Below are 72,089 nucleotides of genomic sequence, written 5' to 3' on the forward strand. Positions count from 1 at the left end.
GTGTGTCTGTGAGTTTGTGTGTGACTGTGTGTATGTGAGTTTGTGTGTGAGTATGTTTGTCTGAGTTTGTGTGTGAGTATGTGTGTCTGTCAGTGTGTGTGTGCATGTGAGTATGTGAGTTTGTGTGTGAGTATGTGTGTCTATGAGTTTGTGTGTCTGTCAGTGTGTGTGTGAGTGTGTGCATGTGAATATGTGTGTCTGTGAGTTTGTGTGTGAGTATGTGTGTCTGTCAGTGTGTGTGTGAGTATGTGTGTCTATCAGTGTGTGTGTGTGCATGTGAGTATGTGTGTCTGTGAGTTTGTGTGTGTGTCTGTGAGTTTGTGTGGCTGTGTGCATGTGAGTATGTGTGTCTGTGTGGGCATTTGAGTGTGTGTGTGTGTTTGTCAATGAGTCTGTCAGTATTTGTGTGTCTGTCAGTGTGCGTGTGAGTGTCTGTCAATGAGTGAGTGTGTCAGATAAGTGAGTCTGGCTGTCAGATACGTCTGTGTTTGTGATTGAGTGTGTTTGACTGTCAGTGTTTATACACCCCTGACTGTAGCGTGGCCAAGCGGAGTGTACCGTGGTACAGGAACTTCTGTTTTCTGTTCCCGGCAGGACTGACAGGAAAAGCTCACTGTACCGGGATTCGCTTGTCTCAGCCACGCTACAAGAAAGGTAGGAGGCACACCAGGAAGGGGAGGGGACCACTATCGGGGTGGGTGGCGCACCAAGGGACAGGGAGAGGAGGGGGGAGATACCCTGAGGTACAGGAAAAGGAGGGAGGGGGAGAGGGACACTAAGCGACAGGGAACAGAGGGGGGAGGGGAGAGGAACACTAAGGGACAGGGAAAGGAGGAGAGAGGGGATAGGAACAGTAAGGGTCAGAGAAGGGAGGGGACCATTAAGGGACGGGGAGAGGGGCTGGATGTGAAAAACACACAGCGGGGCTTAAGAAGGAAAGAGACACACACAAAGGGGCTGGGAGAAAAGGAGTCACACATAGGGTCTTGGAGGAGTAAGACACACAAAATGTGGGAGGATGTAAGAGTCATACAAAGAGGAGAGATAGGAGACACACAGATATTTAAAGATGGGATAAGAAACACAAAAGGAAGGTTAAGAGGCACAGGTGAAGATGTTTTTTTGGGGGGGCGGAAAAATGCATCTTCGCCTATGTACCCCAAATTCTTTGCAACGGCCCTGGGTGGGGGTGTGTTGTGCTGGGGGGTGGTATACAGTAGTGGTTGAAGCTGCTGCCGGCTTATACTCCACTCGGGTAGAGACCTTGGCTGCTGTCTGGTCCAGCTTCTGTGCATCTGTGTACTCATCAGCCAGACGAGCAGCTTCAGGTAAGGTAGCGGGTTTGCGGTCCCTAACCCATTCTCTGACTCCTGCAGGTAACCGATCAAAACAGTGCTCCAACAAAAACACTTGCAGCACCACTTCCCCAGTTACCGCTTGGCACCCTGCCATCCAGTGGGCTGCTGTGCGGTGTACTCTGCATGCCCATTCCACATAAGAATCGCCAGCCTGTTTGTTAGTGTCCCGGAATCGCCTCCGGTACGCCTCAGGGGTAACAGCGTATCTGGCCAAAAGGGCATCCTTTACTGCCCGGTAACTGGTAATTTCCTCCTCTGGGATGGCCCGAAAAGCCTCACTGGCCCGGCCTGATAACTTCCCAGAGAGGATAGTGACCCATTCTTCTGCGGGCACCTGGTGTAAGGCACACTGCCTTTCAAAATCAGCCAGGAACCCGTCTATCTCTCTTTCTGTTTCAACAAAATTTCTAAAAGCAGAAAATGGTACCTTTCTCCTTCCATTATTATTATTATAAGGTACCTCTGCTGCTGCAGTTCCTCTTCCCTGGAGCGCCCGTTGTGCTGCTACTGCGGCTTGCACTTAAACCACAATATCTGCTGCAGGGTTGGGGCCAAAGTGTGCCAGCCTTATCTGGACTGCCCGGTTAAATTGTATCTCCTCAGGTGTTAAATCCAGTATGCCAAGCACATTAGCTCTCTCCATTCCCTGTGCTGCATCCATCTCCAATAGTATAGAAATAATCTCTCTTTTCTTGAGATTACTCGCTGATCGTCCTCTGCGTTCCAATATATCTTTAAGGGTAGCACGCCTTAATTCTTCATACTGCATTTCCAACCTGGGATGTGTAGCTGGCCTTCAGGGCGGTGGGATTCATCCCGTCGCTTGCCACCAATTGTTACGACACTCACCACCAGGGGAACGAAGCCGCCGTTTAGTGAATAATCCTCTTTCTCCAGAAATGCAGTTTTAATCCAGCCGATCGTGAAACTCCCGAACGGAGCATACGAACGCGGCAACTCCCGATCAGCAATTCAGTCAAAATCCTTTCACCGCTAGAAATAACGAAAATCAGTAGCCAATCGCAGTAGCTTCAATATAAGCCCTTCCCAGAATAGCGCTCAGATCCGATGTACCTAGTTCAATCGCCATGGAGTCGAAGTCTTTCACAAGTCCTTCGGTATACGAATGACTCCATGGGACGTCTATCTGGGTAAAGTCCATGCGAATGGTAGAAACTCCCGAACTGACCGGTGTTCGTACGCCTCGATGAAATAGGAGGCTGGCGGCGACTTCCAGCGGTGTTCGGCAGATAAAGTATCAGTTTTTAGTTCCATAGGATTTACACCGAACACCGCTGATTCTCCTCGTGTCCCAAAATGGCCGCCGCCTCATGGTCGGCATACGAACGACGACCACCCGTACGAATGGAATGGAGAGGTGTCTGCAGTTAATTGCAACACTCTAATTGAGGTCAATAAGTTAACTAGCAGCACACTCCTCTCCTGGGTGGCCGTCCGTTCGGTAGTTTCAATCGGTATTTGGGGAAACACACGAACAGGGGCATACGGACAGGAAATCCAGCTAAATCAAGGCAAACAGACGAACCAGCAATATAAGTCTATACAGATGGATCTGTCACATAGACAAACCCCACAAAGCCAACGCATGGTCCTGGAGACTGAACCCCACACTGCTACATAACCCACAAATCAGACAAACCATCCAACAAGAACTCACAAACTACTTCGAAACCAATACAGGATCGGTCCCATCCATGAACACACTATGGGCAGCCCACAAGGCCGCAATCAGAGGAACGATAATTAACACAGCCAGCACCCACAGAAAACGAACACTTCAAGAACTAGAACACCACCTGACCTCCCTACGAACGATTGAAGCCAAAAACATACAACCTCCCAACTATTGCTAGAACAAATTAAAACCCACAAACAAGCAATAAAAACCTACATGACTAAAGACTCCCACAAAGCACTACAATGGACTAAACAACTATACTACGAGAAATCCAACAAGACAGATACCCTCCTCGCACGTAGACTCCGACAAAAATCCCTCCAAAAACGCATAGACAAAATCACCTCGCCCGGGGGCCGCACCCACAACGACCCCGATCAAATAGCCTCCATATTCGTCAAGTACTTTTCCAAACTCTATGACCACAGTCCCAACCACACCCACACACACCCACATTTAGGTCAGGACAACTACCTTTTGAAAATCCCTCTCCCAGCACTAACGAACCAGGAACGTGAATCCCTCGCCTCCCCTGTCACTGAAGAAGAAGTAGCCTTCACGATAAAGAACACAAAACCAAACAAAAGCCCAGGACCCGATGACTTCACGGGCCTCTACTACAAAACATTCAGCACCACACTACAGCCCCACCTGAACACACTCTGCAACTCAATAATGGGAGGTGAACAACTACCAGCGGAAATGCTTAAAGCTAACATATGCTTAATCCCCAAACCACACAAAACACACCTTGACCCCGGACACTACCGCCCAATATCCCTCCTCAACACGGACATTAAAATCCTCCCCAAAACATTAGCCAACAGAATAAAACGACTCCTCCCGAAACTCATTCACCCAGACCAGGTGGTATTTATTCCCAACCGCCAAGCCTGTGACAACACCAGACGCACAATAGACTTAATATTGAGAGCCCAACATAGAAACATCCCCACCTTACTACTCTCAATGGACGCAGAAAAAGCGTTTGATCGCCGGCTCTGGCCCTTCCTATTCGCCACTCTACAAAAATTAAATTTCCCCAACACCGTCATTACAGCCCTCACAACCCTATACTCCAACCCCAAAGCGACTCTACTCCTCCCCAACACTAGCCCACACAAGTTCACAATACGAAACGGAACGAGGCAGGGTTGCCCGCTCTCCCCACTCCTGTTCGCCCTCTCCCTGGAACCCCTTCTCCAACTCATCCGCATCACCCCCAAAATCCAGGGTCTCACAGTTAGAAAGGAAGAATACAAGATTGCAGCATAAGCAGACGACATCCTGCTAACCCTCACAGATCCCACTAAATCCCTTCCCCCACTACTCACACTTCTCCAAGAGTACGCCCATCTCTCAGGATACAAACTAAACCTGGATAAAACAGAATCCCTCCCCCTCAACCAGTCTTAACCCAAATAGAGCACTCACATCCATTCCAATACAACCAACGAAGCATCCACTACCTAGGCACACACATTCTAGCAGACCTATCCAAAACCTATACACTAAACTACAAACCCCTAATCGAACAAGCCCATTCAGACCTACAAAGATGGAAACCCATGCACATATCCTGGTTGGGCAGAATCGCTTCCATAAAAATGAACCTCCTGCCCAAATTCCTATATTTGTTCCAGACCTTGCCCATCCCCATCTCCAGACTGGACTTTAAAGCCCTCCAAACAAAAATAGACAAATTCATCTAGGCTGATAAAAGACCATGGATTAAACGGATAACGATGTACAAAACGGTTAAAACCGGGGGCCTGGGCCTTCCCAACCTCCTCCAATATTATCAAGCGGCCCAGCTAGCCTAGGTACAACACCTCCACTCCCCACCAGGGACAAAATTATGGGTAGACCTGGAGCACGACCTCCTGGGCAGGGACCACCCCTCCCTCCTCTTCTGGCTCACCAAAAATGACAGACCAGAACTCCCACCAACAACACCCACCCTGACCACATCCCTTCATGTCTGGGATAGAACACCCCCTCATAAACTCCCCCTCACCACTCACCCCGATCCTTAGAAACAAGCACATCCCCCCGGCATGACACCACAAGACTTTGCACACTACAAGGAAAATGGACTGATTAGACTTAGGGACTTCTACAGAAATCAACAACTCAAACCATTCCCAGAACTCCCGCGTGCCACACCACTGAACACCTTCAACCACTTTCGCTACTTACAACTACGCAGCTTTATGAAAGAACCCCAGAACATAAAAACAGCGACCACAAAACTTACACGATTCGAGACAACTTGCCTACAAGCCCCCACACACAAGGGACAAATTTCTACGATATACTCCCAACTGAACTCCAACTCCCCAGCAGACACGCTCACCTACACGAAGGCCTGGGAAAGAGACATAGGCCCACCAGGGGACCCATCAGTCTGGGTTAGCATATGGGAGGCCACTGCCTCACTCACCATATGTGTAAATCATAAGGAACAAGCATACAAAACCATGCTCAGATGGTACCTGACACCCCTGAGACTCAAACAAATGGGGATAGCCCCCACAGACACCTGCTGGAAAAAATGCGGACAACAAGGAAAAATGCGGACAACAAGTTGCCAACCTCACATCCAGAATATTGCACGAAGACATACCCATGGACCCATGGACATGGCTCCTCTCAAAGCCCTAACCCCATTTACCAAGAGCACAAAACAAACTAGTGGCGAAAATAGCCCTCACCACCAGACGCACCATAGCAGAACAATGGGGAAACACGCCTACACTAACAAAAATGATTAAAAAAACAAATGAAACCATGGAAATGGACAAACTCTCAGCCATCCTACACGACACGACAAAACACTTCCACAAAATCTGGGACCCATGGATTATGAGGCACCTAGTAGGGGTGTAGGAAACGGGCCGGGGCATGCGGCCGCTCCAGGTCCTCTCTCCTCCCCCCCCTTACCCCCACAGCACCGTCCCCCCCCCTCTCCACCCTTAAGTCACTCAAAGTACACCCACGATACAGCAAGCCAACTGAAAACACTGCAGAACCTAGCACGACAAAGAACACGCAAAACACCCTCGACCTACAACACAAGCACAACCAGGACAATATCACCACCAGACACTACCACTGGGAAACTAACCGATCAACAACAAAACAGACCCTGAGAACAATGGGGACCGCTCACCCTGCACAACACCGACAACCGACAAACACCACAAAACACCCAGAACACCCTCCACGATAACATTCCTGATCCGAGAGGACACCCAAGCCCCCACAGGAAAGCAAACACCAGACTTAGAACTCAAAAGGACAACGAACGCACAGCAACTCAGACCCACTAGGAGAGACTCGAGAAACAACCGCCAACCAACACAAACTACTACCCTCCACAACACAACCATAAAGGTTTACAAAACGGCCGCCGTTGGCCTGAAACTTGCACCCTACTCACCCCATATCTGTACCCCACCGACCCAAATGACATACGAAGACAAACTGAATAAGGGTATGACAAAACAACCAAACAGCGCATTGGAGACGAAATGTACCATCACTCGTGCTACCCATTTCCTTTTCTCTTTTGTACCCCTCAGAAAAATCTTCAAAATAAACAATAAAAAAAAAAAAAAGCACGACACACACGGTACGAACACACACATAGGATATAAGGATTATATATGTTATGAGCAGTACGCAAACTATGCTATGAGACAGGCACACAGACTTAAAGTTATGGTTATTACAATGTGTGAACTAGAATGTCAAACCTGTCTGTTATTTTAAGTTTACTCTTGTTAAGTTGAAGAAAATTGAAAAATTCATTGACGGACGGTGATAAAGATGGCAATAATGTATGAAACGCTATGTCACAGAATGCCTTTTTCATTCCCTTTTTCTTATTGTAATGATGTACATGTGCATGATTCATTATGTGGCTTCTGCGCAAGCCTCTAAGCTAATGTAGTGTCACCTTGTCCGCCAAGACGGAAAAATAAAGAATTAAAATAAAACATTTCCAGGGCTGCTTTTGTATTCCCAGTTCGATCCTGTGCTTTTCTGCCAGATCCTGCTGCCTTGTCCTATGTAGAGGGGGCCCAGAACTCATTTTTCATGTCCAACAGGATCAGCTCCTCTTACAAGAACATTGCTGCAGGTTGCCCTGGCAATGTTCCGTGCTGCACTCAGTGCATGCTGAATCGTTGCCATGGCAACTCACGAAAACACTCTCACAGCTCGCGAGAGGAGAGAAGCTGAATATGTTGGACATAAAAAATTGGCTATAGGTCAATTTGCTGTGCCACTGGACCACCAGGGAATATTGTGTCCCCTCCCCACCCCCTGCCCATAGGTAAGAGGCAGGGAGGGGGCGAATAATTATATATAAAAAAAAACTGCTCCCCTCCTTACAGCCCACATCACAAACACACGTACACATACTGTATCCACTACAGACACTGCATCCAGTACACAAACAAAGACACTCCATCCACTATACAAACACAGACACTGCATTCACTACACAAACGCATATTGCATCCAATGCACAAATGCACACTGCATGCACTACATAAACACAGGCACTGCATCCATTACACAACACAGACACTGCACCCGCTACAGAAACACACACTGCATCCGCTAAACAAACACACACTGCATCTACAACACAAATACACATATTGAATCCACTACACAAACACACATTGAATCCACTACACAAACACACATTGCATCCACTACACACACTGTTTCCACTACATCAACACAGACACTGCATCCACTAAATAAATATACATAATGCATTCACTATACACACTGCACAAATTCATGGATTTGCATGTGTTTTAGTGAGCGTGATTTTAGTGGGGGAGGGGGCAGCATTTCACACAATATCTTGGGCCGCCCCTGTTGTTAGTATGGTTTGTTGCTTAACAACTTCAGGCCTAAGTGTAGTTAAATTCTTTGTTGCAGTAATAGTTATGTTAGTTAATGAAACATTTGTTATATTGCTAGTAAGCTGCAAAGTTAAGCTAGAAAGGTAATTAAGGACAGTTTCCTAGCACCATACATCCCTACAATAATATGTAGTGGCTATGGTACTTGGATAGCAAGTGCGAGCTCAGAAGATGAAACTCTTGTTAAGTCTGAAGAATGTAGTCTGAACGTACATAGAAAACAGAAAAGGCTACGGATAAAATAGACAACATGGTTGTTTTATTAAAAGGCTGTTATTTCTCTCGCAACCTTCTTTTTTAAATTATAGCACACGTTAATATGTGATCAGATGCATAGATGTTCAGGGTGAAAGGGAATTTTAGACGGTATTGTGATTCTTACATAAAAATATTAAAATAATATAGACTCAATTAGTGCATATTCATTGCAAGCAGAATGTTGCCTGTCAAGGTGATATACAGTCCATTGTTTATCTGGAGCAAGAGTATTGTCTTGCTACAACTGCAGTGTCATGTGCTGCATCAAAATCATTAAGATGTGCATGCTGTCAATCATCTGTATGGGCTATTTACCAGAAACTGCTGTAGCTTGAAATATTTGGACGGAACATGTCTCATAATCAATTTACTTCAACAGATATGCAATTTGATCCCAAGTCTAGAAGAAAAAAAATCTATTTATTAACTTGTCTTTAATTTTCTCACATTCTTCTTTGAGATGCACCATCATCATTTTTTATTAACATATTTTTATTGAAATGTTTAGGTATATAGTTTAAACATTAACAATATTTAATACAGAATTTTCATATATATAACATATAAATAAAAAGTAAACAATGTAAAGGTAATCAAAAATATTAAGTTAAATTAATACAAAAAACACAAACATTATTACATTTGCATCCTGTTATTTTTCCTTTTTTTATACAGTGTCAGATAAATTTAATCTTTCGGTTCTATCAGACCGTGATCTGTCCTATTCTATTTTCAGTTTCAGAGTTTGTTTTTCAGATAAAGTAGAAAAAACAAGGGGTGGAATAGCGCTAAGTCAGGGGAAGGGGAGGCAGCACACCTAAATGGGTAAGTCTCTCCTAAAAACCCAATAAGTACAAACAACAATACAAAGCAATAGGGTGCACCGGGGGTTAGGGATAAATTAATACTCAATAGGACAACTGAAGTGAAACAGTTGAAAAAGCCCATTGTGGGTGAAACGCATTGTGGACTTATTTTATCACTACTGTTGTCTTAATAAAGGTTTTGGTATCTTTTACTACCAATATTAGTACCATATGCCTTTTTTCTTCTCTTTTATTACCTGGCATCAAGTTTTTATCTTCCCAGTGAGGACCTCACAAAGTATCCCTGGTGGGGATTATACCACTTACGCTGATTACACTGAGCGGGCTATCTGCTCAGATAAATGTGAGTATTATTCATTTATTTCTTCTCTTGGCTACATATATTTTATACAGAGAGCACTATTCTTTTTACCTTTTATTTGTATTTTTACATATCCTGTTGACAAGACACATGCTGGCCTATATCTTCCATCATATCCCTGAAGTGGGGGAATAATACCACTGCAAGTGCTTCACACTGGAGCTGGTTTTAGCTCTATCACATGTGAGTAGGCCAATTTGGATTTCCGTTTACCTAAGCTTTGAATATATTTTAAACATATTGCACTATTGGAATTATTTTCTACTTTTTTATGTCCCTGGACTTCAACTATCTGGAAGACATGTTCACCTGGAGATACAGGAAAACTTTTATACCTCACTTTGGACTTTTTGGCTTGTCCGTTTTTATGTATATATGATTTATTTTTTTTTTCATTCCAAAGATTTTTATTACGCGTGCATGGACATTTACAAACATGTTTAAATACACTTTATCTTGTAGTGCCACGACAGCAACAACAAGCCTGGTAATACAAACAGTTGATTCTGTACATGGATTATGCGCATTTTAAAGTATTCAGTGAACAGGTTAAACAAACATATCTGGGTCAGATTGCTAATAAGAGATGGGTGTCTATTGTAGATTGACATGTGAAGATTAAATATACAGTTAATGATCTAGTTTTTTTATGTTGTGAGGCAAGCTGGGTTATACAGGCTAGGTTTAGCTTTTGCATGGGAGTGAGTAATGGGTGGCTGTTGTATTCTTTACTCAGTAAACATGTACAGGGTACTTATTGAAATTTAGGAAGAGTGGACAACATTGCGGGAGCATATTGCATACTCGCTACAGCATAGGGAGTCGTACATGTGAAGTGCCCAGTTAAGGTTGCGAGCGTGTACCATTATACGTTGTATAATATTGAGTAAAAGGGGTGACACAAAGGGCTAACTCGGTATGTTGGATTACAGCTGTATACATTGAGCCATTCAGGGGGGGGGGGGTGCCCCCGAGCATAAGGGGGCCTGAGGGATAGGGCCCTACGTGAAGATCCCTAGCTGAGTCCTCTCACGGATTCCAGGGACCTTGGTCCATGCACGTGTGGCTGGGTTGTATGTAAAAAAAAAAAAAAAAAGAGTAAATACAAAAGTGAGTGAATAAGTAAATAATGATAGGGGGGGTAATTAAATGAGGAAAACTGGCTGCTTAAAAGTGTGTCTCGTGCCTCCCCTCATGCCTCTGTTCCCAGATAAGACTTAGAGGTAGTTTAGAGCCTCTATATGGCCATGTTCGGTGCAACAGTAACTAGCACCCGGGTGCGCCAACATATGCAGTGTCGCCCTAAGGTCATAAGAGCAATGTCGATGTAGGCAGTGAACATAGTTCTTTAACATTCGCGAAGCTCAGGTAATAGTTGCAGCACGTCTATGTGAGAGTTAAGTCTGCTAAAGTTTGTAATTATTTCCGTATGTTGAGAGGCAGTTGTTCTGCGCATAGGGGCAGGAATTTAAAGTTAGCCCATGCAGAGACTCTCTACTTCAGCGTAAGACCCCCGTTTAGCTGCAGCTTTGCGTGTGTGCGCTGGTGTATGGAGCTGCATTTGAAGCTGTGGTCGGATGTCTGTCTGTGGAGCAAGCGGACAGTTTTGCACTCTGTCGTTTACTGCTAGCAGTCATCTGAATCTGTGGGCTGTTTGACCGGCCCTTAATTATGCGACTCGTTAATGTAGTAATATGCTAACAAGAAAAGCTTATGGTAGTAAATTAAAAACATGTTGTGAAGTCCTTGCTGCCTGGTCAGATCAAGCTATATTACCTTGCATGTTTACGGCAAAAAAGAGCATATAAACAAACACATTACATTACGTGCGTTATTACCGCCTAGTCTATTATAATTCTGACTTGTGGTATTAGAGAATGCTTATGATTTGAGGGCTACTAACAGTAGTGTATAAGCTTAACTGAACAACCTAGCGTTCCCTAAATTCTTTAAGTACATGGATATAGATGCTAACTAACTATAGAGTATATGCAAACGTAGAGATGAAAAATGTAAAATGTGAACTGTAAACTGCAGGGTGGCCATGTTAGTCTACATGGCCGTCTGAGGGAAGTCTCTCATGGCGCTGCTACCACGCTGGCCCTGGGTCGCCAGGCCTCCTTACGTCTTCCCCATGCCGATCTCCGCTCACCGGTCGGGCCCCCCCATGGCACCGTGGGCACTCAGGAGTACAAACTGTCCGCTGGACCCACACCACAAAGTCCACCGGTCATCCGCTCCCCGCACCTCCCCAGCTCCACGTGAGTCCCTTGAAGTGTGCGTTCCAATGTCTCACCCAGTGCCGGCCACACATTTGGGGCCGGTGCCCATCCCCCACGACCACCGGTCCGTCGGGAGGACAGCACAGTCCCACCCCACAGGGCTCACGGCTTCAGGGACAGATCTCTCCGGGGACCCCACAAACCCAGAGGATAGGGCGCTCACTTCTCCAGCGGTCAGTGACACAGCATGGAGGATCCGTCCAGCGCTCGGCTTTATCAGGGCCCGTGTGGGCTACCCATGTCAGACCCCTTTGGTGTTTGTCTGGAGTGAGTCTTCGGGCGGGCTCCGTTCCGGTAGCCTGCGTCCGTTCAGGTGGTCGACTTGGACCCCGCGCAGTTTCCTCCGCCCCGGAGTGTGCCGCTTCAATGTGGCCGGGGGCAGAGGGGGAGCGGAGCCGGGCCATCATCCGCAGCGGTGTGGCCCCCATGTAGGCATTATAGCTGGTAAACCATTATCTCTGGGCTGCTGGTCAGTTATCTGTGCATCTTCAGGGGCTGCCATCATCCAGGCTTATGATGGTGAGTAGGCCGCTGCGTTATTTTCGGTGTTCCCGGCCCAAGACTGGTCTCAGTTTGGTATCCCCATGAAGCTTGGGTGTTTCTCGTTAATTATATGTCGATAATTTCTGCTTTGGGGTGGTCTGAGTGTGGATTTATTGGTTTTCTCGGGCTCGGTCCAGGAGCCATGGTGTTCTGCTGCCTTCCAGCTTGGCGGCCCGGCCCGGCCCGGCCCCCCGTATATATGATTTTATATCATTTTACTGACCACGTATTATCTGTTTCACTTCAGTTGTCTTATTGAGTATTTGTTTTTCATATGTCTTGTTTTATTTTATTATGTTACATTTGACCCTGTTAATTGATTATGAGTCTGATCTACATACACCATTATCACTCATAAAGGAAGACGTGTTACCTAGTAAAAAAATGGAAACAAAAAACATTTGTGCAACAACATGTCTGTAAGATCATGTGAAATCTCGAAATTATTATTCATTATGTGCACATTTGTTGAATGATAAACAACACTGTCATTCCTATTTGATAAACATAACTTTGTGATTTGCAAGACACCAGGAAAAAAGAAGGTGGATCTGGTAAAAGCACATCTGTCATCAAATCTAAAAAATGTATTCCATTTAATTAAACGTAATGGTATTTTTTTTTATTCTATTCCACCGTGCACCCATCTCAGCCCCCACCTCAGCCACTACAGCCCCTCTCCCTGCACACACTACAGCCCTTGTACAAACTACAGCCCTTGTACTCACAACAGCACCAATCACTCCCTGCACCCTCTACAGCCCCTACTCCTCACTGCACCCACTAGATCCCCTATGTCCCCTGCAGCCATTACAGCATCTGTGCCCACTACCCCCACTACAGAAGGATAGGCTGCCCACACTGCAGCCTATCCTTCTTACACACATGTACTGCAGCCTCTATATCACCCAGACACAGTAGAGCCTCTATTACCCATACAAACTTACACTACAGCCCCAGTTTCCCCCAAATGCTTACTATCCCTCGTACACTGCAACATAACTAGCCCTCTCCACTCACATACTACACTGTAAACAGCCCATTCACACATGCAAATCCAAAAGAAGCATCGCTGTATGCACACAATCTCCATGATTTTAAAATCATATGCCTACACATACACATCATAAACAGCATCCCCACTATTGCAATACTGCAAACAGCCTACTTACACACACACAGTTCTTATAATCACTTATATAGCACCAACATATTCTGCAGTACTTTACAATGGATAAAACAAGACAAACGATTAAAGGGACACTATGGTCACCTTAATTGTATTAAAGCTTATTGTATTTGTTCTTGTGAGTATAATAACTCCCTGCAGGCATTTTCATGTAAATACTGCCTTTTCAGAGAAAATACACCTCCAGTGGCCACTCCTAATAAATTCTGATGATGTCAGCAAGGAAGCAGATCGGGGAGGGGGCCAGTGCGTGGTGCTGGAAATAAGGTACGTTTTCTTACCTTTTAAAACGACTAAGGAGGGGCAAGCCACCTAAATGGTGGTTTTAAGACTATAGAAAACAAGAGCAAGAATAGAGCCAAATTCTAGGTACACTGGAAGAACGGGGGGTAACCCCAAATATAACGTAAGGGAGCAAAGGTAGTGTACCTAGGTAGTATAGATAGTAAACTCTGAATTCAAGAATAAGTGTCTAGGTCTATAAGGAGAATAACTGTCAGACAAAGCACTTGACTGGTAAAACTAAAAGAAAATAAACAAATTGCATTATAAATAAATATGATACAGAAAAAAACAAATGTGCTAATGTACAAAGAGTGAACCTGAAATAGGTGCTAAAACTGTTACCCTAATAAGAGTAACCTAGTGGGATAAAAACAGATTGTCCAATGACACAAACAAAAAGTCAGATGGCACTAAGGTATGGAATCTGCTAATGAGGATTTCAAAAAAGTATAGTTGTATCGAATGCCAGCCGGGATATCATCTGATAATATCTCTACTATTAGTAAATGCCCAAAGTCTGGAGAACCTAATAAAAGTTCTAATTGCTTAGTGTGAAGAGGTCGCTCTTAGTCCTGGAGGCACTTTACAGAAAGTGTCACTATATACAATATTTCAGAGTTTACTATCTATACTACCTAGGTACACTACCTTTGCTCCCTTACGTTTTAAGACTATAGGGCCAGGAATACATGTCTGTGTTCCTAATCCTTTAGTGTTGCTTTAAATGTAACTACACGTTGACATAGAGCAGTGAAGGCGAACATTTTAAGCCCGAGTACCCAAACCGCAATACAAACCAACTTTTTTCCCTCAAAGTGCCAACACGGCAATTAAACCTGAATACTGAATTTAGAAACAACAACTCATACTGTTGCCCTCCATTCCACCCACCCACCAAATGAGTAAGCAGAGTAGGCGCCTGCCGTTTTGGCAATTGAGTAAGCAGAGTAGGCGCCTGCGGCGGTGGAGCTCAGCTCATTCCGATACACTACATTCAGCCCTAAGTCATTGTGTCACAATCTAATACACTGCTGACCCCCTTCCCCTATCAAATTAACTGCTGGTCCCCTCCCCCATCTTATATATTGCTGACTCCCTCCCCCCAACCTAATACACGGCTGATCCCCTCCCCCCATCTAATACTCTGCTGGCCATTTTTCTTGATCAGAATACAGTCTGTGTGGCGGAAACTGTTCGAGAATTGATGTGTGTACTCCCTGTGTCTTCCCCTGTATTGTATTTTATTCCTGTGTTCTACCTACTCCCCGTTCGGGAGAGCTCATACAAACGAGTTCTGTTCGTCTCCCGAACGGGGACCACCCCAAGTCCCCATTTAGAATGTTTAATTACAAAGTTCACACCTCACTAACGAGGGTTGAAAACCACAAACTGCAAGAGAAACCTCAGCGCTTGCCTACCCTGGGTAGCGGCCCTTTCATTAGATGATCCCCTTCCAGGGGGAGCACTCATGTATTGCTTCTCAACTCATTCGGTTCTCGAATGAGGACCTCCCCAGTGCCCCTTGGAAAGTTCACTCCAATCAATTAGAACGTTGGCAACTTGTAACATAAGTGTGGAACTGCAAGGGAAGTAATTAATGAGTGCTTCCCTGGGTGGCCATCGTTCGTATAGACGAATGGCGGCCAGGGGGGCATTCGTGTCCCAAAAGGAGACACTTCCCTTGCCTGGTTTCACCCAGGGACGCTGCGAACTTTGGCTGTTCGTGCCGGTTGCCATTCTGGTGGTCCCTGAGATTGGTGGGGACATTCCTGACAATGGCAGTTTAGTGGGCTTTCTGTGGCTGGGAGTCACAGAGGCGGGAAGCAGGTACAGAGGCTCATGGGATGAAGACCCCTGGTCACCAGAGGTGGGAAACCCTGAGGATGGGTGGCGGAAACTCAGGACAAAGGGACTAGAGTTCCTGTCACATGCACAGGCCCCTGGAAGGGGGGCACTGAGTGTCGGGAACAGGGGACAATGTGACTGGGGTTCCAGTTCCATTGTGCGACCCCTAGAAAGGGGCAGGACCCTGGGAAGCAACATTGTTGTTGCGTATCATCCACCCATTGCATGGGGAAAGTATAAAGCCGATTGTGGCCAATAAAGTTGTTGTTGAACCCCTGGAACTGTGTGTCGTCCAGTTACTGGGGAAAATGGGTCTCTTTATTAATTTATAGCGTGGGTAACAAGCCGGGTTACCCAGGGCCAGCTACAGTCTGCAATTCAATTTTTGTATGCATTTCATGTCTGAGTTATTATTAAATGCAGGACACTCATCTACTCAATTGAATCGGCTCCCCATAAATAGAAGTTGAACTGAGTAGAAGGCTGAGTGGAAGCACTGCATCAGAACAAGTTGTCAGGATCTCTGAAAAATAGCGGATGCTCACTATCCTTGTCAGGTTCAGAAGAAAGTGTAACTGCTACTCTCTACTGCCTGTCTCCAGGAGCAGGGATAAAGGGGTTGCCCATGTAACTTTAGGATATTTTAGTCACTTTAGAAAGGAATGCTGTCTGTCTGTAATTTTCCCTCTGTTCTTATCCGTATCATTCTCTCCATTTTGCCATCTTAATTTTTCATCCTCTGGACAACAATCAATATATCTTTCCACTGAGTCACAGTTGATATATTGCTATAATGCCCCCCAGCATCCCAGGTACTGTTCCCACAATGAATTACCCCAATTGTGTTATTATTCCAATGCATTCCCCAAAGCCTTTTCCTCTAGTTTATCTCATCATAGGTCCCCTAAACCATACATCAACTATTAATATATCCCTAACCATATTCTTCCAATGTATTTCTAATTAATCTCCCCATCAAAGAGGAGATTTGGGAATAGGAAGGATGATGCACTAGCAACTATTCACATTTTGGTACTCAAGGGCTCCAGTGGATATTGGGATATTTTTTGTTCAGTCCTTCCACACCACCACCATTCTTATATTAAGTATATAAACACAATTTTATAGCGTGACAGGAGGCTTCATATTTGCTTAAGTCTCTCTTTACTTGAACTCCACAGCAGCACATTAACATAGCGAGATAAACACCAAAGACAAAAACATAAGGCATATATATAAGGCACCTCCTAGGCCACCATTTCCTCTTTCTTTGCTGCTCCGCAGACAGTACAGGTCAGAGTACCACTGCCTCCTATTATATATGTTTTGCTTTAAGACTCCGGCGGTCCCACGTGTTTCTTGTACTGATTCCCACCCGCCGGCTTCGTCCGCCGAGCGGGAATCCTCTCCTTGCCTTCCTACCCTGCCCGCGTCCCCGGTCGCTTGTTACTGTTTCCCGAGCGGCGTGGGGACGGAGCAGGGTGTTGGGTTATTGCCGCGGGTGCCTCCGCTTCTGGACGCCCTTCCCCCTGCGACTGCGTAGCCGGCCACGGGGGTGCGCGGCTCTTTTCAGTCTCTGCCGCACATACCTTTTATTTCTTAAGGGCGCAGTGCCCAATTTTATTTTTTATTAATGGCGGGCTAACTGTTTAGTTCCCTCTGTTTGGGGGGTCATTTCTACAGGTTTTTTGGGTTCCTCTGGGCATGTTAGGGGTTCACTGCTCCTGCCTGCAGCTTTTTTATTCAGGGCATGTTTTAATAGTTTTGCATGATTTTGCTGTGGACGTCCTTATTGCATGTCCCCTGGGATATAGGTGGCTCTAGTCATTTCACTGCATGCCTCCTGCATGGGACCCACTTAGCATGATTGACCCGGTTGCACCTCTACCCCACATGCACTGTATATCAAGTTATACCCGCATATCTACCATAAGGACCTACGCTCCTGCCTCACATACCACTGGGCCGGTGCTGCCCGTGCCCATATACTGGCCTGCTTTGTCTGTGCCCTTATGTTTGGCCTGCTTTGTCTGTGCCCCTTGATTGGCCTGCTTTGTCTGTGCCCCGTGATTGGCCTGCTTTGTCTGTGCCATACTACTCATGCTATTGACCTGACGGCTCCTTACCCTGGAACAAAATTTGTTGAGCCTGCATGCGTTTAATACTTGCCTCTGCCATACTAGGGGTGCTGCCCCTACTGCCTGCTACTGATACCTGTTCTCTATCTCCTTAGGTATCACCGGGGGACGACACCTTTCTGGATGCTACAGTAGAGGCCCTGTTTGACCCTCGGTCTATCCGACACCCCAGATCCTCAGAATGGTCGTTGCTCGACCACTTGGCACAGTTTGTGCACTACTGGGTCCGCAGACCCCTTGAAGGGGAGGCCCGCAAGAAGCTGAGGGCGGCATGCCCCAGACCCATCCTGCCGGACAAGGTGGCAGCGACTCCGGAGTTTGACCCCCTGGTGGCCACGTATTTGACCCGTACAGGTCGGGACCCCAAGAAAGGGGTGGAGCGTAGCCTCCGGTCAGCGCAAGATAAACAGCTGGACATGCTGGGACCCCTATGCAGGATGCTGGCCTTAGCAGACGAGGCCTACACAGAGGGTACGAGCCTGGATCCGGCCATCATGCGGGACTCAGTGGCGGATCCAGAGCCTGATCTCGGGAGGGGCACTTGTAGATTATTTAAAAAAAATAATCCTAGCACAATAACCACTACAGCTCAGTGTAGTAGTTATGGTGCCAGTAGTGCCAGGATCCCACCCCGGAGTAAGTAGTCATACCGTTTAAGAACAGTTTGACAACTTACCTGGGGTCTGCTGGGATATAGGGCATAGGAGAAGTGGTGTGTGTTAGGGGTGAAGTGTGTGTGAAAGGTGCAGTGTGTGTGTGAGCGGTGAAGTGAGTGTGAGTGCGTAAGGGTGGCAGTGTGTGTGTTAGGGGGCAGTGTGTGTATGGGGGCACTGTATGTCTGTGTGGGGCAGTGTGTGTATGGGGGGCACTGTATGTATGTGTGGGGCAGTGTGTGTATGGGGGGCACTGTGTGTATGGGGGGGTCGTGTGTGTGTGTTTGGGGCAATGTGTGTATGGGGGGGCAGCAGGGTGTGTAGGGCACTGTGTGTGTATAGGTGTGCAGTGTGTGCGGGGCAGTATGTGTGTGGGGCAGTGTGTATGGGGACAGTGTTTGTGGGACAGTGTTGTATGGGGACAGTGTTTGTGGGACAGTGTTGTATGGGGACAGTGTTTGTGGGGCAGTGTGTGTATGGAGGCAGTGTTTGTGGGGCAGTGTGTGTGGGGCAGTGTGTGTATGGGGACAGTGTGTGAATGGGGACAGTGTGTATATGGGGACGGTGTGTATATGGGGACAGTGTGTATATGGGGACAGTGTGTATATGGGGACAGTGTGTATATGGGGACAGTGTGTATATGGGGACAGTGTGTATATGGGGGCAGTGTGTATATGGGGGCAGTGTTTGTGTGTATGGGGGCAGTGTTTGTGTGTATGGGGGCAGTGTTTGTGTGTATGGGGGCAGTGTTTGTGTGTATGGGGGCAGTGTGTGTGTGTGTGGGGTCAGTGTGTGTAGTGTGTGTATGGGGTCAGTGTGTGTATGGGGTCAGTGTGTGTAGTGTGTGTATGGGGTCAGTGTGTGTAGTGTGTGTATGGGGTCAGTGTGTGTAGTGTGTGTATGGGGTCAGTGTGTGTATGGGGTCAGTGTGTGTAGTGTGTGTATGGGGTCAGTGTGTGCATGGGGTCAGTGTGTGTAGTGTGTGTATGGGGTCAGTGTGTGCATGGGGTCAGTGTGTGTAGTGTGTGTATGGGGTCAGTGTGTGCATGGGGTCAGTGTGTGTAGTGTGTGTATGGGGTCAGTGTGTGTATGGGGTCAGTGTGTGCATGGGGTCAGTGTGTGCATGGGGTCAGTGTGTGTATGGGGTCAGTGTGTATGGGGGGAGGGGAGGAGGGAAGGGAGGCTTTTTAATTAAAAAAATAAAATAAAATAAAAAAAATGTATTTAATAAAATATATTTATGTCCCCCCTCCCTTCTTACCTTTATTGAGGAGGAGGGGGGACATTTCTGGATCCCTGGTGGTCCCAGTGGGGAATCCCTGGTGGTCCAGTGGTTCCAGTGAACTCTAGCCCGCGCTCCAGGGCTAGAGTTCACTCTCGCGACATTTGGACCGTTGCCGTGGTAACCGCGGCAACGCTCCAAATCTCGCGAGAGGAGGACCCGGAGGAGCTGCTGGTAACAGCTCCCGGGTCCTCTCTCCCTCCCCTTCCGGTCGGCTGTCAGTAATGTGCCTGCGGACCGGGGAGGGAGATCACTGATCTCCCTCCCGGTCCGCAGGCACATTGCAGGGCTGGCGCTTGGGCAATGCCAGCCCTGCACTAGCCGGCAGGGGAGAATCTCGGGGGGGGCAATTGCCCCGTTGCCCCCCCCCCTGGATCCGCCAATGGCGGGACTGGGCACTATGTGCTAAGCAATGCCAATGTGGCCCTCTGCACTGAGCACAGGAAGATAGCTTTGTTCCGTATGGACAACAAGCTATCGGAACTGGACACCAAGGAATTGGGCCCCATGGCTAAGGGCCTGCTGTTCGGGGAACCCTTCATTAAGGAGCTACAGATGCACGTCAATCTGTTTACTTCCCTGGATAAAGCACAATCCTCCATTAAGAAGGTTTTTTGGCCGCAAACATCCCAGGTTTTTAATCGCTATGATTCCCAGGGTATTGCTACAAATTCAACGTCAGCGTGTGTCCTTGGTGTTGCTGACTCCACTATGGCAGAGTCAAGCCTGGTTTCCGGAGCTCCTGGATCTCTCCTGTCGGGATCCTCTTCTCTTACCATCCTCTTGAATGCTCCTCTCGGACTCCCTGGGCAACCCTCATCCCATAGTGAGGGACGGCAACCTGCTCCTTGTGGCCTGGACTCTTTCAGGGGTGCCTGGAATGTCGAGGAGTTATCACAATCGGCTAGAGACCTTCTCTGGGATTCCTGGGCTCCCGGGACAAGGAGGTGCTATCTCTCAGCATGGGGTTCCTGGTGTTTGGAACGGGATACCGATCCCTTTACAGGTCCTGTATCTAGCGTGCTGAATTTCTTGTCTCACCTCTTTGACCTGGGTCGGTCATACCGCTCGGTTAACATGATTAGGTCAGCTTAGAGGTTTTCCCATCGGCCAGGATCCGCTCGTCTGCAGATTCCTGCGTGGGATGAGGCTGGCGCATCCTCCGGCGCCTAAGTACTCTTCCCTCTGGGACGTACGTTTGGTCTTAGCGTTCCTTCGGGATTGGCCTGATAACCAGGACCTTTCTCTTCGCCAGCTTTCGGCGAAATTTGCCCTCTTGTTGTGTCTGGTCTCGTTCAGACGTGTTTCGGATGTCCGGGCCTTCGATGTCGACGCTTTCTCGTTTTCTCCAGAGGGTGTCTCCTTCAAGGTGGTTAGACGTACCAAGTCGGATTCGACGGCTGTGTCGTATCCTTACTTCAAGGATTCGCCTAAGCTTTGTGTAGCGAAGGCACTGGCTCGTTATTTTGCGATTACCGCTCCTTTGCGCTCTTCTCATTCTGGACAGTTGTTGATTTCGTATGTCAGACCCCACTAGCCGGTCTCGTCCCCTACCCTGGCTCGATGGATAAGATGGCTTTTGGCTCTGGCGGGGGTGAATGCGACCTTCGGAGCGCATTCGGTTAGGGGCGCCGCAGCTTCCGGAGCTTTTATGGCGGGCGCTTCCCTTCAGGACATTTTGCGTTCGGCGGACTGGTCCCGTGAAGAGACTTTTCGCCAATTCTACTTTAGACCATCGGACCATGCTTCTTTTGCTGTCGGAGCGTTAAAACAGCAAATATGAAGCCTCCTGTCATGCTATAAAATTGTAGATTATACATGCTTTAGTGTAACTATAATCTTAATTTTATTAATGACAGGAGGCAAATATTTCCCACCCAGATTTTTGTTCCCCCCCCCCCCCCCTTGTTTGGATGGATTGTGTTGATTGTATTTCTGTTGAATTGTCTGGTCGCTTTGGCTAGGTCTGGTAGTCTGGGGTGATGTTTGGGGAAGTTGAGGGAGGTGTCTGATATATTGTATTGCCGGTAATTGGTGATGGATGTAATGTCTTTTATTCTATCAGTACTGGATCATGGGATTTATGTTTTATCAGTACATTTCGTTCACTAATCAGTGTTTTTCGACTTTATTTCGTTTCAGTTTAATGGTTCGACTGCAGTTCATAGAATCGACTGTTTTGCAGGATGAAGATCAAGATCACATCCATTATCCGAAGTTTTCTTCCAGATGGCATTCATTGTTACGTTATATATTTTTTCCTTTAATTAGTTTATTGGCATTGTTGTGTACGTTACGTTGTCGCAGCGTGAAAGAGGAAATGGTGGCTTAGGAGGAGCCTTATATAGATGCCTTATGTTTTTGTCTTTGGTGTTTATCTCTCTATGTTAATGTGCTGCTGTGGAGTTCAAGTAAAGAGAGACTTAAGCAAATATTCGCCTCCTGTCATTAAAAAATTAAGATTATAGTTACACTAAAGCTAGTATAATCTACAATTTTAGGTAGTAAATTAAGTATACTTAACTGTAAAATATTTTAAAAAAGAAATGCCTCTATTAACAAACATTATGATGGAATTCTATTTAATTTTCCACTAATGTTTCTTGCTTTTCTTTAACTTCGTGAATCATTACCAACAAAACATTAACAATGCCCAAATTATGTTGTTGTGAAAAACAAACAAGAAGTTATTAATCTGGGGAGAGAAACTAAAGATGCAAACAAATTATAACTCAGTGCTAAACAATAAGCTATTAACTTCCCACAATTAACATAAGGCTAATAACTATTTAATAGTATGAGCTGCTGAATCCTAAACTGAAAGACCTCTAAACCTAGTACTTTTTTAGAAGCAAAAGTCCATTTTGTCAATAAAGAGCACAGCATTTTTTTCAATATTAATAGGCTAGGCACTAGATATTTTAATTTGTTCACTTTAATTTCTTTTCTGATTAAGGTGGTATTTTAATGTTTGTTTATTTATTTATTTTTGGAGGTGGAGGGGTCGGTTATTATTATTATTATTATTATTATTATTATTATTATTATGTATAGTGAATGCAGAGTGTCTGTGTGTGTAGTGGATGTTGTGTTTGTGTGTATTAGATGTGGTGTGTATAGTGAATACCGAGTGTGTTTTTGTGTAGTGGATGTAGTGCGTGTGTGTGTTTGTGTAGTGGATGTAGTGTGTGTTTGTGTAGTGAAGGCAGAGTGTTTATAGTGAAGGCAAAGTGTGTGTTTGTGTAGTGGATGCAGTGTGTGTGTGTGTGTTTGTGTAATGTGTGTGTGTGTGTGTATAGTGAATGCAGTGTGTGTATATATGTGTAGTGTGTGTGTATATAATGAATGCAGAGTGTGTGTTTGTGTAGTGCAGGGATATGCAACCTTTGGCACTGCAGATGTGTTGGACTACACCTTCCATGATGCTTTGCCAGGATTATGGCTGTAAGAGCAGTGTGGATAATGCAGTTAACAACATCTGGAGTGCCGAAGGTTGCCTATCCCTGGTGTAGTGTGTGTATAGTAAATGCAGTGTGTGTGTTTGTGCAGTGTGTGTATAGTGTATGCGTAGTGTGTGTGTAACGGATCACCTGGCACCCCGACTTGGTACCTCCATTAATGGATGCTCCTAGTGCTTCCTGAGAACTCCAAGCACTCTGGCAGACACCACAATCAATCCATTCAGGGGAACAACATATTAAAAAATGGCATGAATCCGACCAGGGGTTCAAAAGTTACTAAAAGTATCTTTTGTTCCTTTCTGGCTGGCAGAAAAACATCCCCACAATGCACCCTGGTTTCCTCCCTTCTGCCCTGGAGTTAATTGGAGAAGTAATCCAATTACCCAGGACTAAAGGCAGACTCCATTAACCACATGGTTGCAAAACAACATTAAACACTTTAAAATACATAAAGTCACATTTACACATAACACACAGACATTTCACCTATCCCCAGATAGCTGGGATCTGCACGCACAAAACTACCGAATAGCGCGCAGATCCTACTCACACAGTACAATTGCCATGGAGCTAAAGTCTTTCCCATAGTCTTTCATTATATGAATAGGCTCCATGCTATGGCTATCTGGGGTATCACATTCCCATAAAGTCTGGTCCATAGTCCAAAGGCAAGAGGCGGGCAATCAGCCCCCTCCAAGGACACGTGGCGAGGTCGGTTTCGCCACACTTCTCCCCTTTACCCCCCAGACTAACAGGGTACTTGACCTCCTGCCGGTCAGTGCCCTTGTTAGTCCAGCAGCCCACCCACAAGACAGAAACAGCAGAGCAGCCCACCCACAATAAACAGTTACTACACCTGGGTGAGGGAGAATCTTGTCCAGGTTCAGGTGCCTCACCACGGCTGTGTGGGGGACTGGTAGGCTGCCTTGGTAGGTTGCTGAGGGGGCAGAGACCAGCGGTACTCTGTCCTGTTGCCAGCACTAGGCCGATCTTGCACAGCTATTCTCCACTAGAGATTCCAGTGAGGCTCAGGAACAAGGTGATGTTAAGTCCACAGGCAAGGTTTCCAGCAGGTAAAGTAATACAGCAGTATCCCCATCGCAATCCCAATAACTGGACGACACACAGTTTCAGGAGTAGTCTGGTTGGAGCCTGGTTGCTGGAGACCGACTGTCTCCCCTTTAAATACACCGCTCTGCTGCTGGAGACCGACTGTCTCCCCTTGAGTTACACCGCTCTGCTGCTGGAGACCGACTGTCTCCCCTTGAGTTACACAGCTCTGCTGCTGGAGACCGACTGTCTCCCCTTTAGTTACACAGCTCTGCTGCTGGAGACAGACTGTCTCCCCTTTGGCTAAACAGCCCTGTTGTGGGGGGGCAGGACCGACCGTCCCTACCCCCTGTGCTGGAAGTGCAGAGACCACGGTCCCATCTGCACAGGTGTGGGGCTTACAGTCTCCCCCTGGTACATTAAGCTGCCGCTGGGGAGAGGTGGTAACCAGCTCCTCTCCCATTAGAACACTCTGCCGCTGGGGAATGGAGACTGGGCTCTCTATTCCCTGTACATTAATGATCCGCCGCTGGGGAGAGGTGGTAACAATCTCCTCTCCCATGCATACTTCCCGTCTCTGCGGAGGGAGACCGACTGTCTCTCCTCCCAGCACAGAGTCCTGCTGTGGGGGAAAGGGGGCTGGGCTCTCTATTCCCTGCTGGATACTCTGCCGCTGGGGAATGGAGACCGGGCTCCCAATTCCCAACAAATCACACTGCCGCTGGGGAGGGAGGACGGCTCCTTCAGCTCCCTGTAACTTGGGCGCAGAGACCATGGTCCCATCTGCGCTGGTGTGGGGCTTACGGTCTCCCCTTGGTGGGTTAGGCTGCCGCTGGAGAGAGGGTGTAACAAACTCCTCTCTCTGAACTGTAACCTGCCGCTGGGGATCTGGGCCGACTGCCCAGCATTCCTGTAGGGCCGGTAGAGAGACCTCGATCCCATCTCCACCTGCCATCTGTGGGTCTCTCCAGGACCAGTCTATGAGGTCCCCTACTTCTGCAACTGGTAGTGAAGCAGGGGGTACCTCTGCCGCGTTTTCCCAGCTATAGGCTAGCAGGTCTGGGTCTGCCACCCAGTTTTCCCGGTCTGCGTCCCTGCTCTGCGGCTGGCAGGAATTTAATAGTTCTACATAGTCCATCTCCAGCTCTCGTTCCATGGCAGCGAAACGGCGGAGGTCTTCTCCCAGTCCAATAGATCTCGGGCCCTGTATCATCTCACCTCGGTAATGAAAGATAGCCCAGTACCGTGACTCTGCTGGACTGCCGAAGTCGACATCCTCCACCAAGGCTTTCCACAACAGGCCAGGGCTTGTGTAGTTCTCCCCCTCTGGCTGGATGCCCTCTGCCCTCCACGTCTCTGGCTGGACAGTGCACCACCACAGTGCCCGGTATGAGGCGTCCAGGCTCAGTTCCCTTTCCACAAGGTACTCGAGTTGTCTTACCCGCTGCCCTCCAGGTTGATCTCCCAGAAGTGGCATCCGCCAGGCCATTTGTTCCTCCAACTGGTATGCGACACCAGGAAGGCGCTGCTGCCGTTGATACTGGACTTCCTCCAGGGCATCGTACCATAATTCTTTCCGGGCATTATCTCTCCATTCTAATTCACTCTCTTCCTCAGGTGTGTGTGTTGCCCAGGGGTCTACGAACCCCATTTTCCCAAATCTTTGTGTAGACAGGGACGCTGTAGGCACACTAGCGTCGCCCTCAATTTGTAAATCCAAACGTACTGTGTCTCCGAACTGCTTTACCTCGCACTAGGACGCCATCCCACCGCTTGCCACCAATGTAACGGATCACCTGGCACCCCGACTTGGTACCTCCATTAATGGATGCTCCTAGTGCTTCCTGAGGACTCCAAGCACTCTGGCAGACACCACAATCAATCCATTCAGGGGAACAACATATTAAAAAATGGCATGAATCCGACCAGGGGTTCAAAAGTTACTAAAAGTATCTTTTGTTCCTTTCTGACTGGCAGAAAAACATCCCCACAATGCACCCTGGTTTCCTCCCTTCTGCCCTGGAGTTAATTGGAGAAGTAATCCAATTACCCAGGACTAAAGGCAGACTCCATTAACCACATGGTTGCAAAACAACATTAAACACTTTAAAATACATAAAGTCACATTTACACATAACACACAGACATTTCACCTATCCCCAGATAGCTGGGATCTGCACGCACAAAACTACCGAATAGCGCGCAGATCCTACTCACACAGTACAATTGCCATGGAGCTAAAGTCTTTCCCATAGTCTTTCATTATATGAATAGGCTCCATGGTATGGCTATCTGGGGTATCACATTCCCATAAAGTCTGGTCCATAGTCCAAAGGCAAGAGGCAGGCAATCAGCCCCCTCCAAGGACACGTGGCGAGGTCGGTTTCGCCACAGTGTGTATAGTGAATGCAGTGTGTATGTTTGTGTAGTGTGTATAGTGAATGCAGTGTATGTGTTTGTGTAGTATGTGTATACTGAATGCAGTGTATGTGTAGTGTGTGTATAGTGAATGCAGTGTGTTTGTGTAGTGTATGTGTTTGTGCAGTAGATGTAGTGTGTGTGTAGTGAATGGTGTGTGTGTAGTAAATGTAGTGTGTGTGTGTGTTTATTATATGCGGTGTGTGTATAGTGAATGCAGAATGTGTGTTTGTGTAGGGGATGCAGAGTGTGTATAGTGAAGACAGAGTGTGTTTGTGTGTGGATGTAGTCTGTGTATAGTGAATACAGTGTGTGTGTTTGTGTAGTGTGTATAGTGAATGCAGTGTATGTGTTTGTGTAGTGTGTGTATAATGAATGCAGTGTATGTGTAGTGTGTGTATAGTGAATGCAGTGTGTTTGTGTAGTGTATGTGTTTGTGCAGTGGATATTGTGTGTGTGTGTAGTGAATGTAGTGTGTGTAGTGAATTTAGTGTGTGTAGTAAATGCAGTGTGTGTGTGTGTATTAGATGTGGTGTGTGTATAGTGAATGCAGAGTGTGTGTTTGTGTAGTGAAGGCAGAGTGTTTATAGTGAAGGTAAAGTGTGTGTTTGTGTAGTGGATGCAGTGTGTGTGTGTGTGTTTGTGTAATGTGTGTGTGTGTAGTGAATGCAGTGTGTGTATGTATGTGTAGTGTGTGTATATAATGAATGCAAAGTGTGTGTTTGTGTAGTGCAGGGATATGCAACCTTCGGCACTGCAGATGTTTGGACTGCGCCTCCCATGATGCTTTGCCAGGATTATGGCTGTAAGAGCAGGGTGGACAATGTAGTTAACAACATCTGGAGTGCCGAAGGTTGCCTACCCCTGGTGTAGTGTGTGTATAGTTAATGCAGTGTGTGTGTGTTTGTGTAGTGTGTGTATAGTGAATGCAGTGTATGTGTAGTGTGTGTATAGTGAATGCAGTGTGTGTGTGTTTGTGTAGTGTGTATAGTGAATGCAGTGTATGTGTTTGTGTAGTGTGTATACTGAATGCAGTGTATGTGTAGTGTGTGTATAGAGAATGCAGTGTGTGTGTATTTGTGTAGTGTGTATAGTGAATGCAGAGTGTGTGCGTAGTATGTGTATAGTGAATGCAGAGTGTGTTTGTGTAGTACATGTATAATGAATGCAGTGTGTGTTTGTGTAGTGCGTGTAGTGAATGCAGTGTGTTTGTGTAGTGTGGTTATAGTAAATGCAGTATGTGTTTGTGTAGTGTGTGTGTGTGTGTGTTTGTGTAGTGAATGCAGTGTGTGTTTGTGTAGTGTGGGTATAGTGAATGCAGTGTGTGTTTGTGTAGTGTGTGTATAGTAAATAAAGTGTGTGTTTGTGTAGTGTGTGCATAGTGTATGCAGTGTGTTTGTGTAGTGTATGTGTTTGTGCAGTGGATGTAGTGTGTGTGTAGTGAATGTAGTGTGTGTAGTAAATGTAGTGTGTGTGTGTGTGTGTATTAGATGCGGTGTGTGTATAGTGAATGCAGGGTGTGTGTTTGTGTAGGGAATGCAGAGTGTGTATAGTGAAGGCAGAGTGTGTTTGTGTAGTGGATGTAGTCTTTGTATAGTGAATGCAGTGTGTGTGTGTGTTTGTGTAGTGTGTGTATAGTGAATGCAGTGTGTGTAGTGTGTGTGTAGTGAATGCAGTTGTGTGTTTGTGTAGTGTTTGTATAGTGAATGTAGTGTGTGTTTTTGGAGTGTTTGTATAGTGAATACAGTGTGTTTGTGTAGTGTGTGTATAGTGAATGATGTGTGTTTGTGTAGTGTGTGTATAGTGAATGCAGTGTACTTGTTTGTGTAGTGTGTATAGTGAATGCAGTGTTTGTGTGTGTATGTGTAGTGTGTGCATATAATGAATGCAGTGCAAGTGTGTGTGTGTGTGTATAGTTAATGCCGTGTGTATCTGTTTGTGTAGTGTGTGAATATAATGAATGCAGAGTGTGTAGTGTGTACAGTGAATGCAGAGTGTGTTTGTGCAGTGTGTATATAGTGAATGCAGAGTGTGTTTGTGTAGTATGTGTATAATGAATGCAGTGTGTGTTTGTGTAGTGTGTGTTTGTGTAGTGAATGCAGTGTGTGTTTGTGTAGTGTGTGTATAGTGAACACAGTGTGCGTTTGTGTAGTGTGTGTATAGTAAATAAAGTGTGTGTTTGTGTAGTGTGTGTGTTTGTGTAGTGTGCGTATAATGTATGCAGTGTGTTTGTGTAGTGTATGTGTTTGTGCAGTGGATGTAGTGTGTGTGTAGTGAATGTAGTGTGTGTAGTACATGTAGTGTTTGTGTGTATTAGATGCGGAGTGTATAGTGAATGCATAGTGTGTGTTTGTGTAGTGGATGCAGAGTGTGTATAGTGAAGGCAGAGTGTGTTTGTGTAGTGGATGTAGTCCGTGTATAGTGAATGCAGTGTGTGTTTGTGTAGTCTGTGTATAGTGAATGCAGTGTGTGTGTAGTGTGTGTGTAGTGAATGCAGTTTGTGTGTTTGTGTAGTGTTTGTAGAGTGAATGCAGAGTATGTGTTTTTGTAGTGTTTGTATACTGAATACAGTGTGTTTGTGTAGTGTGTGCAGAGTGAATGTTGTGTGTTTGTGTAGTGTGTGTATAGTGAATGTAGTGTACTTGTTTGTGTAGTGTGTATAGTGAATGCAGTGTTTGTGTGTATATGTGTAGTGTGTGGATATAATGAATGCAGTGCATGTGTGTGTGTGTGTATAGTCAATGCCGTGTGTATCTGTTTGCGTAGTGTGTGTATAGTGAATGCAGAGTGTGTTTGTGCAGTGTGTAAATAGTGAATGCATGTGTTTGTGTAGTGTGTGTATAATGAATGCAGTGTATGTGTGTGTAGTGCGGGTGTAGTGAATGCAGTGTGTGTTTGTGTAGTGTGTGTATAGTGAATGCAGTGTGTGTAGTTTGTGCTTAGTGAATGCTATCTGTGTGTTTGTGTAGTGTGGGTATAGTGAATGCAGTGTGTGTTTGTGTAGGTATGTAATGTGTGTAAAATGGGGGGAGGGGGCATTTTTATTTTTTTAACATTTTAAAAAATATATATATATTTTTTTACCATTTTGTTTTATTCCTCCTTCCTGCTTCTTACCTGGCCAGGGAGGGGGGAGATCACAGCTTGGTGCTCTGAGCCAGCCCCTGGACTCACAGCATACACTGACTTCCCTTCCCAGCAGCTAACTCTCTGGTGGCCAGTGGCAATGCTCTGACGGATGCGGGGCTTGCAAGATTTAGACAGCGGAGCTGCTGGGAAGTGAAGTCAGAGTGTGTATATGTGCCAATGTACACATATTATTATTATGTTATTATTTATATAGCGCCAACAAATTCAGCAGCGCTTTATATGTATATATATGATCCTGATGAAAGTCCACATGTTGGACTGAAACGTCGATCTGTTTTATGGAACCGAATAAAAGTTAAGTTTTAAAGGAACATCCGTGAGTGCAGCCACATCTCTTTGTGTATATATATATATATATATATATATATATATATATACACACACACATTTGAACTCCCAATTTGGAACTCCCAAAGCAGTCAGGGCCTTCCAGGACCGCTGGGCCCATGACACCTGTCATGGTTGTCATGCCCTGATGGCGGCCCTGGCCATCGAATGGAGCATACACTAGCTTAGTACTTAGGAAGACCAATGGTAGTTGTCTAACCAAATGTCCTAAATCGAAGATCTGAAATGTGCTAAATCTGAGAGTACACCACCAGGCTCACACTGGGCCATGCTCTAGCAATCTAAATACAGTTTAACCTTACACACTGTCAGGATTATAGTTGATCCAGCATGCAGAATAGTACCACACCTAGGACCAAGGATAGCGTCTAACCGGACCTTAGAATGGCCGGACTTAACGTACCAGAGAATAGTTAAAATACTTGCCGAGGTCAGGGACACAGAATGAGACACAACGATGAGGAAAGCCAGAAGTCAAGGATACTAGAAATCAGGGAAGTCGAAACAAAGTCAAAGTCAAATACCAGAAAAAACACGATCAGGAACACACTCTTGGATAACCAGCTAGTGGAAACCACGACAGGGCACTGACAAAAAGGCAATTTGAGTTTAAATAACCTCCTTTAGGCTGTAATTGGCTGTCTCTGACCTCTGACCCCAAAACGTGCATGCGCGTCTATTACTACTACTCCTGTCCAGAAACAACCAAAGTAGGGGGAGGGATAGATGGGTGGTATACCTTTTACAGATAAGAAGCTTAAGTAGGGATACATGAAACGTATTCGGAATACTCAGGCGGGGAGAGTTAAAGAATAAGACACAGGATTAATCCTACGAATAATTCGAAAGGGACCAACAAACCTGGGTGCAAACTTCATACTATAGACTTTGAGTTTAATATTCTTTGTGGAGAGCCATACCCTGTCACCCACCTGGTATCAGCTTGCAGTTTGAAACAAGCCGCAGCCGTTTCCAAAGCCGTGTAGACCTTAGTCCAATTCTCACAAATACATGATGGTCTGATGAGGAAAGCCAAAAGTCAAGGATGCTTATTTGGTAAAATTATGTGCGGCAGAAACATTTGGTTTGTCTGAATCGATTTACCTGGGAAATAAAAATCTTTCAGGTAATTCAAGAGTTGATTATGTGGCATTTCGGTTTGGGTGAATTTCGACCATACAATCCTTTAGGGAAAACTATTTTACATTAGCCACAAATTGTCCAATCAGTGTACTCTAAAATATAACCATTATGTATTTTCATTCCAATTGGTTCACAGACCAAGTGAGAAGAAGTAACCAATAGATGGAAAAAGAAGATGAGCAGTATTTTTTTTTTTTATGTATATATTATATATTTGTAAAATATATGGACGAATCACAATGTGTTTGAAATTGGCTAATCTTACCTAAATCCTATATAAAATAATATATATATAAAAATAAAGTAGAAGTGTAAAGAAGTATTGTGAAACAGATGAAAAAAAAAGTCCATCGGGTTTAATCTTTCAAATATTTAATTAATTAAGGGACTCTGGAAATGATTACACTGTCTATTTCAAACCATGTACCATTTTTAGAACATCAAGAGAATCTTTTAAGTAAAAAGGCAACAAAGGTACACATAACTACAAAAAACAAACTATTATAATGTTTCAGTTATATTAGGAAAATAATTATCCCGCTCAGTACACAATAGCACATATGTAAAAAAAACCAAAAAAAACTGTTTACATGAATTTAATGAATAATAAAATGAAACTTTTATGATGCTAAATCTAATTAATCTCAGACTGTAGCCACTTGCAAAATGTCTACTTTAGAAACATAAAAAGTTATTTCAAGAAAAGAGAAGTAGGGTCATTCTTATGAACATTATAAAGATATAGAATCTAACACGGAACATAGAACTTCTTTTTTGAAAACTATTTTATCTTGCGTTTTAACTCTCCATCCTTTATCTGCTTGGTCGATTGTAAAAGATTATTATTCATATGACCTCAAAGGGTTTTTGTTATACCTTAAAGTGTCTCTTTTTATTTCAAAAGTTAAAATGTTATGTAGTTTTTAAATTAATTTCATATATATATATATATATATATATATATATATATATATATATATATATACCGTATATACTCGAGTATAAGTCTAGTTTTTCCGCACATTTTTGTGCTGAAAACCCCCAACTCGACTTATACTTGAGTCAATGTCTGTATTATGGAAACTTACATTGCCATAATACAGACCAGGACCGCCGGGCTCAATACAAGCACGGCGGTCCTGTTGGGGGCTGGCAGGAAGCGTTTACTTACCTTTCCTGCAGCTCCCTTCTCCTGCGTTCTGGTCAGCTCCCCTGTAAATCTCGCAAGAGCCGCAGCGTCAGAGCGTTGCCACGGTAGCTCCGCGCAGCACGCAGGCCACGAGACTTACAGGGGAGCTGACCGGAACGCAGGAGAAAGGAGCTGATAGGAGCTGCAGGAAAGATAAGTAAACGCTTCCTGACAGCCCCCCTCCTGCACAGTACATCACCCTTGGGTGCCTGTCCAGGCTCTCGGTAATCTTCTTATGAAGAACTCGAGGTCCACAAATTAGAATATAAATACAAATTTATTAAATATAATGATAAAAATATTATGTATAGGGACAAAAATAAGGCAGGTATTAAAATAGAATATTGCACAGTATTGCACCGCAAATATGGCCAAAAAGTAAAAGCAGTGAAAATACCACAGCATATAAACAATAAGAAATACCGCCAACAGGAAAGTCACAATAAAAGTCCAGTAGTAGGCAAACGCGTTTCAGCCCTTGATAGGGCCTTCCTCAAGGCTGTATTACTGGAGAAACTTCAGGGTTTAAATAACCCTCTTGATGTATCCAAAATAGGTCCGGCTGTGGTTCCGAAATGCCGCCGATCACATCACTTCCGGTTTCGGCAAAATACACGTGACTTCCGGTTTGGCGTGGTCACATGATACGTTTGCGGTCCACCATGCGTTCCATACCCAAGCAAAGTGGATATGTAGAGGGGAGGAAATGTCCAATAAAATATACATATGCAAAAGATGTGGGGATATTATTAAAATAATTGTTAAAATTCTAATATCTTGATAAAAAAGAATTAAATTATAAAAAATGAACTAGTTCAAAGTCTATGTTCAGACCTTTAGGGCATATGGTATCTAAAGTAAAAATCCATTTTCCCTCGGACATTGTCCTCTCCTCTCCAATTCATCCGCTTTTTCCCCGAACACCATGAAACTTAAAAGGGAAGTGTCACCATTATGATGATCAAGAAAATGTGCTGATACACTATGTTTGGTGTATCCCCTCCATATGTTCCCCATGTGCTCCATGATGCGGGTTTTTAAACTTCTAGTAGTCATACCCACATACTGGAGTCCACAGGGACACCAGAGGAGATACACCACATTGGTAGAGTGGCATGTGACAATATCACGTATCTTGAAACAGCTTCCTGTGACATTAGATTTCAGCTTCCTGTGACATTAGATTTAAACATAGTTTGTGTATCTTTCTTAAAAAGAGTATTTTTACATGGTAAACACATTTTACAAGGATAAAAACCTGTTTTTTGGTTAAAAACATTTTTTTCTCCCTGTTTACAATTTATAAAACTTTTAACTAAACGATCTTTAATATTTTTGACACCTTTAACCCCTTAAGGACCAAACTTCTGGAATAAAATGGAATTATGACGTGTCAGACATGTCATGTGTCCTTAAGGGTTTAAAGATAATATTCGGCCTATCGCTTATAATGTCTTTAAGGTCCTCATCTGTTTTAAGGACATGCCAGTGTTTATTAATTATATGTTTAATCTGTTTAGAATTAACATTATAATCTAAAATCAGGGGTACACATTCTTTTTCCCTTATTGATATATCTCTCTTTGGTTTATACTTAAGCACTTCAGTTCTCTCCATATTTTTTACTTGATGAACCTGTTGTTTTAAAACTATAGGGTAATAACGCTTTTCTTTAAAAAATGAAGTTAGTGGGGGCGTGGCCTGACCGTTCAAGCAGATGGACGTGTGAACGATTAGCTCCCAGAGAGAGTCGGATAAACACAGCGATTATCTCTAACGGACAGCGTGAAAATCGACCTAACCGCATTCAGAGATCCCCCCTCAAAGAGATGGCACAAAGATCTGCCAAAAAGGCTAAGATTAAACCGGCATCCATGCAAGTCGCGGCCTTGCAATCACCGCAGCGGCGGGCACAAGATGGCGCCATTAGACCTGCCTCACCAGCATCAAGCCCCGGCCGGAGCGATGAAACGTCCATATCAACGAAGATAATTCCAGCCACAGCTTCTTCAATCAAAAAAATGCTATTGGAACTGCAAACTTCCCTGCAAGCAGACTTCGCCAAACTGGCTAAAGAAATAAGGTCAGATGTGCAAGCCCTTGGAGAACGCACTGACTATTTAGAAACGAAGACAGAAGAACTCATATCTGCACATAACAACGTGGTTGCGGCCTACGAAACTGTAGATACTAAACTAAACTCTATAATTCTTAAACTGGCTGATCATGAAGACAGGGATAGGCGGAATAATATCCGCATTCGTGGGATCCCAGAAGATATTAAACCGACTGATTTGGAGAAATTCACAACGGCACTGTTTAAAATGTTACTTCCCGATATCCCAGAATCAGCCCTCCTGCTGAACAGGATTCACCGATTGTCGAGACCGAAGAACCTGATTCCCACCCTACCGAGAGACGCAATCACTAGGGTACACTACTATACAACCAAAGAGGCACTTATGCAAGCAGCCAGAAAACTACAAATATTTCCGGAAGAATACAAGAATATACAGCTCTACATGGATCTGTCAGCTACTACACTAGCAACGAGAAAACGTTTATGCCAGTCACATAAGCTCTACGCGTAGCAACAGCTAAGTGACTTTTACACAAACATGATTTAAGGGCCCTAAGTGTCCTCGGGTGATATTTCCACCTCTCACAGACTGTAACTGTGACTGTTGATATGTAATAGTGATTTGTCTTCGGATAGATTTCTGGTTAACCCTACTGAGAGGATGTTCTGTTAGATACTACCTAGGCTCCTAAAGTCAGTACGCTAATACTAAATTACATGTATATATACAACCTTGAGATAGATAGAAATATGCTACATGAAAAAAAAAATTCTATAAATGTTATAAATGTCATGTATATTTCTAGAACAATGGAATATTCACGTATAATAAGGAGAGTCTCTCCCCCCCCCATGTGGACTTTACTGCCTGCTGTTAGCCAAGATGACTAGGTCTCGGGAGAGAGACCTCAATAATGTATATAGTTTGTTTTTTGTTATATGTTATTTCTGTTCCTATTTCTCCTCTCCCTTTTATGATTTTCCCCATAGCCCAATGACAGACATTCAGAGAATGACCATCTTTCACCACACGTATAGCTCTACTATAAGAGAGAGACGAGTCTTGACCCAAAGACAACTTAAAATATCAGTTCACATATGGAAACTGCCTATAAAACTCAAAACCCCAACATGCATCCAGACCATTTATACTATACTGGGCATACATTACCACAGAGATCTCCAGCCCCAAACCTTACATGAACCATGACGCTTAATTTTATGTCACCTAATGTAAAAGGCTTGAATTCCCCGCACAAACGGAGAATGGCACTCCAAGAAGCGAGGAATAGTAAGGCACATGTGGCCTTTTATCAAGAGACGCACTTTCAAACAATAAATCACTAAAAATTCTCTTCCAAACAATTTCCTATAGGGTATCACAGCACGTATAAAACAAAAAAACGAGGAGTGGCGATATTAATTAACAAAGATATCTCTTTTCAACTTATAAAAAAGATAAAGGACAAAGAAGGCAGATTTCTCCTTCTCCAATGCATAATCAACAACAATCAATATACCCTAATCAATATTTATGGTCCTCACACTGACCAATACAATTTTTTGGAGAGAATCCTTACATTGGCCAATGCAAATAAATTTGGAGACATCATAATTGGAGGAGATGCAAATTTCATCTTGGATCCCAACTTGGATTCCACCTTTTCCTCCACACTTACGCAAACCACTAAATCACACAGACTACGCTCTACAAATCTCCTAGAGAAAGTACTACTAGACCAGGGATATATTGACGTATGGCGCACCTTACATCCCCTAGACAAAGATTACACCTTTCATTCTCAGGCACATAACTCCTATTCGAGTATAGATCGATTCCTTATCCCTCTGAACCAAATAACAAAAATAGATAAAACCCAGATTGGTATTATAACGTGGTCCGACCACGCAACTGTGTTGCTACAGATAGCGACCCAATACCCAATGCAAGGGGGTCGTACTTGGCGTCTTAATGATTCATTACTGCAAGACCACACACTGATCCCTCAGATCACTAAAGAGATGGACAATTATTTCTCCATAAACAACACGGGAGATACAAACATAGACACATTATGGCAAGCACATAAGGCAGTCCTCAGAGGGCAATTTATTAAGCACTCCAGCCATAACAATAAGACGAGAAAACAGGAATATACAAACACAATCACCGAACTCATGACACTTACACAAACCAACAAGACCTCACCATCCCATGACACCATGAAACGTATTCTCCAATTACAAACCCGTCTGCAGGAGATAGAACTTGCTAAAACAACTTACCTTCTAATGAAGGTAAAACACAAATTCTTTGAGGAGGGCAATAGGGCGGGAAAAATGTTAGCGTCCCAACTCAAAGCTAGAACCCAAACCACCAAAATTGCATATCTACACAATACAGAGGGCCATAAACTTACCAACCCACAAGATATAGTTGAAGAATTTAACAAATACTATGGCAAGCTTTATAATCTAACCAAAGACAAACTATCACACAACCCTACACAAACAGATATAGATGCCTTCTTAAGAGATGTCCACCTCCCGAACCTAACAACCGAAGAGAGCCAAGAGTTGGTACAACCATTCACGACCCAAGAAATCTTACAAACCATTCAACAATTACCGAAACACAAATCCCCAGGTCCAGATGGGTTCACCAATGTATACTACCACACATTTAAACATATATTAGCACCATTCATGACTACCCTCTTCAATCAGTGCTTTCAAACTGGCCACATGCCCCAAGAGATGCTTACCGCCTATATATCTACTTTGCCGAAACCTGGGAAACCTCCCACACATTGCCCTAACTTCAGGCCTATCTCTTTATTGAATTGTGATACCAAAATATACGCCAAACTAATGGCAAACCTACTATCTAAGATACTCCCACGCATAGTACATAACGATCAATCAGGATTTATCAAAGGAAGACAAGGCTCTGATAATACTAGGAAAATACTCAACATACTCTTAGCCTTAGATGCAGAGAAGGCCTTTGACCGGCTTCACTGGACCTATATGACCTCAGTATTGACCAAGTATAAATTTCCTAAGGAACTGATACAAGGAATAATGGCACTATACAACAACCCCACAGCTAGGGTCTCACACTCAGGCTTCCTTTCCTCGCCCTTTAAACTCACCAATGGGACAAGACAAGGTTGCCCATTGTCCCCCCTTCTCTTCATCCTATCACTGGAACCGTTAGCTTATAAAATTAGGCAAGACCCACAAATTTCAGGCATCCACATCAAAAACAACAACTTAAAGTTAGCCATGTTCGCAGATGACATTCTGCTCTCCCTAAGCGAACCCCAGACCTCCCTTTCCAAACTCCTGCAACTATTAGAAGACTATGGCAGAGTCTCGTACTATAGACTAAACAAATCAAAGACGCAAGCACTCCCGATTCACATACCAACACAACAGGTGCAAGAACTACGCCTCAACCACCAATTCGATTGGAGGCATAAATCCGTCACGCATCTAGGAGTCAAACTTGCTCTGCACAAACAAACCATGGTGTCCTTAAACTATACGGCTTTAGTACATGTCTGCACCTCTCACTTTCAGAAATGGAAAGAGGTTCATCTATCATGGCTAGGAAGACTACATGCTACAAAAATGATGGTACTACCGAAATTACTCTATATCTTTAGAATGTTACCTTTGCAAGTACCACCACAGGTGTTCAAATCCATACAAGCCACGTTTAATAAAATTTTATGGGGAAAAGCAAGACCGCGCCTCCCCCTTTCCCTCATACACATGTCGCCAACAGATGGAGGTTTGGGATCCCGAAACTGTTAACATATTACAAAGCAGCAATATTGGAACAAGCTACCAAACTCCATACACCCAAATATACTTTTCAATGGCTGGACATGGAACACGAAATGATCCAGCCCAGACTGCTAACGAACATACTATGGTCCCCTAAGAACTTCAGGCCGCACCTGTCCACACTATACCCCACTACTGCTCTGACAATACGTGTTTGGGACGCGTGGAGGTTGCCCAACACAGATGGAAAAAAATTCAGTATCCACGCGCCATTAAGAGCCCTAGAAGAGATTTCACCTTGGTTGTCGCTGCAAAACTGAACATCCAGGGGGGTGACCAAAATCCAGGACTTATGCGCTAACTCAGTAATAATGCCCTTCCCAGATCTGCAACAAAGGTACCAATTACCAAACTCGTTTCTTTTTGTATATTTACAATTGAAAAGCATCATCCTTACTAAGGTAGCAACGACTTCAAGAATCACGACTGCAACCAACAATCCGACACAAATGCTGATTAAGAGATGCCACTATACCCCGACAAAACCTAAAACTTTGTCCCTATGCTATAAAAGCCTACTAGACTGTGCTCCACCCCAAGCCTTTAAGTACGTTACACAATGGGAAAAAGAGAAGATACCAAAACTTTCCAACGAACAGTGGCTGAAATCTCTATTAGCTCTAAAAGGTATTACATCCTGCAGATCTCATGTGGAAGCTCATTAAAAAGTAGTATACAGGTGGTAGGTACCTCACCCCACACAGACTTCCCACCATATTCCCCAATGTCAGCCCTCTATGCTGGAGATGCAAACACAGGCAATATGTCCCACATATGGTGGGAATGTGCAGGTATCAAACCCCTATGGGAACATACTCAAACAAGTTGACACCTACCATTCACCTTATCACACCCTTGATAGGATTATTACTACTATTCCCGGATTCCTGGGAAATGGATACCAAAAGAATAGCTACTATACTCGTTTTGGCAACCAGAAACCTTTTAGCAACCCATTGGAAAAGTTCATACTGCCCCACAAACAGAGAATTAATGGAAAAGACACACCAATATTACAGATTCGAAGTACTCTCCTCCAAAACATACCAGAAAAGGAGAAAGCTGGAAGAGACTTGGTCGACATGGCGTGACATATACAACCAGCACAACACTTGAGAGATTTCATGAATCTCGACGCGAATATAGAACGCCGATATAGAAGATCTGCCCTCAAGACAGCGGCTTAGACATTGCATACACGGTAGTAGACCACCTGATTCACAAAGCTCTAGTATAATATTACACTTGACTACACAAACACCTGTCATCCCTGTTAACCATTTAACCTCGACTGGCGAGGTTAGACAACCATTTAGGAGGATAGACTACTTGAAAACCACCTTAGACTTGTAATAGGGGATACTTCGACTTTGATTTTGAGCATTATAAATCCGTAGTATTGTAACTGTTATCAATGCCTTACTGTTTACTCTTACAATTACCCATACATCTGACATATGACAGACGCGTGTTCCTTTATATGACATTTCATAGCAGTGAGACCTCAGTGTACTACCCCATGCAATCAGGCCCCTCTTACACACGCAGTCTTGGCCCGAATATGTGCCTTTAGATACATATGAGCTTTCAAATACACACATCTACGTAAAAACACACGTCTGCGAAGAAACACAGTACAAAATTAGGAGTTAAAGGAATGTCCCAGACAACGACATGGGTAAAAATCCGGGTCATGAAATTTGAATAGACATCTGCACCAATGCAATAAAATGTACCGTTGCATCTATATGTTTCCAAATTAATGTGATAACTTGTCAAATTAATGTGATAACTTGTCAAATGTACGATATTCTTCTGTCATGCATCCCCTCCCCCTTTCTCTTTCTTTTGTATCCCCATGTTACCTTTACATTGGAAAATAAAAACCATTAATATGAGAAAAAAAATGAAGTTAGTATATCTGCTTGAATGTCAAATTGATGAGGATCAGTGCAATTCCTCAACATTCTTATGTACTGTCCTTTTGGCATATTATTACTCCAAGGTGCATAGTGACAACTGGTTGTTTCAATATAGCTATTGAAATCAACCGGTTTAAAAAACGTTTTAGTTTTAATGCAAAAGTCCTCTATATAAATAACTAAATCTAAGAAATTGACATGAGAAGTGCTATGTTCACTAGTTAGGGTGATATTTCTGGAATTATTATTTAAAAACTTTAAAAATAGAGTAAGGTGCTGTTCTCCCCCCTTCCAGATAAAAAAAAAAATATCATCTATATATCTGCGATAGAGGACCAAGTTCGCACTCCAAGGTACATCCCCTGAGAGGAAAGATTCCTCCCAGAAGGACATAAATAAATTAGCGTAGCCTGGTGCGAACTTGGTTCCCATCGCACTCCGAATCAATTGTAAAAAATAAGAGCCCTCAAACCAAAAAAAATTATCCTGTAGAATGAGATGAATACCCTCTATAATGAAATCTCTTTGAGTCTCAGGAACCAAACTATCTGATAAAAAATGTCTAACAGAGTCACACCCCAGATCATGCTGGATAATAGTATACAAACTATTTACATCACAGGTTACCAATATGTAACCCTCCTTCCATGTTATATGTTGTAATTCTCTAATACGATGGGAAGAATCCTTAAGGTAAGTTGGGTGTGAGGTAACAACTGGTTGCAACAATCTGTCCATGTATTCAGACAACCGACTCAGTAAGGAATTCACCCCAGCGACTATTGGTCAGCCCGGTGGGTTTGTGTTATTTTTATGGATTTTGGGGAGAGTATAAAACACAGGGATTTTCGAAACTTTCACATTTAAGTAGTCATATTCATCCTTATTTAAAATCTTAAGTGTCCGCCCTTTTTCTATCAATTTCAAATATTTATTCTTAATAGACTCTATGGGGTTACCTGACAGTTTCAAATAAGTCTTCGAGTCCCCCAACTGTCTGTAAATCTCCTTTATGTAATCTTCCCTATTTTGGATCACTACAGCCCCTCCTTTATCAGCGGGTTTTATAATGATCTGTTCATCTCTACTTAGTTCCATAAGAGCTCTTTTTTCTGTTGGTTTAAGGTTATTCTCACACTTTTTATTCTTGGGAATTTTCTTAAAATCTTCCACAACTAATCTTTCAAAAACTTGCATTGCACCACTGGAATGGTACTTGGGAAAGAATTTTGACCAGTTTTTTAGTTTAGCATGTACCATATCATCATCCACATTAGGATTTTCTTAAAAAAAAATTTGAGGATGTTTTAAAAAAAACTTTTTTAAACACAGCTTACGGTTAAATTTCTGTAAATCTACAAATGAATTAGAAGCATCATTAAAACATGTAGGGGTGAATCATTTTTTATAATTTAATTATTTTTTATCAAGATATTAGAATTTTAACAATTCTTTTAATAATATCCCCACATCTTTTGTATTTGCATATGTATATTTTATTGGACATTTCCTCCCCTCTACATATCCACTTTGCTTCATCCATCATGTTTTATCTTTTCTGCATATTATATTAACATATATTTTTTTATTTTTTATTGATTCACAGCTTACTACTTGTTTTATTGTTTTTTTTTTTTCTATTTGTGTTTTGTTTAACATGTATGGGCAAATGCCCTCTCTCAATATGGACTCTGTTGGGACAATTTCCACCATGCTTGGGTATGGAACGCATGGTGGACCGCAAAAGTATCATGTGACCATGCCAAACTGGAAGTCACGTGTATTTTGCTGAAACCGGAAGTGATGTGATCGGCGGCATTTCGGAACCACAGCCGGACCTATTTTGGATACATCAAGAGGGTTATTTAAACCCTGAAGTTTCTCCAGTAATACAGCATTGAGGAAGGCCCCATCAAGGGCTGAAACGCGTTTGCCTACTACTGGACTTTTATTGTGACTTTCCTGTTGGCGGTATTTCTTATTGTTTATATGTGGTATTTTCACTGCTTTTACTTTTTGGCCATATTTGCGGGGCAATACTGTGCAATATTCTATTTTAATACCTGCCTTATTTTTGTCCCTATACATAATATTTTTATCATTATATTTAATAAAGTAATATTATATTCTAATTCGTGGACCTCGAGTTCTTCATAAGAAGCTTACCGAGAGCCTGGACAGGCACCCAAGGGTGATGTACATAGAGCCTATGAGGCTCCATCTTTGTGAGTTTATTCCTCATATATTATAGATTATTTATATTTTACTATATGGAAAGCACTATGTATGTTCCATTTGTTTTTCAGATGTAACTACAGTATCTATATCTACAATAGGTGGTATATCTATTTATATACTGTACCTTCTAGTGTGTGTGAATTTATTTATACTCTTTTACTCTGATTGGCAAATGGCAGGCGCCCCATCGGGCTTCAAGACATGCAGGGACATCCAAAAATGACTGTACAGCAACAACACTCTCCACAAATATCTTGAGTGTAATGGAAACTAATTTCATTATTGCACCATGGTCTTTATTCCTTAAAGTTATTTAGTTTACACCAGTTCTTGTTCATAACACAAGATTTTAAAGGTATTTTTTTTTACTCAAAAGCTAAACACAAAACTTTCTATTGTGCCAAACAAGTGGCATTATCGTACTACTACGCGCGGACTTGGTGGAGGTAGAGGTATTGTTACCTATAGCATCATATGCCACATAGTCCTCCATCCAAGTCCCTGTGCAAAACATATTAGTGTATAACTTACGTTGTAAGGGAGCTTCCACCTATAAGTTAACCTGTCGCGCCTGCTTAGCTTAGGAAAATATGACACATTGAAACTGCCTCTTCACCCTATGTAATGTGGGCATGACAGGGGCGACCAGCATTATAACCTAATACATCGTATAGTTGAGAATCCTGATTACTTCTATCATACAGGCCTCTGCCTCCCATGTTACCATTATTGACAATATAAAACAAATGGTTTTGCCAAGAAAAATATTATATATATATATATATATATATATATATATATATATATAAGTAATTGAGAAAAAAAAAACATTACAAAAAATACAATTAAAATAAAAAAGGGGGAGGAGGCCTGGACGGACCTTCTAGCATATACGGCTTAGACCGTCAATATAACAATTCACGCTGAAGCTGAATCAGGTTCACATATTCAACTAGAGTGAGATGATATTGGGCTATCCAGTTTGCCCAACACTTACTGTCACACACTAGTGGTATATACTTAAACTAAACTACTGTTTTCATGTTTTATGTATTGGCAATGACCCTACAAGATTTCTCACTGTTTTTTTTTTAACATTCTACTGTTCATGGTATGCCTCACTATTTATAATGCTGTTGATTCTTTAACGTATTGATACAGGCATAAGTTTGGAAGCAGTTTAACATTAGGTTACTGGTGGTGGAACCTGGGAGCTGTGTTTCGTTAACTTGCTACTTCGTGAGTTAAGTATTACCGGCTATCAGAGCTAAGTAGGTTTGAATACTAATAGCTATCCCACCATTTAGACCGGCTTTTACTTACCTATATACAGGCATTCTGTCTCTATTATTTATCTTGGGAATGTTTGTATGGCTGTTAGTTCTCCTCTCTACCTACCTCATAGCAATCAATACTATTTGCCAATCCTCATTGGCACCACAGATCTACAGGATTAGAATGAGAAACTATACCTCTATTATGATTATATAGGCTTTTTCCTTATTTTTGTTATTTCTCTTGCAGCTCTTCCACCCCCCCCATTACCTTCTAGTGAGGTTTTATCACTTTACCACCATCCCTGACAGAGCTCCGAATCTGGGCACAGACGTGTGCTAATTAATTCAGTTATCAGGCTAGCTCTATTATATACTACTATCCCGCAACTGATTAGGCTAGTTTCCAAACCTCCACTGCTCTAAAACTCAGTATCTATCGATAGTTACCCTGCATAGATCTATCTTAGGACTATTGGTGACATTTATACTAAGGTTCTTGGTCTTATCCCATGCAGGCTATATAGGTATTATACCTGGATAAGTCTATTACGATAATTCATTGACACATCTTTTACCTATACTAACTCGAGTCTCCTTTCAGAGCTGTATAGACCTTGGGTAGTCCTAAGAATTTTCAGTGTCAATAGGGACTTCTCTAAGTATTGCAACTGGTCTAATACCTATCATTTTGTTCACCTTTCACCTTTTTGTACACGAGCACCCATTGTTATATATTTGTATTTTCGATCTAATAAAATGTATTTATTTAATTATTATTAGCTCCTAGTCTGGCAGTTACCTCATGGTCATCCAGTACTCATATTAGAGTATCCTAGTTATCCCAGTCCCTTACCGGTACACTTTTCTTGTTTTTCAGTCTACCAAATCTCTTTCACTGTGCTACAATTACAATGAATTCTACATCCTCCTTAGGAGATGGCCTCTAAGTTGCATGGAAAACTCAAGGCCTACACAAAGGCCTCGGAAAGTTGGATAGGCCAAACCAACTAGAAATTGTGTTTACATTAATACTAGATATCTGATCAGTCAGGTAAAACATTGCATGGGGAGGAGTCGTAACCCCCGCAACCGTACCTCTGAGAGATATTACCTATAGCCCTTTGAGACGTCCCTCACTTCAGGGCCAGAGCCATTGTGTGCTCATAAACATGGTAAAAAAGAACACGGCTAGGCAACAGATTAGTGGGTGCCATAAAGATTGGCCGCGTGAAGAGAACGGGTGTCCCCTACGCATCTCACACCATCATGAGGCCTAATTCAAACCACAATTCCAGACCCACTCACACGTACATATTATTATGTTGATGACATGTTATGCAATGTGTGATTTTTATATGGGATGCATACTAACTATGATATGTCTTTTGTTTGCCTTCTCTAACTGATGTACACTACTTGACAATTCACCCACGCATTAAAGTTTTGTTCACCTTTTTCATCACTGGTCACCTCCTGTTATGTCATGGAAGGAGGCATTGCTCCTCTAGTAATGTCAAATCCAATGCTCCTTACAAAGAAGCATTGATGACCCAATGTGCAAGCAGAGCAAGAGTGTCACACATTCAAACTTCCACATGAAAATGTACTTTTCAATTAGCATGTGTATAAATCACTGTTTTTTAACTCGCTATCAAAAATCGACTATTTCTCAGTTCTCTTCAGTATGGTAAACTGCCTTATTGGACTTATATAGTATATAGTATAAAGAAACAACAGAACGTATCCCTGGTTACCTTAGTGAATTTTGGAAAGTTGTAGTCTTTAGATTTATACATGGTTTAAAAATTCAGGTCAGCTGAATCACTACATCCAAAACATGAAGTTTAGTTTGCATAGTCCAAAAGTCACCAATGTTTGACTCCTCCAAATAGGTTTTATGAAATATATTCAGAAAAATGATTAAGACAATCAAAAAAAGTGCAAAAGTGGGCCAGTCAGTATATTGCTGTTAGGTTTTCCCATACCCCACCAGGCAGAATCAGAAAAAGAAGGAAACAGCTTAGCGTTCCTCTGATCCTTAGATTTAGCCGGGTTTAAAGCAATATAGAAATGTATAGCAGAAATGTGAGGCAAACCTAGGTCAGGAGAACAGAGATACACTGTATCGATATAGCTAGTCTATGTACACTCTGTACACACACCCCCAGTTGTACCTTCTGGCAGGTTTCTACTTTCAGTAGAGACACTGAACCTGCTCCCAAATTTTACATAAGTCATGCAGAAGCATATACAGGACTGGTATTTCCTGACTAGAGAACGCAGCTGGATGGACAGTAGGGTGATGGCCATGAAGAAAAGCACTGAACCCAGATGAGTCATGGGTAGGATTTATGTGGCAAATTTAACCAATAGGAGCAGGTCAGCCAAATTGTCTTGAAGCTGAGAGATGAAACAGCATAGGTACTGCTCAAAGGATTTATTTGCATTTGAACAGTTCCATTGAACTAGACATATTAATGTAATATCCAACTGCAAGCAAAAGGCTTTCCAGAAACAATAAATACACTGGCTATATCTATCAGATAGGATTTATCAGGAACACCTCCTTAGAAAAAGATCTTCAGAGCCAATTCAGAGGAGGAAAGGAGTTTATGAAGGGGAACATACTGTGTCGAAATATTCCATGCCCACTTGCATGCCCGCATTGTTTCAGATCCTTATGTCGGGGATATCCCTATCTAAGAGGCAATGTATTTGGATCAGCACTTTCAGAATATCCAAAACGAACGTACAGGAAATGACACAATGACGGGATGTGCGTCATTGCGATATAAGCAGAAGTAGAACACGGAGGAACACCCGGCAGGAAATTCAATTTCCGGAAGATTGGTTTAAAAACAAGCCGAGAGAAGTCCAGTTTATGCACTTGAAAAAGACTGAAGGTCGAAACGCGTTGTGCTTTATTGATGTTATGTATTTTTACTGCGGTTCTTTTACTGTTGTCTATTTTATTTGAGTAAATACTTTTTATACTTCATTTATCCTGGTTTGCTACTCATCTTTTACGCATCTGGGGAAGGACATCAGCTAATACAGGAAGATCGTGGGGATAGCTTGAAAAAGTTTATTTTTCAAAAGTAATGACAGCTAGAGCCTGCTATCTTGGGCTCTATATATATATCGTGAGTGACCCATTACCTCTGTCATATACTAAATCTGTACACATACATTATTATGCTATGAATATATTGTTATATCTTTCAGATTAACTTCAAGATTTACAACTATTAAGTATATATATATATATATATATATATATATATATATATATATATATATATATATATATATATATTGTTTTCCTTTGGTTTGCACCCCCCACATTGTTTTATTGCTATTTCACTATTTGTTAGTGTATTTTAGTGATTTTAAGACACTGGGGGTAGTTGCTGTTTTGTACTATCTAGCGCCAATCCACCTATACTTTTTCTCCTTTGAGGTGAAAATTCACCCTGGAAACATATTTCTCCTTAAATGATACAGGGGAGGTAGGAATAAATACCTTATGGCAAGCTCATAAAGCAGTCCTTCGAGGACAATTTATTAAACATGCCAGCTACAACAAAAAGCAACGAATGAAAGCCTACATAGAAATAAACAAAGAGCTAGCTACACTTACCCGTGCAAACAAACAAACACCATCATATGACATCACAAAACAGATCCTTCGATTACAGTCCAAATTGAAAGACATAGAAATGGCAAAAACGACTTACCTACTAACAAAAATGAAGCACACATTTTTTAAGGAAGGAAATAGAGCAGGGAAAACTTTGGCAGCCAACTTAAAGCTAGAACCCTGTCATCTAAAATTGCATTTCTCAACACGGGAAAGGGAGATAAACTTACCAACCCACAAGTGATAGTGGAGGAATTTAGCAGGTACTACAGCGACTTGTATAACTTGCAAAGATACCTGACTGCCATACACCTAAACAGGACGAAATAAATACATTCCTAAGCGATATTCACCTACACACTCTCACCCCAGAAGAAAGCCACAATCTAATACAACCTTTTACAACTCAAGAAATAACAGATACCCTCAAACAATTACCGAAACACAAATCACCTGGACCTGATGGGTTTACAAACCTATACTACCATACTTTTAAAGATATCCTAGCGCCTCACATGACGAAAATGTTTAACCAATGTTTTCAGAAGGGGTCCATGCCCACATCAATGCTTCAAGCCCATATCACAACCTTACCGAAGCCCGGGAAGCCCCCAACCCAATGTTCCAATTTTCGACCAATATCCCTATTGAAATGTATGCCAAACTGTTAGCGAATAGAATAAGCCCTATACTAACCCGTATAGTACAGAATGACTAATCAGGCTTCATCAAGGGTAGACAAGGCTCTGACAATACTAGGAAAATTCTTAACATACTATCCCACATTACAACAGAAAAAATTGAAAGCCTCTTTTTAGCACTAGACGCTGAAAAAGCCTTTGATAGGCTTAATTGGACATATATGACGTCAGTCTTAAATAAATATGGATTTCCACATGAGATGACTCGAGGTATAATGACGCTATACGACACTCCAACTGCTCAAGTATACCACTCAGGGTTCACCTCATCACCATTCAGCCTCTCTAATGGCACTAGACAAGGATGCCCATTATCTCCACTTCTTTTCATCCTTGCACTGGAACATTTAGCACTCAAAATTAGAAACAACCCACTTATCACAGGGATACCCATAAGAAACTCAAATTTCAAATTATCAATGTTTGCGGATGATATCTTATTAACTATCAGCAACCCAGAAACGTCCATACCCCGTCTTATGTATCTACTGCAAGAATACGGGAGAGTATCATATTACAAACTCAATAAAAATAAAACACAAGCACTACCACTTCACCTACCCACACCGCAAGTTGACATATTGCACCAGACCTACCAGTTTGACTGGAGACAGAAATACATTACATACCTAGGAGTGAAACTTGCTCTACATACTCAAAAAATCATATCACTGAACTATGGACCACTGCCACAAACATGCACCTCCCTTTTCCAAGCTTGGAAACATGTCCACTTATCATGGCTAGGCCGAATCAACAATCTGTTAAAATGGTAATACTACCCAAAATTCTTTACGTATTTCGAATGTTGCATCTCCAGGTACCACCACAAATCCTTAAGACCCTACAGTCCACATTGTCCAGATTCATCTGGAATAAAGCAAAACCACGTCTACCTGTTTCCTTACTCCAACAGACCCAACCAGAAGGAGGCTTAGGGGTACCCAGAATAGCCGCATATTATGAGGCTGCTGTTCTTGAATCCGCCATACGACTTCATGCCCACAGGTATTCATTCCAATGGGTAGACATGGAACTAGATAAAACTCACCCACACTCCATGCAACACATAATGTGGTCACCAAAAATACATCGCCCACCAAAAATATCACTGTATCCCACCTCTATATTGACGCTGAAGTATTGGGACAGACTGATGTCTAACATATCCGAAAAAGGGAAATACTGCATAGATGCCCCTATAGAGGCATTGATTAGGTTAACGCCATGGTTATCATTAAAATCCTGGGCCACATATGGTGTTAGATACATCAAATACTTATGCATGCAAAAGGAAATCAAAACATTTCCAGACCTACAAACACAATTTAACCTACTTAACTCCTGTATCTTCCAGTACCTACAATTAAAGAGTATTATAAATACCCAAGTGTCACTTCAACACCCAGCCATACCACAACGTGTAAACGACACGTTAGCGGTTATCTCCAGATGCCAATCCGCACCAATAAAACCCAAATCTCTATCGCTGTGCTACAAAACCATATTAGACTACAATCCATCCCATTCTTTTGGCTATGTACAACAATGGGAAAAAGAGGGGATGCCCATATTCACAAACAAACAATGGCTCTCAGCACTAAACGCCCTTAAAGGTCTCACTTCCTGCTTCTCTCACGTAGAAGCCCACAAAAAGGTGCTTTATAGATGGTACCTCACCCCACAGAGGCTGCATCAAATATACCCTACTACAAGCCCCAAATGCTGGACATGTATGACAGAAGTGATGCGTATCTGATGGGAATGTACAGAGATTAAACCACTTTGGACACAAGTCCAACAGATTTTACAACAAACACTAAACCATACAACGCCTATAACATCAGCACTAACACTTTTACTAATCTTCCTAATTCAATGGGGAAAAACAGATAAAAAAGATAGCCTCCCTTGTAATTTTGGCAGCACGTCATCTACTGGCCCAAAACTGGAAAAGCACAAGATGCCCCTCCCAAAAAGAATTGCTAGACAAGATAAATCAATATTATAAATATGAGATACTTTCCTCTGACTCCCACATAAAGAAGAGACAGACAGAACAAACATGGGTACCCTGGATCAACATGTTAGACAGAAACATTACACCCTAGGATCAAAACCCAAACTACTACGCCTGAAGATTACAAAGTACATCACATAACATGTCGAAATACCATAACCTTGTCCCTGCATACACCCAGGGTGAGGGTATGAGCAATTGCAATAGATCACAAGTTACAGGCAAACAACTGTATAACTTATTTCTAAATGTTTTGTACTCAACTATAATCTCAATCTTGTTTGATGTACCTAAGGATTTGCACATCATGTTATGCAAAGAGAATACTACAATATTATGTCACCTTGAATGTATATCCCCTCCCCCCCTTTTTTTTCTATTCTGTACCTCCCCCACCCCTATCCTTTTTGACTTTTTGAAAAAGAAAAAACTTTTTCAAATTTCAAAAAATGTGTGTGGGGGGGGTTTAGAACTATTGTAGATTTTTCTGGACCTGAGAGGAAACTTGATTATCTCTCAGGCACAGAGGATCATGGGATGGATTACCCTCTGGACCTGAGAGGGAACTTGATTATCTCCCAGACACAGCAACGCCGGGGCGGGCTTATGTTTTGGGTTACTTTGAATGAAAATTTGTCATAGTTTGTACCTCCAGAACTGTGTCTTGTCTAGTTACTGGAGGGAAGGAAAATTTAACCCCTGTGTCTGCTTTTCCAGCTTGCAGGGAATGCAGCAGGGAATGTCCTTGTAAGGACTAAGAGCTTCCAGGACTGAGTGCCGTCCCTTCATGGGAGCGCATAGAGCTAAGTCCCCTAACCATGTAAGAGTTCCTGATCGGCTGAAGGAAGGGAACTAGCGGAGGAAACTGGTCTGGTTACAGCCATGTTAGAGATACAGGTTCAATTTAGAGATTGAGATACAATTATTTAAGGTAAATTACATCTGTTTAAAAGTGAAACCAGTTTTTTTTTTTTTTCATGCAGGCTCTGTCAATCATAGCCAGGGGAGGTGTGGCTATGGCTGCATAAACAGAAACGAAGTGATTTAACTCCTAAATGACAGTGAATTGAGCAGTGAAATTGCAGGGCAATGAACTATACACTACAACTGCTTTATTTAGCTAAAGTAATTTAGATGACTATAGTGTTCCTTTAAGAATAAAGTTAGTTGGAACTCAGATTTAGAAATAGTTTTATACTGTCACTTTAAGAATATTTAAGGTAATTGTTTTATTGCTTTGGTCTTGAAATAACAGAACAACCATCAGTAGGAATTCAATAATTGAGTGATCTTGCAGACAGAGTTTGCAGATCCTTATTTGAATACCCTACTTAGAATTGTGTTGATGTCCCAATATGTATGGACCTGACTGTATGTCTGTCTGTATGCATGCATGTATGTCTGTCTGTATGCATGTCTGTATGTCTATGTCGGTATGTATCTATGTCTGTCTGTATGCATGTCTGTATGTCTATGTCTGTATGTATCTATGTATGTCTGTCTGCATGCATGTATGAATGTCTATGTCTGTATGTATCTATGTATGTCTGTCTGTCTGTATGTATGTATGTCTGTATGCATGTATGTCTATCTGTATGCCTGTCTGTATGCCTGTATGTATGTATGTATGTATATCATTATGTGTGTATGAATGTCAGTGTATGTATGTCTGCATGTCATTATGAATGTGTGTATGTATGCCTGTCTGTATGAATGTATGTATGCCAGTATGAATGTATGCCAGTATGAATGTATGTCTGTATGTCATTATGAATGTATGTCTGTGTATGTATGTGTGTATAGATGTCAGTGTATGTATGCCAGTATGTATGTATGCCTGTCTGTATGTCATTATGAATGTGTTTGTGTCTGTATGTCCTTGTACATGTGTGTCTGTATGTATGTTAGTATGTGTCTGTCACTATGTACGCCTGTTTGTCTGTATATGTGTGTATATCTCAGTATGTGTGTGTCAGTATGTATGCCTATATGCGTATCAGTATGTGTGTCTGTTAGTATGTATCAGTGTGTGTGTGTGTGTGTGCGTGTATCTGTTTCCTTTTGTATCAGTGAATGTGTTTGTGTCTGTATGTGTATTCCTGTGGGCGGGATTTGGAGGCGGGCCCTGTGGGCGGTCTTGGAGGTGGGCCCCCGGGGGCCCAGACCCTTAGCTCAGTTAGGGGCCCCAAAATGTCTGGTGGTGGCCCTGGGTATTTCCATTCATTTCTAGCAGATATTTTCATTACTTTCATGCAAGTACTATGGCTAACAACTTTCTGCTACCAGTGTCATAGTTTTGCTCTGCCTTAGATTTATAAGAGAAAAACCTGCATGGGGTAATAGTCTTTTTGGACACTCTATCTGAAATAGTACAGCTTCTACTTGTAGCTCAGAAACATCTACCTCAAAAGAAAAGGATATTTGAGAAGAGGAGTGGAGGCAAAGGCCTGGTTTAATGCATGAAAGATATTTTTTTTTGGTTAGATTTGTAATAAGAACTGTCACAGGGAAGAAACCTTTAATGAACTGTAGTTGAGAAAGCCTAGGAGCCATAGGATAGAATGCAAACCTTGAGTTTTTCAGGAAACTAGTGGCAGATACAAGGTACCCAGAAATAGTGATGTACGGAACTGTCCGCCGGCGAACAGTTCCCGGCGAACTTAGCGTGTTCGCGTTCGCCACAGCGAGCGGACACATGCGCAGTTCGATCCGCCCCCCTATTTCGTCATCATTGGGCAAACTTTGACCCTGTGCCTCTCGGTCAGCAGACACATTCCAGCCAATCAGCAGCACTCCCTCCCTTCCACACCCTCCAACCTCCCAGCATCCATTTTCGATTCATTCTGAAGCTGCATGCTTAGTGAGAGGAGGGAAAGTTTAGCTGCTGCTGATTAGATAGGGAAATTGATAGCTAGGCTAGGGTATTCAGTGTCCACTATAATCCTGAAGGACTCATCTGATCTCTGCTGTAAGGACAGCACCCCAAAAAGCCCTTTTTAGGGCTAGAACATCAGGCTGCTTTTTTTTTTTTTTTTTTTTTTTTTCCTGTGTAATGTAATTGCAGGTGCCTGCCTGCCAGCTTCTGTGTGAGGTTCACATTGGATACTGTGCCCACTTGCCCAGTGCCACCACTCATATCTGTTTTTAAAATAGGTTAAGCTTTAGATTTAAAATAAATATTTTTTTTTCACTGTAATAGAAGAGCAGTTGCCTGCCTGCCAGCTTCTGTGTCAGGCTGGATGCCTTGCCCATTTGCACAGTCAGTGCCACCACTCATATATGTTTTTACAATAGCTTAAGCTTTAGATTTAAAATAAATAAAAAAAAATCACTGTAATAGAAGAGCAGTTGCCTGCCTGCCAGCTTCTGTGTCAGGCTGGATGCCTTGCCCATTTGCACAGTCAGTGCCACCACTCATATCTGTTTTTACAATAGCTTAAGCTTTAGATTTAAAATAAATAATTTTTTTTCACTGTAATAGAAGAGCAGTTGGTTGCGTGTGCTCTGCAGACCTGTGCCAGCGTGCTTTGACAGTTGCCAATCATATCTGGTGTCTCAAAGAAAAAAGGTTTCCAGTGTAAGCTAATAGCAGCCAGTCAGTGTCCTTCAAGCGGCTCTGTCAAGCCTTCCTTCAGCGTGTGCCCTGCACAACACTGCCAGCGTGCTTTGACAGTTGCCAATCATATCTGGTGTCTCTTTAGCGTGCTTTTACAAAGAAAAAAGGTTTCCAGTGTAAGCTAATAGCAGCCAGTCAGTGTCCTTCAAGCGGCTCTGTCAGGCCTTCCTTCAGCGTGTGCCCTGCACAACCCTGCCAGCGTACTTTGACAGTTGCCACTCATATCTGGTGTCTCTATAGCATGCTTTTACAAAGAAAAAAGATTTCCAGTGTAAGCTAATAGCAGCCAGTCAGTGTCCTTCAAGCGGCTCTGTCAGGCCTTCCTTCAGCGTGTGCCCTGCACAACACTGCCAGCGTGCTTTGACAGTTGCCAATCATATCTGGTGTCTCTTTAGCGTGCTTTTACAAAGAAAAAAGGTTTCCAGTGTAAGCTAATAGCTGCCAGTCAGTGTCCTTCAAGCGGCTTTGTCAGGCCTTCCTTCAGCGTGTGCCCTGCACAACCCTGCCAGCGTACTTTGACAGTTGCCACTCATATCTGGTGTCTCTATAGCGTGCTTTTAAAACCAAAATTTTGTTTCCACTGTAATAGAAGAGCAGTTGCCTGCCTGCCAGCTTCTGTGTGAGGTTCACAGTGGATACTGTGCCCTCTTGCCCAGTGCCACCACTCATATCTGTTTTTACAATAGCGTAAGCTTTAGATTTAAAATAAATAATTTTTTTTCACTGTAATAGAAGAGCAGTTAGTTGTCTGCAAGCGTCTGGGTGTCAGGCCTACTTCAGCGTGTGCTCTGCAGACCTGTGCCAGCGTGCTTTGACAGTTGCCAATCATATCTGGTGTCTCTTTAGCGTGCTTTTACAAAGAAAAAAGGTTTCCAGTGTAAGCTAATAGCAGCCAGTCAGTGTCCTTCAAGCGGCTCTGTCAGGCCTTCCTTCAGCGTGTGCCCTGCACAACCCTGCCAGCGTATTTTGACAGTTGCCACTCATATCTGGTGTCTCTATAGCGTGCTTTTAAAACCAAAATTTTGTTTCCACTGTAATAGAAGAGCAGTTGCCTGCCTGCCAACTTCTGTGTGAGGTTCACAGTGGATACTGTGCCCTCTTGCCCAGTGCCACCACTCATATCTGTTTTTACAATAGCTTAAGCTTTAGATTTAAAAGAAATAATTTTTTTCACTGTAATAGAAGAGCAGTTAGTTGTCTGCAAGCGTCTGGGTGTCAGGCCTCCTTCAGCGTGTGCTCTGCAGACCTGTGCCAGCGTGCTTTGACAGTTGCCAATCATATCTGGTGTCTCTTTAGCGTGCATTTACAAAGAAAAAAGGTTTCCAGTGTAAGCTAATAGCAGCCAGTCAGTGTCCTTCAAGCGGCTCTGTCAGGCCTTCCTTCAGCGTGTGCCCTGCACAACCCTGCCAGCGTACTTTGACAGTTGCCACTCATATCTGGTGTCTCTATAGCGTGCTTTTACAAAGAAAAAAGGTTTCCAGTGTAAGCTAATAGCTGCCAGTCAGTGTCCTTCAAGCAGCTCTGTCAGGTCTTCCTTCAGCGTGTGAAATAGAACAAAAAAAGGATGCGCCTAAAATATACAGTAAAACATATAAGAGTGTATATAATAAATAATATAAAATAATACAATTTAATATTAAATATTAAATGAAATATAAATGGATAATTGGCAATTGTCCAAAACACTTATCATAAGTCCATAATGGTAGATGCCATGTATAAGAACAGGGATCCTGAGGCGTAAAATGGGGTGTGTCTTCACAAAGGTGTCCTTGAAATCCAGTGAAGTAATATGTGGAGAAAAAAACAAGAGGAACTCCAATGGCACAGTATATAGATGAATAAAATGGTAAATAAAATAAAAGTAGTCTTACTCACACTTTTCAGAGCTAGAACCTAGCTCTGATATAACGCACGTGAAGTGGAATAATCCCCACTCAAGGAAATGCGGAGTAATATTGATTGGCGAGTATCTGGCTCAGATTCAACGTCCAAGTTGGTATTATTCGACCCAGGGAGATAAAATAAAGTATATAGTGCTCTCTGTATAGTAATTAAAAGGTATAAAAAGAGAATAAATATACTACTCACAGTATATAGAGCAGGCTTGTACTGCTCAATGTAGGCGCTTGGGTGGTATCATCCCCACCTAAGGATTCTTTAGGCTTCTCGTCAGGTAGATAGTATATGTATAGTCAGGTGAAAAAGAAATCAAAATGGCTATAAAATGTTTTATGCCAAAGTATTTTCTTTATTGTAAAGTAATAAAATTAATATCTAAACGCGTTTCGCCGCAAGGGCTTCTTCAAGTAGATAATAGTAAAAGAGGGACACACCTGACATACAATGGTTTATATAAGATACAGTAATGTTTGTAATTTTGAAAATCCCGCCAAAATGACGTCATCAGTAGCATAATATAAAGATACAAATCAAATAACTGAATGAAACATAAATTATTGTACATATAAAGCATATAATATAGGTACATTCATTTAAACACAAAAACGAAGGTTTAAAAGACTTAAAATAACTAAAAAACTTAACTTCCTTCAGCGTGTGCCCTGCACAACACTGCCAGCGTGCTTTGACAGTTGCCAATCATATCTGGTGTCTCTTTAGCGTGCTTTTACAAAGAAAAAAGGTTTCCAGTGTAAGCTAATAGCAGCCAGTCAGTGTCCTTCAAGCGGCTCTGTCAGTCCTTCCTTCAGCGTGTGATCTCCAGAACTGTTCCAGTGCACATTGCCAATCATATCTGGTGTCTCTATAGCGTGCTTTTAAAACCAAAATTTCTTTTTCACTGTTATAGATTGAATAGCAGTTACTTGTCTTCAAGCGGGTGTGTCAGGCCTACAGTGTGTGCTCTGCAGAACTGTTACAGTTCACATTGCCAATCATACCTGGTCTCACAGTAGCTTGCACGCATAGTACCACTAATCCCCCAAAAAATGACAGGCAGAGGCAGGCCACCCCGCAGGGGCCGTCGTGGTCGTGGTGCTGTGATTCCCTTTTGCCCTAGAATAATGACAGTTTTCAGAAGCCACGTACCCTGAACTTGAAAAGTTCTGAGGACATAGTTGACTGGCTAACACAGGACACCCAATCTTGTACAGCCTCCGCTCGGAACCTTGACGCACCATCCTCCTCCAGCTTAGCTTCAGGCACCTCTCAAGATACCACTCACCCGCCTGCCGCCACCACCAAAACTAGCACCACAGCCGCTTTACTTGGTATGTCAGAGGAGTTATTCACACACCCGTTTGAAGAAATGAGTGATGCGCAACCATTATTGCTAGAGGATGTAGATAACAGGGATATGTCTCAGGCAGGCAGCATTAAACACATGGAGGTACGGTGTGATGATGATGATGTTGTACCCGCTGCTGCTTCCTTTTCTGAGTTGTCAGATACAAGCGAAGCTGTTGATGATGACGATGCGTCCATGGATGTCACGTGGGTGCCCGCTCGGCAAGAAGAAGAACAGGGCAAAAGTTCAGATGGGGAGACAGAGAGGAGGAGGAGGAGACGAGTTGGAAGCGGGGGGGTCGTCGCAAGGAGCTAGTGGCACAGTCAGACAGCATGCATCGGCACCCGGGGTCAGCCCGACAGCACGCCAATCAACGCATGCTGTGTCCACCACCAGAATGCCGTCATTGCAGAGCTCAGCAGTGTGGCATTTTTTTTGTGTGTCTGCCTCTGACAACAGCGATGCCATTTGCAACCTGTGCCAAAGGAAACTGAGTCGTGGGAGGTCCAACACCCACCTAGGTACAACTGCTTTGCGTAGGCACATGATCTCACATCACAAACGCCTATGGGATCAACACATGAGTACAAGCAGCACGCCTACTCTTAGCCGCCATCCTCCTCCTGGTCCAGCATCTTCAGCCACGTCAACCACTGCTGTCCTCCTTGCCCCCTCTCAACCATCCGCCACTCCGTCTCCCGCCTTGAGCAGTTCCCGCTCATCTGCCCACAGTCATGTGTCTGTTAAGGACACGTTTGAGCGTAAGAAGCCAATGTCACCAAGTCACCCCCTTGCCCAGCGTCTGACAGCTGGCTTGTCCGAACTATTAGCCCGCCAGCTTTTACCATACAATCTGGTTGAGTCTGAGGCGTTCAAAAAATTTGTAGCTATTGGGACACCGCAGTGGAAGGTACCCGGCCGGAATTTATTTTCACAAAAGGCAATCCCCAACTTGTACTCGATTGTGCAAAAGGAAGTCATGGCATGTCTGGCACACAGTGTTGGGGCAAGGGTCCATCTGAACACTGATACCTGTGTTGGGGCAAGGCTCCATCTGAACACTGATACCTGGTCTGCAAAGCATGGTCAGGGCAGGTATATCACCTACACTGCGCATTGGGTAAACCTGCTGACGGCTGACAATCAAGGAATGCGTGGCATTGCAGAGGAAATGGTGACAACGCCACGAATTGCAGGCAGTCCTGCTGCCACCTCCTCTACTCATCCTCTTCCATAACCTCCTCGGCTGAGTCCTCTTGTGCTGCTGCGTCTTGCTCCACATCAACGGCACCCCCCCAGCTCCCCAGGTACTATTCCACATCCCGGATACGGCAGTGTCACGCCGTCTTGGGTTTGACTTGCTTGAAAGCAGAGAGTCACACCGGACAAGCACTCCTGTCCGCCCTGAACGCACAGGTGGAAAAGTGGCTGACTCCGCAGCAACTGGATATCGGCAAAGTGGTGTGTGACAACGGAAAAAATTTGATAGCGGCATTGAAGTTGGGCAAGTTGACACATGTGCCGTGCATGGCACATGTGTGTAATCTGATCGTACAACGCTTTAGGAATAAGTACACAGGCTTACAGGACGTCCTGAAGCAGGCCAGGAAGGTGTGTGGCCATTTCAGGTGTTCCTACGCGGCCATGGCTCACTTTGCCGATATCCAGCGGCGAAACAACATGCCAGTGAGGCGCTTGATTTGCGACAGCCCTACACGTTGGAATTCAACACTCCTAATGTTCGACCACCTGCTCCAACAAGAAAAAGCTGTTAATGAATATTTGTATGACCGGGGTGCTAGGACAGCCTCTGGGGAGCTGGGAATTTTTTTGCCACGTTACTGGACGCTCATGCGCAATGCCTGTAGGCTCATGCGTCCTTTTGAGGAGGTGACAAACCTAGTCAGTCGCAACGAAGGCACCATCAGCGACATCATACCATTTGTTTTCTTCCTGGAGCGTGCCCTGCGAAGAGTGCTGGATCAGGCTGTAGATGAGCGTGAAGAGGAAGAGGAAGAGTTGTGGTCACCATCACCACCAGAAACAGGCTTATCAGCATCGCTTGCTGGACCTGCGGCAACGCTGGAAGAGGATTGTGAGGAAGAGGAGTCAGAGGAGGAATGTAGCTTTGAGGAGGAGGAGGAGGAGCAAGACCAAACACAACAGGCATCCCAGGGTGCTCGTTGTCACCTATCTGGTACCCGTGGTGTTGTACGTGGCTGGGGGGAAGAACATACCTTCAATGACATCAGTGAGGAGGAGGAACGGGAAATGAGTAGCTCGGCATCCAACCTTGTGCAAATGGGGTCTTTCATGCTGTCCTGCCTGTTGAGGGACCCTCGTATAAAAAGGCTGAAAGAGAACGACATGTACTGGGTGTCCATGTTACTAGACCCCCGGTATAAGCAGAAAGTGGCGGAAATGTTACCGAATTACAAGTCAGAAAGGATGCAGCATTTGCAAAATAAATTAAAAAGTATGCTTTACACAGCGTATAAGGGTGATGTCACAGCACAACGGGAATCTAACAGGGGGAGAGGTGGAAGTCATCCTCCTCCACCCACGACCACGCCGGCAAGGACAGGACGCTTTAAAGACGTGTTGTTGATGGAGGACATGCGGACCTTTTTAAGTCCTACGCATCGCCACAGCCCTTCGGGATCCACCCTCAGAGAGCGACTCGACCGACAGGTAGCAGACTACCTCGCCTTAACTGCAGATATCGACACTCTGAGGAGCGATGAACCCCTTGACTACTGGGTGTGCAGGATTGACCTGTGGCCTGAGCTATCCAAATTTGCGACAGAACTTCTGGCCTGCCCCGCTTCAAGAGTCCTGTCAGAAAGGACCTTCAGTGCAGCAGGAGGTATTGTCACTGAGAAGAGAAGTCACCTAGGTCAAAAAAGTCTAGATTACCTCACCTTTATTAAGATGAATGAGGGATGGATCCGGAAGGGACTGACACTCGGCGATACATTCGATTAAAAAAGGCCTGATGAGATGAGCTGCCTTGGGCTAAAAATGGTCCACACGCTGCTGTATTTTTTTTTTTTTAATTCTTTATTTTTGCGGTGCTTTGCATGACAGTAAAACGGTACATTGCAAGTCAGAATTTCCAGTATATAGCATCAACATATTTATCTTGCATCTTGTGAGACTGCACCAATTATATAATTTTATAAAATACAAGCAATAACTTGGATCCTGGTCATTAACCGCTTAACCTGTGTTATTTGTGTGTTTGAGTCGTATATTCGGTGCTGGTATCCCCGTTCCGTGTGTGAAGTAGTTATGGAGTATGTGGTGCCTCCATGGTTATGACACTTGGGTGTGCCTGTAAGTGTCGGTATGGTGTCCCGTGGGCATATTGATGGGTGTGTACTAGTGAGTGACTTCTGAAGCGTGTGGGCTGTCCAGTGCAGCCTCCTGCCGTGAGTGTGGTCTCTGCCTCATGTGATCAAAACTCCTAACCTAGGGAGTCGCGGGGGGGGGTGGTCGTTGTTAAGAGTGTAGCAGTCACTCCATTAAGCGTTTGTGGTATGTCCCCATCTTAGGTACCAGTCGTGCGAGAGTGGGTCCCATTGAGCCTGTGGTGTCAGTCAAGTACGGTCCATGTCAGGGTTAGGCCTGTCGATTGTTGTACGTGTGTCAGTCTTCTAGTAGGGATCGCAACAACATAAACAATAAACCGTTTAAACGTCCTTTTGTAACTCAGGTATGGTGTGAAGTTAGATAGGTTTCTCCTGACCTATGCTTTTGTATGCAATTCTTGACTCGTTTTAGACTTCACAAACCCTCGAGCTTAAAGCTCTACACCCACTAAGAGTGCAGGACAAACCCTAATCTTTGCAGAATAATGTACGTTGCCATATGGACACTTTGACGGTAGGTAATGGGTCGAATACAACCTGTACCTTTACTATGCTGCCCTCTTAAAGGCTGGCTACTGTTCAGTATTCTAGATTAGTCATCTATATAAGGTCAGCATTTAATGGGCTTTAGCAATATATACATTTTGTCAGACCATTTAATCTTGCTTTTTTAGCTTGAAAGTAGTGAGGTGTGTTTATTAAATTTTAGTGCCCCTATTCAGCCTTAGGAGGGTAATGTCCCCTAGTCATGGGACACTGAGCTTGGCTTTAACCTCTATCAGATGTTTGGAGACCTTACAAACTGACAGCCACCGGCTCAAAAACAGTGTTCAGGAGAAAGAACAAAGTAATAAACAATTGTGATTTTCGCATTGAGTGTACGAACTGTAGGAATTATGGTAACGTTTCCAAAACGGCACTTGGTTACCAAAATTGGGCTCACAAAAAAAAAAAAAATATATATATATATATATATTGTTGCCCCCAAGAACAATGGGGTACTATAAGAAATGTTAAACGTTCAATGAAAATAACTTTGCAGTCTTTAGACCTAAGGAAAAGGTGAGCGCTGGGAAGGTGTCCCTACTGTGCCTCATTGTCAGCCAGTCCCTTGAGGCTGTCTTGGGTCCGAGGACCGAGGGCTTCTGTTCCGCGGTACAAACGTTGCGGTGCGCTCTGGGTCCCAATTGGTAGTAGAGGGTCTTGAGGGTGAGTTGGCGGTCGGTGGGTCCAGTCCCAAGGCCTGTATTATTGTGGGTGCCTCTTCCATGGAGGCAAGTGTGAGTTGGGATCCGTTCTGTGGTATCACCAGGGATCTGTGTGCCCCCCATCGATAGGTGATGTCTGCTGCCCTCAGTCTGTTGGTGAGGGAGCTGAAGGTTTTGCGCCACATGAGGGTAGACTTTGTAAGATCCTGGAAAAAGGTTAGGCTAGAGCCCTCAAATATCAGGGGTGTTTTACCTTTTAATGCAGACATGACCTGAATCTTGTCGTGTACATTTGGGCACCTGAGTATCACATCTCTGGGTGTGTTTGAGCGTACCTTTGAGGACATAGGCAGGCGGTAGATCTCCTCAGTGACCATCTTCTTGACCGTGGTGTGAGGCAGAATAGTGGCCAGAAGGCGCCTTGTGTAGTGCGGTAGTTCATCTGGCAAGATGGCTGCCGGGATGCCTCTAATTTAAATATTAGTGCGCCGATGGCGTTCCTCCATGGTTGTCTGCTGTGCCATTATGGCTCTTTGTTGCGCCTGAAGGTGGTGCATTGATTCTTGCAGCTCAGCTAGGTGAGTTTGCATGTCTGTAATGTGTTTTTCATTAGTGTGTACCCTGTTTATAGTGGCAGTGATGTCCTTTTTGATGGGGGCCAGTTCTGCCGCAAGGATTTTATGGAAGTCCGAAAATAGGATTTTTAAATCATGCCTGGATGTTGGGGTCATGTCTGCTGGAGGGTCTAGTTGGTGTTGTGGCCCTATGTGGGCTTCTGAGGTTGTTTCTGCCTCCGGTTGATCCGTGTGTTGGTAGTGGGGCGCCGTACGCGGCGTGTCCGCGGGAGTAGTTTTAGCCGGAGCAGGCCTTTGAAGCATGATCCCTATGTCCCGGTTTTGTTCTATGGCTTGTGGGCGCTGTGAGCGGCGGCCCATGGCTGGTGTGTGTGCCGGATGGTCTGACCTTTGGAGGGAGGCTTCGTCCCGCGCTTGTCGCGCTCCGTAGCCGCCGAGTAGTTTCTCCAGGTCTGGGATTGTGAGCGTGGGGTAGGCCCCAACCTTCCGTCTCCGCTTCTGCTGGGTGGAAGCCGCAAAGAAGGGCATTGATCGGCTCGGGAGTAGGTAGGGAGTCCAGCTGGGGGCTGGAGGAGGTTGGATCGGCTGAGGGTGTTGGGATTTTTAATAGATTGTGCCCGTTTACTGGGGAGCTTGTCGAGATGGCGTCCGTTTAGCTCGCTGGTTAAGCTCCGCCCCCCACGCTGCTGTATTTTAGCTCTGAATGATGTTTGACTTGCGTGACTTATCCGCCACCAACTAGGGTTCAAGCCGCCATGTTTTAGGGCACTTTCTGCCTGTGAAACAAACATCAATTTTTCTGGCCGCTGCTACAGCAGCGGCTGCAACAATACCAAATTTTTCAGGCATGTGTACATGCCTAATTTTTAGGCCCACTGGTGCAGCACTGTGGCTTCAAAAACCAAACCAAAAAAAAATCCTCCAAGATGGCACCAATATAGTCTAAGCATCTTCCCACCTTGGCCTAAAAAGGGGAGGTGATTCAACAATTAAAAATCGCAGCCATTTACACGTCCACTGATAGGAGACGCGGAAGGTATTAAACTGATATGAACAATACTAAACTCACCACTCCTATCTGGTGGCACATTAGCTTGCCCGCGCAGTGCCCCAAATTTCAAGTAAGAGGACCGACCAAGCATCTTCTTCCATCTCCCTGTTACATAAATCAATGCCATATCCATAGAAATTGTAGAGAATATCCAGGATAGTTTTACAGGGCCAAATCATGTCGCCTGTTGAAAGAGGTGACCTTGCTCGGGTCCCAGGTGTGCGGTTCCTAAAATGGCTGCCATATACACGTCCACTGATATGATATATACACGTCCCCCTCCCCCTTAATTTTCAGTATGTATCGTATGTTTAAGTGCGCTTTCCTGCAGCGTCCAGGGTTCGTGTGACTCTGGGTGTTGCTGAGCTACTATGGCTCGCTTGGCTTGCGCGCAATGCTAGGGTGCAGATGGGGGGAGGGGCTTTTCACTGCAGGGACGTTCCCTCCTGCCTCCGGGGGTGCCTTGACTAAAAAGGAACATTAAGGGTTCCGGGTGGGTCATGGGGTACGTGCCGTGGACGGTAGTGCCCCATGGCGCATATTCGAATGCACCCTGTGTTCTGGATAGCGTGGTCGGGGAGAGGGCTCCCCGAGAATGCGCTGCTGTCAGGTCCCTCTCGGGGCGCATATCGACCCTGGGAGGAGCTGGGTTGGTGGAGGTACGTTTTGCACTTTCGTTGGCGGTGCAACCCTTCTTGGCCTGGGGCTGGATGGGCTTCGGCCTCTGGTTATACTTAGGACTCGCCTGGTGCCTCAGCACGGTGCGTTTCTCGTCCTCTCTGCAATCTGTCGGGGTGGGGACGTGGGTGCTCTCGGTGCAGGACCCTCAGAGAGCTCTTTCGGGTGATGTGGGTCCAGTTTACCAAGAACGCTCGATTAGCTTACTTCCCAATCGTTTAGTGGGCCCCTGGGGTCCACTTTGCGGGTCCCCCCTTGGGGATGTGGTGCCCATGGAGGAACGGGGTTGATGTAGCCTGATTCCTTATTTACTCGGTTGTCGTTTCTTTCCGGGGCTGGGTTTTGAGTTGGTGGCTCACCACAGCGGTCTGCGTGGGTGGGGCTGCGGGGCCCTGGGGCCTTTCTGACGAAGGCGGCTGTGGAATCGGTTTTCCGGCTGCTGCCAGTACGCCCGTCGAGTTGTTGTTTCGGGCTGTGTTTTCTGACGGTCAGGATTAGGTGGCTATGTGCCTCCCCGTGAGTTGCTCCCGATGTCACTTGTGTGGGACCGTCAGTGGTGCATGTACGCGCTCTGCTGCTACAGTGTTTTCTTGGGATTGGAGTTTCGGAGTTCCGTGGCCCGGGCCTTATCCGTGGGTCGGGATGTGTGCTCTTGTCTCCTGGATAGTGGGATCAATTCCTGTAAGGGGAACGTCGGTGCCCCTGGCTGCGGTTTGGGGCATCAGGCAGGAGGCGTCTGTGGTTTGGAGGGGCGTTGTGGGTTTCGGCTGCGCTACTCGTGGGCTCTCCTGGGAAAGCTGGGCTTTGCCTGTTGGGGTTGCCCTTGGGACTGTATGGGGTTCCTGCTGGGCCTCTTTTAACGCTGGCTTGTGCAATCTGGCCCCTGAGTCCTTTCCGCTGGCTTCCAACTGTTTTGCCGCCGCAGTAGGTTTTGGGGATTTGGGTCTCGGTGGTGTGCTGCCTCTTGCCCAATACGCTGGCTCTGACGGACTCTGGTGTTCTTGGAGGTCCCCCTTTCTGGTGGCATGGTAGGCATGGGGTACCCGGCTCACGAACAGGTGGGTGCGTTTTCCTTGGGGACCATCATGTGGTGATGCTGGCTGCCTTTCGCATGTGACAGTACCCTATACCCCGGTGGTACTCTGGTACTCTGGCTCGGCGCTGTTTGAGTCTAGGGGCGGCTGGTCAAGGTTTTTGTCTGGTTATTACCGTTATGATGGTCGATGCTCCGTCTTGTTCATTGTAGAGCGTACTTCGGGCGGAAGTGTCACGGGGTCGATTTGTAAGACAGTGGAGGTGTGGTCACTTGGTCCAACGGTCTGCTGAAGCTGGTCTGTGGGCGATGTCTGGGGCGGCGTGGGGCCCGCTCCAGTAAGGTTGGGGTGATCGGGACGGGTGGGAACATTTCCTTTTGGGTTCCGGGATTGGCCTGCTCATCTACATGTTTGGTTTCGGGCATTGGGGGCGATTTCTGCGATTAGCGGGGCTTGGCTTCCCGTTCGTGTTACTGTCGTTGGCAAGTGTGAGGGTGTTTTAGTGGAGTTGAGTAAGCGTTGGAACGGGCTTCCTTCAGGTTTCGCAGCTCGACGGCTGTTGTCGTTGGGAAAGGTAAGTTGGTTGAGGTTGGCTGTTTCATCGATAGAATCTGTGCAATTCTTGGATGTTGCAGGGTTGACTTTCTGCATCCTCCTGAGGTAGGTGGGATGCACGGGGTAATGGTTGAGCTCCTACCATGCTGTAATGGGTTTCCTGGATAGTCTGTAATATACCGTTCCGATCGGGGGCAGTGCAGGGTTCCGTCATTTGCCTGTTTCATTGGGAGTACTGTTCCGTCCCTTGGACTATTCAGCCTCCTCCCCTGTTTGGTTCTCGGAGATGGGTTTTCACCCCCGCGTCCATTTAGTTGGGGTGTTCCTCTTGGGGGCTCGAATTCCTGGATGAGGATGGTGGGGAATTCAAGAGGCATTTATTTTGTTGGGGGCGGCTACGGACACCGCCAGGCTGGGCGTGCCTGCGCCGATGGTTCAGAGGGCTCGAATGGTGGGTGTCAGGGTGATGGGTTCCTTGGGTTCGCCTTGCTGGTCTCTGCTTGGATTTATTTCCGTGTTTACGGTCCCCCCCCCCTCCCGGACTGGGGAGGGCGGGGTTTTTGTGGGTAATTTGGGAAAGGAGGCAGGGGCGAGTGGTTGAATCCTCCACCTTCGGGGGCGGAGGTTCGGTGTCTGGCTCCGGATACGTGAAGGGGGGTGGCTCCTCCTCATACGGGGTCAGCTGCCCCGCCTCATGGGGTACCAGGGGTTTTGTCATCCCTGGGTGGAATGACGTGGGTCGGTGGTGGTTTAGGACTTGGGTGCTCTTCGATCGGGACATGTTACGCATTATGTTTCTTCCCTGAGGTTCCCAGGGGCTAGGCTGCGCCTATCGCCCTTTCCTGTTGGCAGTGCACTCCGCAATGTGAGTGCCCTGGTGCGCTGCCGTCGGTCATCAGAATAGATGGGTTTCTAGGTTTGTCGTGGCCATAACAAAAATGACTAAACGTATAACGGACAAAATGAATAACTAAAACATGAACACTTCCAGTTCGCCTTTTGGGTTTGGCCAAATGTGGCCTGGGTATCTCGAAGGGAGGGGTGCGCTTGCTGGAGGTCGGACTTGACCTCTGTCACTCTAGCGCTGCGTGAAGTGGTGGAACAGGCCATGGCTGGTTGTGGTGGGGTCCCCCGCTGATTTTAGGCGTAAAACAGCGGGGTTGTGGCGGGGGTATGTCCTTGCCAATTGAGTTTGAGGTTACGTTTAAGTAGATGGAATGAGATGAACAAGTTTTTTAAGGTCTCAAACCTCCCCTGCTCTAAAGGTTTAACTTTAGGTTGCCTGAGGTCTCGTGCCCATCGAGCGTGGATAAGGTCGGCTGATGGCAGGCATTGGAAGGATTTTTTATGACGAGGGGGGAGGTGAGAGGGAGTGGTGATTAGGAACCACTCCATGTTTTTATTGGCAAGGACGGTTGGGTCACTGTATAACACTATGGGTGGAGTTATATATGTATATATGTTAATTTATGCTTATTTATGTCTAATGTTTTGGTTACAGAAAAGAAGAGATTTAATAAATAAAGTTATGGATGTGTTATGCAGTAATTTAGTTTGTCATAATAAATGCTGTGGCCTGTTTCATCCATACTAAGTGGTCTGTCGTTACTGGGGGGTTTAATGGGGTTAGATTTTGTTCTAGGCTGCATCGCGATTCCCCACTACGTACATACAAGGCCCTGGGGAGATAGCGCAGCTAAGCGGACAAGGGCACATGTAGGAGTGTGGGGATAGATGCATAGCATTGGTTGGGAAAGAGTCTGTGGGTGAGATTATGTTCTGTGTAAGACAGTGTGGGGGAGGTCTTACCTCAGTGCCACTTGGGATTCGGGCCAGCAAACAGCTTCCCTCCCGCCCACCCTATAGTACATTTCATCACAGCTAGCCGGGGGTATGTCCTTGCCAATTGAGTTTGAGGTTACGTTTAAGTAGATGGAATGAGATGAACAAGTTTTTTAAGGTCTCAAACCTCCCCTGCTCTAAAGGTTTAACTTTAGGTTGCCTGAGGTCTCGTGCCCATCGAGCGTGGATAAGGTCGGCTGATGGCAGGCATTGGAAGGATTTTTTATGACGAGGGGGGAGGTGAGAGGGAGTGGTGATTAGGAACCACTCCATGTTTTTATTGGCAAGGACGGTTGGGTCACTGTATAACACTATGGGTGGAGTTATATATGTATATATGTTAATTTATGCTTATTTATGTCTAATGTTTTGGTTACAGAAAAGAAGAGATTTAATAAATAAAGTTATGGATGTGTTATGCAGTAATTTAGTTTGTCATAATAAATGCTGTGGCCTGTTTCATCCATACTAAGTGGTCTGTCGTTACTGGGGGGTTTAATGGGGTTAGATTTTGTTCTAGGCTGCATCGCGATTCCCCACTACGTACATACAAGGGTTTGAAAGAATATTCTGAATCCTTACATGTTTACTTTATCGTTTGTTTGATTTTTGTGAACCATATATAAACTACAAGCAGCGTGAAAACTATAAAAACTCAAGTGGCCATGCTGATCAAATTAAATAGTATGCTTTACACAGCGTATAAGGGTGATGTCACAGCACAACGGGAATCTAACAGGGGAAGAGGTGAAAGTCATCCTCCCCCTCCCACGACCCCGCCATATCTGCCAAGTGACCCTATGTAGGGGTAACAGTCTCTATTCTGCTCTGTGTCAGTGTGTATCATGGTCTCTGAGGACGGGGAACAGTCTCTATTCTGCTCTGTGTCAGTGTGTATCAGGGGCTTTGAGGACAGGTGTCAATGTTAGGTGATTTCTGCCCTTTATGGATTAAAAGCAGACTCTGCATCAACTGTGTAATTTCCCATGGGAGTTTTGCCATGGATCCCCCTCCGGCATGCCACAGTCCAGGTGTTAGTCCCCTTGAAACAACTTTTCCATCACTTTTGTGGCCAGAAAGAGTCCCTGTTGGTTTTAAAATTCGCCTGCCCATTGAAGTCAATGGCGGTTCGCGCGGTTCGCCGGTTCGCGAACATTTGCGGAAGTACCCAGAAACTTTTTTTCTTTCTGGTCAAAAAGGCACTTAACAAGTCTACAGTAAAGACAGTTAGCAAGCAATATCTTAAGTATCTTTATCACATAGTCATGGTGTGTAGTGATATCAGGAAATAAACCAAAATGACAAACAAATGAATTAAGTTCCTTAGTACATCATTAATGAAGTCCTGGAAGACAGCCACTCATGTTTTTAAAGGCTGTCTTCTATTTAAGACCTTTCTTTAAGGAACACTATAGTATTAGAAATACAAATGTGTATTCCCAATGCTATTATTATTATTATATTTTAGTAGTGCTTTACAATGGGTGGACTAACAAACATGTAAGTGTAACCAGACAAGTTTGACACACAGAATACCCTTACCATTAAGGTGATCTGACCAGTGCTGCCAGGGTTACTAAATCTAGTTAACTCACCTTTTTCCTTCACTGTGCCAATCTTCTAGCACATTTGACTGAGATCATTGAGATGAGTAGTGCACATGTGCAGCAAAACACAATGCTGCACCAGATCTCTTTCTGAGACCATTTCACTGAAATAGCAGAGTTTTGCTCTGCTATTTTACATAAGTGTCTCTAGTGGCTGCCATAATGGCAGTCACTAGTGGCAGGTAAACTCTGCAAACATAACATTGCTGTTCTTTCAGAACCAAAATGTTTTCAACTGCAGGATTAAGAAGGGAGGCACATGGCACCAAGACAACTTCATTGAAATTAACTGTGCAGTTTGAAACCTTTACCGTTCTGCAGGAACATGTTTTCTTTGCAGGGTAAACCTGTCAATTAGGTAGCCACCAGAGGCACATCTGTAAATGCACACTGCATTGTGTGCACCCTTTAGTTTAAATTTGGTAAAATGATCAAAAAGTTCTATAATAAAAAGGACAGGGTAGGCATTATGCATTGCAATCTTATGAAGACTTCTGTAGTCTATGTAGGATCTTAAGTCACTTTCCTTTTACTCTTCTGATGAATCCCTTTAATCTTCAGATTAATGAATTCCTCCATAATGATACAATCATATGGTTGTATGGTATGAGACAGTAATTCATCTGCCTCTTTCTTACCAAAAAACTACTCAAGAGATAGATAGGAAACTGTGAAGGGACTTCAGTGGACAAAGGGGCTGCAGTGGGTATATTTATTGAAAGCATGGGCGAAGGGACACATATTTCATGCTTTTCACGACTTTAAGAGAGGTCTCTAGATGCAACTTCATCTTGCAGTGTATGCATCAAGCCCTCTGTGAAAGCCTGGGCACTTTTGGTCCAATATACCCCTAAGCCTAGAGGGCGAAATTCAATAGGATAATCTGCCACAGACCTGGACCCCTGTTTAATCACCATGAAAGCTTTAGAAGCATTATTTGTTCTACCAGGTGGTTCAAACACGTGAAATTGATTTATGATAGTTACATGCTATGTTTTCCCATATTGGATTATCCCAAGCCAAGGCCTTATCAGTGAATAGTATATTTGGAGATTTGATTTGGTATGAACAGTACCAAGTCAGTTAAGATAACTGTGAGATCTGTTGAATTCCTTAACTCCGAGCTAAAATGTGTCTGAATCACAAATCAACTGATCATTTTGGGTAATGAATCTCAATTCCTCAAATGGCTCCATAAAAAGAAATAATTGATGGGATAAACATAAATATTATATATATTTTTAGACTGATACATGAGTAAAGAGTAAGCATCACTCTCTATTGCCCAAAGCATGTGTTTTTTTTTCATTATGTATGCCTAAACTTATTATGATTTCAGTCAATGATAAATGGTTGGTTGGTTGGGTGGATGCATTGTGTTTCCTTTTCATAATGTATGCCTACAATTATTATGTTTTCAGTCAATGCATTAAAAATGGTTGGTTGGTTGGTTGGTTGGATAGATGCATTGTGTTTCCTTTTCATAACGTATACCTTCAATTATTATGCTTTAAAGGATCACTATAGGGTCAGGAACACAAACATGTATTCCTGACCCTATAGTGTTAAAACCAAAATCTAGCCCATCTGTATGTGTGTAGGTGCTGTGTGTGTTTGGGTGCTGTTTGTGTGCTGTGTGTGGGTGCTGTCTGTGTGAGGGTTCTGTGTGTGAGGGTGCTGTATGTGTGTAGGTGCTGTGTGTGGGTGGGTGCTGTATGTGTAAGGGTGCTGTGTGTGTGAGGGTGTTGTATGTGTGTGGGTGCTGTATGTGTGTGGGTACTGTGTGTGTGAGGGTGCTGTGTGTGCGGGTGCTGTATGTGTGTAGGTGCTGTGTGTGGGTGCTGTGTGTGTGAGGGTGCTGTATGTGTGTAAGTGCTGTGTGTGTGTGGGTGATGTTTGTGTGCTGTGTGTGTGTGCTGTATGTTTGGGTGATTGTGTGGGTTGGGGGTGGGGGTGACATTTAGTTGATATCTCCCCTACCTTCTTACCTTTGTATAGGGAGGGGGGGGGCGTGCAGCTGCCTTACCTGGTGGTCCAGTAGAAAGTGAACTCTAGCCATCTGCTGGCTAGAGCTCCCCGAGTCCTCTCCTGCCTCCCTTCCTGCTGCTGTGGGCCGGTGAGGTAGATCTTTGATTTCCCCACCGGCCCATGGAGGCTTAGGGCAGAGCCGGCTCGGATAGCGCTGGCTCTGCATGAGCTGACAGGGGAGATCCTAAAATCTCCCCTGCCGGTCTCAATCCATAGGCGTGCCGCGGGGATTAGGGTGTGCCCAGGCACACCCGGCACACCCCGTGCGCACGCCTATGGCCTGATACAATCACAGTGCTTCCCCATAGGGTTGACTGAGACTGACAAAGTGTCACGTCCTGCTCTGTTCTGTGGAGATGTCTGGCAATGGCTTCTGGTATCCAGTACTCTTGTTACAATTCTTGTTTAGTTTTTCTTGGTTTTTGGTTTTCTATTCTATGTCTGGTTTTCTTTATGCTGGGATTTCTGGGTTCATTCCTATAGTTCGTCCTTGGATTTCCCAGTCTCCAGGTTTCCTTTAAATGTTTGTTTTATTTGCCACACCTGTTTGTTTCCATCTTTCATTATGTTTCAGTGTTCCTGCAGGCAGCTGCTCACTGCTTCTGTCCTTTCTTGCAGGTAAGTGCTATATATGTGTTCTGAATCTGTGGTTGTTTTATCATACATTAGGCAGTGTAGGACCTGCCAGATATGAGGTACATTGGCGTTGTTGGCAGGCTTATGCAATGTATGATCATATAGTGTGACTAAATCCCCATGATTTTCATATGTAGTACTTAGTTATTTCTCCTCTTGTTTTGCCTATGTTATCCTGTCTTGTTTTAGTTTGTATACCCAGGCCATTTACAGTCCTATCCAGTCTTGCCCAAGTTATGTTCATGTTTTCCTCATGTCTTGTGTATATGTTCTGGGTTTAGCTTACTATCCTTCTCTGGTTCTGGGTTCTACTAGTTCTGTCTTGTTTTCATGTTTGTTGCCTATCTCTAGTCTTGCCTTGTTTCTAGTACTGGATACAATCCTGCTGCAGAGCCTCCCTATTCAGCCCTTGGGAGGTCTGCTAATTTCCAAGTTCATGGTATCCGCTGAAGCTGATTCAGGGTCTTGGTATGTGGCTGCACA

Source organism: Pelobates fuscus, chromosome 1 (assembly GCF_036172605.1).
Source record: "Pelobates fuscus isolate aPelFus1 chromosome 1, aPelFus1.pri, whole genome shotgun sequence".
In the NCBI taxonomy this organism is placed as follows: domain Eukaryota; kingdom Metazoa; phylum Chordata; class Amphibia; order Anura; family Pelobatidae; genus Pelobates; species Pelobates fuscus.